Here is a 72,089-nt window from a genome sequence, read left to right on the forward strand (position 1 = left end):
TTAATTTAGCTAACAACCATAGCCGAGTTTCTCAAAGCTTTTTCTCTTCTAGTTACGGCAATGAGGAGCAAAGATGGAGAAACTTTGGTTTCTCCTCCCACTAATCAACATTTTATTACTATTCTTTATTCAATATTCATTTTAAATGTTAAAATGTTAGTAAATAATACTTATAATAGGCTTTAATTATGGTCATGGCCGGCCACTAACACAACTAAAGGATTAATTGACATGCAAGTACATTGTTTTTACCTCATACACAATTTGATCACATTAACATTTGTCTAACACATTTCTAAATTTTCTCATATAAATCCTAATTAATAAAATTCACATGCAATTAACAAAATTTAAGCATGAAATTTTTCACACATTCATATTTACATAAAACAAACATAGAATATGACGGTTAATTATTTTTATGACTCGGTTTTGTGGTCCCTAAACCACTTTCCGACTAGGGTCGAATTAGGGCTGTCACACAATAATTCTCTTTGAGTTTTTCTTCAACTCTTAAGTTTACTTTAAAAGTTGTTTTAAAAATATTTCAGGTTGTGGGAATTATCTTCAAGCCTTTTCTTGCCAAGATTTTTTTTCTTATAAGGGGAACTAAAGCTATTAAAAGGAGTTGTGGATTCTTAATATTTCCAAGGCTTCTTAGGACGTCATCTTCTCTTTTCTAGCCTTAATTTATCGTTTCTTGTTTACTTTAATTTAGTTCTTGTTGTTTTAGCTTACTGGTTTTATTGATTTTCGTTCTAGCTTAAAATTGCTTAAAGAGAGACGTTCTCCTATCTTGTTCCATCAAAAAACATATCAAAATTAGGAGTTTTAATCTTTTCTTGTTGTTTCAAATATTCTTGCACAAAACAGGTTGCTTTTGTCTCCAAAATCACTTCTAACAAATCTATTTTGTGTTTTGTTTTCCAGATCTAGTTGGGACATTTTCTTGAGGTTTAAGGACGATTTCTTTCCATCCAAGAAACCCGAATTCATTCTTTATTAGACTCTTACCAACTGGTTCATCTTTCTTTTGTTTTAATCTCATGTGACTCTCATTTGTGGCAACTAATCTATTTTCATTGTTTCTCGTTTCATCTTACATTCGATCTAGGTTAAATTTGTAACTTAGACAAGCTACGATTCTATTCCGCATGCATGCCTTATCTGGCTTTATCAAAATTAGTAAGCAGTAACGAAACATTGACTTTAATAAATTTCATTTCAATGTGTGATAGGACAAAAACCATAAACTAATGAAAAAATAAAAGCAATATATGGAAAAGAAAACACCAAAACCAAACTTTGTTAACTTAGTTTAGACATAAAGGTCATACGTTTGGTAGAGCCTCACTCAGAGTATAATCTTATTCAAATAACCAATTAGAATACGTCTCTATCAGTTAAAGCCCCAAAACTCCTCTACAAGTAGAATCCATGCGATCCTAATAGAGAACCAATAAACAACTGACATACACTCAGTATCATTCTTTGTTTAGAATGCAAGAATTCTTAATACAAATAAAACACAAAAATCTCATAACAAAAACAAATAAAAGCTATAAACAAGTACTTGAGCAAGAATGATCCAATCTTTTAGGATAACAAATCGCATTCCTCGCCAAGTGTATGATCCTTCTATATATAGATCCAATCAAAAAGACAAAATGAACTTGATTAGCCTCGCTAAACAGCTGATAAGTCTTCTAAACCCAAGCTTCAAATTTACCGGCAATCGATAATGATAAAGCAATGACTCTTAGCCATAAAGTTACTCATGATCAACAATCCATTCGGTTAAAGATATTTTTAATTTAAATTAAATTAAATTAAATTTAAGGATAAATGAAAAATATTATTTTAATTAAAATTTCAATGAGATTTTTAACTTTAAATTAAATATTTAAGTTAACATATTCAAATTCAAATTTTAAAATAAAAATATTAACTTTAAAATTGTGTTATGGATTGTTATTAAAATTAAAATATTATTTAAAATTAATATTAATATTGGTTTAAGGGTATAAAAAACCCTTAAACTTAAAAAAAATTAAATTCCTGCTTTTTTTTCTTTCTTTATTTTTTTTTTGCACTCATTGGCTACTTGAACCGTCAAAATGCTTTAAAAAAAGCTTTTTGACCGTCAAAGTTAACAACATCCCTTTTTTTTTCTTTTTTTCTTTTTTAGTTAATGCTTCCACGTGTATCATGCATTTATTTTGACACGTGGCAGAAAATGATAAAAATTATAAAAAATATTTAAATTTTATTAAAAATTATAAATTTATTTAAAATTATATAAAAAATTATTAAAATTATATAAAATTTATTATAAAATATAAATATAAAGAGAAACATAAAATTGTTTCCTTATAAATGTACTTTACTACATTTTATAAATAATTAAATATTTAAAATTTTAATATTAAAAATAAAAACCATCCCTTCTTTAGTGGCCTCTATGGTTGCTATGGTAAAAAGACGACTCAAAAATCTTATCTTGTCATCGTATTTATTCCCAACATAGCTGAATTATGTTGGGTGTGGGTCCCACTATGTGGGGAACCCTTACACTGGTCAACCCAACTTGAAAGGGGTTTTTATTTCTTTTGTTTGGTTACAAAAAGGAAAACTTCTACCACATATTTATTACCCTTTTTGGATTTGACAAAAAGCCATTCTTTTTGGCTTTTACGTGTGGATGTGGGCAGCCATTTATTGAGATCCAAAAATCAAATTTTGAAACAAAAAGATTGAAGCTTGTCAAAAAAATTACAAAAGAGGAGAAATCAGTTTTTTCAAGTTTGGTGCAACAGTGATCAACTCTTCGATCAAAGGTCCATCCATAGTTTGATTGAGCTGATTTTTGGACAACAGCTAGGCGATAAGGTGTTCTTGACCTTGGATGGTCGGATTTTTCATTCGAGCCTTGTAGCGTCGGAAATACCCATTTTTCAGCAGCTGTATTTTTGGTGATGTTCTCCCATTTTTCTCTCTTTTACTAAATATTACATATTGTTAGCCTTGTTGGAGTTGAATGTTTGTTGTAGGCTTGATATTGTGATCTTGCAGTTGAACATTTGATGATAGTGGAGCTTTTGATCGGACTCTAAAGTCCCGTAGTTTTTACCCTTGATTTAGAGGGTTTTTTACATAAAAATACCGGTGTCTCTATTTATTTATTTTTGTTGTGGTTGCATTGGTTGATTAAGGTTGGTAGAGAACATATTTTGTGCTATTGTGTTTGCCATAATCTTTTTTACAGGAGTTATAAGGAGAAAAAGAACACCGATTGTGCTTTGCTTTGTTTCGGTTGTTCGGTTTCTTCCCAACAAACTGGTATCAGAGCCAGGTTATTGTGTCAGATAATTATGGAAATCAATACGAGCAAGATGATTATGTTGAATGGCACAAATTATCAACTTTAGCATAATAAAATGAAGGACTTGTTGTTTGTGAAGGCTTTGCATCTTCTGGTCTTTGCTACTCAAAAACCCGATTCGAAAAATGATGAAGAATCGGAATTTGAGCATCAATAAGTGTGTGGCTTTATTCGGCAATTTTTTGAAAAAAATGTTTACAACCACATTATCAGGATACACATGCTCGAACATTGTGGGAGAAGCTTGAAAGCTTGTACGCTTCGAGGTCGAGCAATAACAAGTTGTTTTTACTGAAGAAAATGATGGCATTGAAATACAAAGAAGGAACGTCTATAGCTGACCATGTTAGTGGATTTCAGAGTGTGATGAATCAGTTGCTTGGTATGGGTGTCAAATGTGATGAATCAGTTACTTGGTATGGGTGTCAAATTTGATGACGAGATTTTATGGCTTTGGTTGCTTGCTACTCTACCAGACTTTTGGGAGACCTTTAAGGTCTCACTCATTAATTCTGCCCCACAGGGTATTATTATTTTGGATTTGGCTAAGAGTGGTGTGTTGAATGAAGAGGTTAGAAGAAGATCTCAGGGTCTTACATCACAGTCTGAGGTGTTGGTTATCGAGAACAGGGGGAAGAACAGAGACAAAGATGGAAAGGGTAGAGATAAAAGCCGATGCAAGTCAAGATCGAGATACAAAAATATTGAGTGCCATCATTGTGGTAAGAAAGGCCATATCAAGAAACATTGCTTCAAGTGGAAGAAAGAGAACAAAGATGGTGGTGATAAACACAATCAAAATGACGATAAAAAATCCGAGCATGTTACTATTGTTACTCGTGAAGATCTGTTGGTTATTTATGATGAGAATTTGGTCAACCTAGCATGCGACGAGACTAGTTGGGTGATTGATACTAGTTCATCACTTCATGTCACATCAAGGAAGGATTTCTTCACATCTTATACTCTTGGTGATTTTGGGGTATTGAAGATGGGTAATGATGGTTTGGTTTTAGTTATTGGTATGGGAGATGTTAGCTTGGTGAGTAACAATGGAACAAAGTTAACTCTCAAGTATGTCAGACATGCACCGGATATCCATTTGAATTTGATTTTTGCAGGAAAGCTTAATGATGAGGGATTCTGTAACACCTTCAGTGAAGGGCAGTGGAAGCTGACTAAAGGCTCATTGGTTGTGGCTCGAGGACAGAAGAGCTCAAATTTATATCTTGATGCAAGCTTCGACTTCTCGAGAGACGGTGAATGTGACAGTGAATGACAGCTCAACTGAGTTGTGGCATAAACGACTCAGTCACATGAGTGAGAAGGGCTTAACTGTTTAGAAAGAAAGAATTAACTTTCGGGTTTGAAGAATGCTACACTGAAGAATTGTGCTCATTGTCTAGCAGGAAAGCAGAGAAGAGTTTCATTTAGAAGCCGTCCTCCTCATAGAAGATAAGAGTTGCTAGAGTTGGTCCATTCAGATGATTGTGGTCCGATAAAAGTAAGGTCACATGGCGGTGCACTTTATTTTGTGACTTTCATTGATGACTGTTCAAGAAAGCTATGGGTTTACACTTTGAAGTCTAAAAATCAAGTCTTTGAGGTGTTTAAATAGTTTCAAGCATTAGTTGAAAGGGAAACAGGGAAGAAGTTGAAGTGCATTCGTACTGATAATGGTGGCGAGTACACAGGGTCGTTTCATGAGTATTGTCTGCGACAGGGAATCAGACAGTAGAGAACACCACCAAAGACTCCACAGTTAAATGGGTTAGTTGAAAGAATAAATCGAACATTGATTGAGAGAGTCAAAAGTTTGTTGTCAGATGCAAAGTTGCCAAGATCGTTTTGGGCTGAAGCTTTGAATACAATGACACATGTGATAAATCTATCTCCTAGTGTTCCTTTGCGAGGTGATGTGCCAAATAGAGTTTGATTTGGTAAAGATGTGTCATATGATCATTTACGTGTGTTTGGTTGTAAAACATTTGTTCATGTTCCAAAAGATAAAAGATCCAAGTTGGATGTCAAGACTCGACAATGCATTTTTATTGGTTATGGTCTAGATGGTGAGTTTGGTTATAGACTCTATGATCCAGTTCAGAAGAAACTCGTGAGAAGCAGAGATGTTGTCTTCATTGAGGATCAAACCATTGTTGGCATTGATAAGACGGAGAAAGTGGATTCACAAGATAGTGGTGACTTGATCGATGTGAATCCAGTTCCAGACTCTTCACCAGATCCTATCCAGGATGATGTGCATGGTGATATTAGTGATGACCATCAGGATATAGGTGACTTTGATACTCCCATAAATGATGTTGTGAATGATTAACAACAAACACCTATAGCTCCACTAGCAGTTCCACTTCGAAGGTCTTTCAGAGATCGACGATCTTCTGTCAGGTATTCTTCTGATGAATATGTTCTTTTGACTAACGATGGAGAACCTGAATATTATGAAGAGGCTATAGAGAGTGAATGCAAAGATCAGTGGGTTGAAGCGATGAAAGATGAACTTCAATCATTGCATGAGAACCATACCTTTGAGTTGGTGAAACTGCCTAAGGGCAAAAAAGCTTTGAAGAATCGATGGGTTTACAGGCTGAAGCAAGAAGAGAAGTCTTCATCTCCACGATACACGACTAGATTGGTCGTCAAGGGCTATACTCAGAAAAAATGGGTTGATTTTGAAGAAATATTTTCTCCAGTTGTGAGGATGTCCTCTATCAGAACTATACTGAGTTTGGTAGCTTGTTATGACTTAGAGGTTGAACAAATGGATGTGAAAACTGCTTTTCTTCATGGTGACTTGGAAGAAGAGCTTTATATGGAGCAGTCAGAGGGGTTTGTTGCACAAGAAAAAGAGGACTATGTGTACAGATTGAAGAAGAACTTGTATGGTTTGAAGCAAGCTCCAAGGCAATGGTACAAGAAGTTTGAGTCTGTTATGGGGAAACAAGGCTATAAGAAGACTACTTCTGATCATTGTGTGTTTGTTAAGAGATTCTCTGGTGATGATTTTATAATTCTTGTACTCTATGTTGATGAAATGCTTATTGTTGGTCAGAATGCTTCTAGAATTGAGAAGTTGAAGCAAGAGTTGAGTAAATCCTTTGCAATGAAAGATTTAGGGCCAGCAAAGCAAATTCTTGGCATAAGATTGACACGTGATAGAAAGGCCAAGAAATTATGGTTATCACAAGAAAGGTACATTGAGAAAGTACTTCAAAGGTTTAGTATGGACAAAGCTAAAGCGGTGAATACTCCCTTTACTACGCACTTCAGATTGAGTGTTAAGCATAGTCCTTCCACAGAAAATGAGAAGGAAAAGATGCAGAAAATTCCTTACTCTTCAGCCGTGGGTAGTTTGATGTATGCAATGGTTTGCACGAGACCAAACTTAGCTTATGCCGTTGGTACAGTTAGTCGGTTCTTTCTAATCTAGGCAAAGAGCATTGGAATGCAGTGAAGTGGATTATGAAATATCTTTGTGACACTTCCAAAATGAAAATTTGTTTCAGCAATGAGAAACCTGTTCTTGTTGGGTATACAGATTCAGACATGGCCGGAGACATTGACTCGAGGAGATCTACTTCAGGTTACTTGATCACTTATGTAAAAGGAGCTGTGGCATGGCAATCAAGATTGCAAAAGTGTGTTGCATTGTCCACCACTGAATCTGAGTTCATTGCAGCAATCGAAGCGTGCAAGGAGATGCTTTGGATGAAGAAGTTTGTGCATGAGCTTGGTTTTACTCAGGAGAAGTATGTCTTGTATTGTGATAGCCAGAGTGCTATTCATCTTGGTAAGAACTCAACTTTTCATGCTAGATCTAAGCATATTGATGTGAGGTACCATTCGATACGAGATGTTCTTGAAGCTAAGCTGTTAGAGCTTGAGAAGATACACACTAATGATAATGGTGCTGATATGTTGACGAAGGCCTTACCAAGAGGAAAGTTTGAAGCATGTTGTTTGACCTCCGGCATGGAGGCATTCCCCACATAGTTGGAGGGGGAGATTTATTAGGTGTGGGTCCCACTATGTGGGGAACCCTTATACCAGTCAACCCAACTTAGAAGAGGTTGTTTATTTATATTGTTTGGTTACAAAAAGGAAAGCTTCTGCCACATATTTATTACCTATTTTTGGATTTGACAAAAAGCCATTCCTTTTGGCTTTTACGTGTGGATATGGGCAGCTATTTATTGAGAGCCAAAAATCAAATTTTGAAACAGTAAGATTGAAGCTTATCAAAAAAAAACAAAAGAGGAGAAATCAGTTTTTTTTCAAGTTAGGTGCAGCAGTGATCAACTCTTCGATCGAAGGTCCTTCTGTGGTTCGATTGAGCTGATTTTTGGATAGTAGCTAGGCAATCAGGTGTTCTTAACTTTGGATGGTCGGATTTTTCATCCGAGCCTTGTAGCGTCGGAAATACCTATTTTTCTACAGCTGTATTTTTGGTGATGTTCTCCCATTTTTCTCTCTTTTGCTAAAGATTACATATTGTTAGCCTTGTTGGAGTAGAATGCTTTGTCGAAACCATCCCTTTGATTTAAAAATTTTTAAATTTAATAAAAAAGGGGGAAGTCGACTTTTGAAAAATAAATGCATGGAGTCGCCACCGATCTTTTGTTTTGGTGTGATCAGGTCACCTAAGAATGTGGTTATTTTAATAAAACATTTTCGGTTTACTAAAATACCGATTATGGTCTACGAAAATTTTAGAAAACGGGCTCGGGAGTCAGTTACGTATGAGGAAGGGTTAGCACCCTCACTACGCCCAAAATTGGTACCAAATCGATTAAATACTGTCCTTATGTCTAAAATTAAAAATGTTTTTGAAATGTGGTTCTTTTTTTAATAACATTTGAATAACCCGAGTTGATTGTCAAAAATCTTCTTGTTTCGACGTCCGAAAATTTATAATTTGAAAACCACAAAAGGATGCTTAATTATTTAGTCCAACGGAACACCGAAACCCAGCACAGTAGGGCACGATTCCTCGAATTTCCAAACATTGACCATTGCCTCACCTTAGAAAATACGAGTGAAATTCCAAAGAAATATCCGATTGTTTTGAACAAACGAGAGATTGCAACCAAGTACGACAGGGCACGATTCTCGAATTGCCAAACATCGAACATAGCCTTTGTTTTAAAGGGTTTTCTTAAGAAACATGAGTGAAAACCTAAAGGAATATTCGATCATTTTGAACAAACAAGAAATCACAACCCAGCACGATAGGGCATGATTTCTGAATTGTCAAACACCGAGTATTGCCTTCGTTTTAGAGGATTTTTAGAAGACCTGAATGGAATCTCGAAGGGATATTTGATTATTTTGAGCAAACGAGAAATTACAACCCAACACATTAGGGCACGATTTCGCGAATGGCCAAATATCAAACTTTGCCTTCGTTTTAAAGAATTTTTTAAAAGGCATGAGTGAAAGTTTGAAGGGATATTCGATTATTTCGAGCAAACACGAAATTGCAACCCAACACGTTAGGGCACTATTCCGCGAATTGCCAAATATCGAATCTCATCTTCTTTTTAAAGAATTTTTAAATGAATACTTGTAAAACTAGCTTAAAACGCATTAATTCGATTTGAAATAAGACGAAGTTAATCATAAAATTTAGATTTTGTAAAACCACATTTCATAACCCAAGTGGAAAACGATGATATGAGGTAATAGGCACATATGAGATACCACGCTCGATGAATGAGAATATTAATCAACTAGCGGAGTAAGCAATTAAATATAATTAACCTAGAAATTATAACCTAATTTCAATCATGTATGAAGAGTAATTAACATACTAATAAGACGAATGCCATGCAAGGAATATATATATATGCTATAATATAAAACAACCAACGAAGCATATGCAAAACAAAATGGAATTTAGAAGTCAAAGTGGTTTAAGGTTAATAAACTCATACTATATAAGTTGACAAGTTTGAATAAAAACTAGGAATATATATAACTATTGAAATAAATATTAGAAAGTGAAAGTTTGAATTAAATTGTATGTAAAATGTTCTAGACACAAATGCATTTAAAAATTGACAATGTACATAATAATTTAAATAATGTATATAATATGAAAGAATAATAAAGGTATATGACAAGATATAATGCACTAAACAGATTTACAAAACATATATACATAAATAACTTTTAAAAATAATTATTTGTAAAGACATAGAAATACCTACAAGCTTAAATTAATTTTATAACAAATTGTATAATGGACTTAAGAACATGTTTATATATATATAAAGAAGACTATATGTATGAAACACATGGATTTAATAATATATAGATCAAATGTAGGTATCAATAAATATACATATATAAATAATGATTACTTAGAAGATATATTACGTAGGACTATATAATGAAATACGAGAAAAAATTTGAGAAATCATATGTATAAAATAATATAAGGTTAATAATATATATACGAAATGAGTTAACTTTAATATATATAAAAGATATGCTCATATGTACAAAGTATATTTTCTTTTTTAAGGAGTATCTAGTTAAAAATGACCATATACATATAAAAAGAAAAAAAATAATTTAAATGACATATACACCATATATATATAAAAGGATAGAATATGAGGATAAAATATAAATATGTATATAAAAATATATGAAATTTTTTTAAATGAATGATAAAACGAATTTAAGGATACATCAAGTTTTAAAATGGGAAAATATGTAACAACACAAAACAAGTAGTGTGTATCTAAAATAAATAATATATGAAAACCTTAGATTAATAATAATTTAATTTAAAAGCGAAGGATACGACAAATTTAAAATTAATATGGAAAAACGGTTAGAACTTAAATATGGACATAAAAACATTTAAGTTTCATAAATCAAGAAGTATTTTAAATAATCTATGTATCAACGTATAGATAAATATTTTGGCAACAATTTTATAATAGGGTATTTAAACAATATAATGTAAAAAGAATTTTAAACATTCCAAAATAACTCATTATAAAAAAAAATATTAGTATACTATTATATATATAGTAATTAAAGAAATAGAATACATAAGGTGAAAATATAAAGACAATCTCTAAAAGAAATCATACAAATGTAGCCAAACAAAATTATTAACATGGATTAAAGCATACACATATTAAATGTATTAAAAATTAATCAATGGTACAACTGTAAGACCAAATTAATACTGCAATAAAATAGGGAGGATAATTTACAAATAAAGTAATCATAATATGGACCAATGCTCCAAGCGCATAAATGTATAAGGACTGAATTTGTAAATATCTCGTGCCTACAATGCTGCATGGAACCGCGGATCAAAGTGAAATAACGCACAAATTAGCAGGCCAAATTTTAAAACACAAGGTAGGCAAATTGAAGGCTGTGCGCAAGGGGAAGGACTTGTTGCACAAATAGACTATTTTAGGCGCAAAAGGCTCCCCCCACCCTTCTTACACGGTACCGTTTCAAAACTTTTATAAAAGCAAACAATTCCTCCCAAAAAAATGAAACAATCGGTCCTTTTGAAATTGAAACCCTAGCCTCTTTTTAATCCCTCATTTGGCCGACCAGAACTCACCCCCAATCGCCACACCATCATTGTAATAGATGACTAGCAATGAGTTGGGCTTGATTTTGAAGAGGAAGATGCAACTCTGACAACCCGATTGATTCAGGTGAGTGTTTCTTTATCCCAATCCTTTTTATTCTATATTAAAATGAGAAATGAAAGAAAGAAAATTACCAAAGAACGATGCAAATCCTGCTCCAACAAAAAAGAACAAAAGAAGGATAATCACCTTCTGCCCAAAAACTCTTTTTTTTTTTGATTCTTTTCTCTTAATTTCTATACATGTATGCGTAAAAAAGGGATCCCCTCTTTTTGTGTGTGTATCTTAGTAAAAAAGGATAAAAACTAGGCGAGAAAATAAAGAGAAAAAATAAGAATCAGAACAGCGAAAAAATGAACCACCTTCAAAAATATATTTTTTTCTCGATTGCTTGGTGTCCGTTCGTAGTTTTTACAAAAGGAAAGGTTCTTGGCTTTATAGCCGAACCAAATAAAACGACAAAGAAAAATACAATTCCTTTTCTTTTTTTATTGCTCAGCTTGTTTTTTGCTATTGCTATTGTGGTTGTCATTTGCTTGTCTTTATTTGCAGGTACGGAGGCAACATGGTGGGGGTAGCTGGCGCGTACGAAGGCTGCTGGTGGTGTCGACGTGGAGGCGCCATTCATGGTAGTGCTGGAGGCTACTGTGTTCCTTGCTGCTAGGGTTCTGGAACATTGATAATTTGGGCTTTTCGGGCCTATTCTAGTAGTTGGGCCATAATTTTTGTAATTGGACTGTAAACTGGGCCGCTATTGACATTTGGATTTTTATATTATTGTATTTTTCATTTTTTTGTGGTTTTTGTTTGATTTGTATTTGCGCGGGCCCGGGCCAAAATTGGGCATTACATGCTTGTTGTAAGCTTGATATTGTGATCTTGTAGTTGAACATTTGATGATAGTGGAGCTTTTGATCGAACTCTAAAGTCTTGTGGTTTTTACCCTTGATTTAGAGGGATTTTCTACGTAAAAATACCGGTGTCTCTATTTATTTATTTTTGTTGTGGTTGTATTGGTTGATTTGTAGTTGATTAAGGTTGCTAGAGAACATATTTTGTACTATTGTGCTTGCCATAATTTTTGACAGGAGTTATAGGGAGAGAAAGAACACCGATTGTGTTTTGCTTTGTTTCGGTTGTTCAATTTCTTCTCAACAAATTAGTCTCCCCTAAACCAGGTTTGGGAAGGAGAGGGAATAAAAAAAAACAGGGCCGGAAACTCAATGGAACAACCGATCTTCAAAAATCAGAGCTTAGAACCATCGGAAGTGACCAGTGGTCGTTGGAAAGTATAAGGCCAACTATTGATGAAGTATATTAGTTTTAAAATAGATGTAAAATATGGGGTTTTACTTGTCACTGATGGAATATAATTCAGGGGAGTGAATCAGTGAAGTAATGGATCCTTCCATATTTTACATATTTTAATGATTTTTTACATTTTTTTATAAATATTCTATACTTTTATATTTTATAACAATTTTATATATTTTTAATAAATTTATTATAATTTTTATATTAAAATATTTTAAATATTTTTCTCTAATTTTTATATTTGTTTATATTTTATAAATTTTATAATTTTTTTCTTTTTTATCATTTTTCCATTATGTGCCAAAATCATAATGTGATACAGGACAACGTTAACTAAAAAAATGAGGGTGTCCTAACTTTAATTGTCAACTATTAAAGTTACCACTCAAATGGCATTTGGGCAATTTAAATACTCAATTGAGTGAAAAGAAGAAGAGATAGGGACTTAATTCTGTTTCTTTTTTTTTGGAAAAAATTCAAGAGTTTTTTACATCCTTAAGCCATTAATCCATTGCACAATTTTAATTTAATAATATTAAATTTAATGTTTATTTATTTTTATGATAATAATATTTATTTTTATGATAAATATTAAATTCAAATTTAATATATAATTTAAATATTATTTAAATAATAAGGTAATTATTATTTAACTTTATTATGATTTGATTTTTTATTTTATGATAAATATTATATTATGTTTTAGTTTTGAACCTTCAACTATATTTTTGAAGGAGAAATAAAAAAAATATTATTAAATTAAGTTATCTAAAAAATCAACTTTAATCTAAATATTAAAATTAATAAATTAATTACTGGAAAATTAGAATAGTTAACATTAATAACTTAATATGCAAATATGATATTAATAAATTTCTACAGTAATTTGTACTCAACAAATTAAGAACTTATATTTACGTGTTTATTAATAATTTAATGAGGAAGGATTGTATGAAACAATAACAGTGACACTACATTATTTGTATCCTTTTTTTTAATATTTTAATGTCACATCAATATTTTTATCTTAAAAAAATTAAATTCAAATAAAAATCTTAAAATTCAGAATAAAGATATTGATACAATAACTTAATTATCTTCTTTTATAACGTAGGAGGAGATATGAAATTCCCTAATATTAAACCATATATCTGATTAAGTGAAAAAGGATTTTTCAATTATGGGTCTGTTTGATTGCCAGTAAAATATTTTCCGTAAAATGATTTCTGGAAAATGTTTTACTTTTCTGTAAAATGATTTACTGGAAAATATTTTCTGGTGTTTGATTGAATCTGTGTAAAATATTTTCTGCTGTTTGACAGATTTCCTGAAAATATTTTCCGGAAAAGTTGTTTTTACATATATTAATATATATTAATAAATTTTTATATTTTAAATTATTTTACATATATTGCAATGATTTATTTATAATAATACTCAATTATTAAGCTACAATATTAATGGTTATAAATTGAAAAAAACTAATATCAAATAAATTATTTGTAATTGTGTTAAAAAACAAGTATTGAATAATTATAAATTGCTTCGAAACCACAATGAGTACTAGAAATAATATTATCCAAATACATAATTAGTAGTACACCACATAGTAACAACATTGTCCAAGTGCATAATATTACACCACATAAAAGTATCAATATCTTGATACAACATGCGGTGTCTTGATTCTTTCTCTATTTATGAAGTTTATTTATGAAGTTTACTTGTACAAGAGATGTTTGAAAATGCGTAGAACTAGAAGAAAAAAACAAAAATCAGAAACAACGTTGTTACTTCCTGTCATAATGAATCTTTTATCGGTTGAACTGGCTCTTTGATGAAACATTTTCCTTTGTTTTCTGAATCTTCAAAACCACCATAGGCACGGTTCACAGTCCTCCTGTTCCTAGGTAACCTAGACCTCTTGTATTCCGCAGGTCTCAAGTGAGGAATCTGCACATTGAGTAATACCATGTACATCAGGAAGATAGAATATTATGATCAAATGAGAAAATAAACATGCTAAATATCAGTTAGCAAAGTGAAACATGATAGTAAGCAATGGAATTTAAGCTGATTTGTTTGACTTCTATGGCATAGTCCATGAACATCATAAGTAAGAATTGATGCTATGTCTGCATACGAAAGTTAAATTTTACATTTTATTCACTCCTTCGCATCTGGAAATCATTCGTATACAAATTTGTTCTGTTTCAGGAAATATCCAGAGTTGCAATGTAAATCATCATGCAAGTCTAAGCATACTCAGCAACCAAAGACGACTGTGCTCAATCTGATATGTGAACATTAGTTGCTCAAACAATCTCATAACAAGGGTACTAAAAAACCAGAACATTCATACCTTCAGGGTGAGCCATTTTCTGCATAGCAGTCGGAGCAATCATGATAGGCATTGAAATCTTAAATCCCAGGACAGTGGTGGTCATGTCAATCTTGTTAACATCAATAAGAATGCGGGGTCGAAACCTATCATAAAATAAATGAACCATAATAATTAAATGAAAAGATAAAACTAAAACTACTATATAATGCACAAAGAAAAAAGATTGCCAGAAAACTTGGAAGTATGGTCAAATATGAACAATAAACACCAGAAATTAAGCAACGGGTTAAAGCAATAAAACTCCATAAGTATCAGTATTTGGAAGGAGAAGAAGTAGAATTTATTGAAGTTGTGGAGAACCCCTCAAGCAAATAAAACACAATAGATGATATGTACAAAGTAACAGATTCAAAATCAGCAAAGAACAGCAGAAAAACCAAGTATGCAAATAATTTAAGGGAAGACATACTTCTCTTTCCACTCCCAAACTCGTTTTTCAAATTCATCTCTGCCCAATTCTATCCCTTTTATTCCTTCAGAAGCCAACATTCTTTCCACAACCAACTGGGAAAAGAAAAGTAAAATAGGTTCAATTATATATTCCCATTCAACAGGATACAACATATACACTCATTCTCTACACAGAACATTATGTATAAAGAGGGCAGAATATAAATCAACAACAAAGATGGAAACATTATATTTACAAAAGATTACTAGAGATAATACAACCATAAAGATCAATCCTTTTTCCAGAAAACATTATATCGAACATTATATCGAATACACAAACGGCCACAGAAATATTACTTTGATTACAAAGCCTATTAATCAAAGTTGAAAAAATTACAACATCAGGCTCAACACCTAACTTCAGCATTTTCCCCAAAACAGAAAACCCAAAATCAATTCGACCTAATTGACAAAAGCAATTAATCGAGATGCTCACAGAATAAACATCATGGGAAACGCCTAATAATTCCATCTGGCTACACATAGAAACAACAATGACATAATGTTTCATTCTAACAATGGTTGCAAATAATTTAGTGAATTCCACAATTGAAGGCTTTGGGTACTTTTCAATCATCTTATTGAACAAACTCAAAGCATGATCAACATTATCGAAGCAGTGGTCTGTTTTTCCCTTTCCTCTAACAGGCATGGACATGGGTTTCTTACTTAGGCAGTCGATGTGGGTAGCAATGGTGTTAGAAGAAGAAGAAAAAGAGTGGAAATTAGAAAGATGGCTTCCAGCATTAACAATCGAACGAAGAATAAAAGAAGAATGAAGCTTACCCATCATTTGAAAGCAGAAATGGCAGCGACAGTAACAGCCAAAAGAAATGAAAAATAAACGGAGCATAAAAGCAAAAAAGAAATGAAAAATAAACGAAGTAACCGTCGAAAAATAGAATTGCAACGTACCAGCAGCGGTTTCCAGTTCTGAACCAAAATGAAGCTTTCAAGAACGGAAATTTGAAGGAATGAAGGGAGAAGAATGGATGAAGGAAGCTTACTGGATGAAGGGAGAAGAATGCATGAGAGCTTTAGGAAAATGTCTTACGGAGATTGAATCGGTAAGACAATTTCCCAAAATTGTAAGGCATTTTCCCGTGTTTTGGAGTTGATTTTCCAAAAGGAAAATATTTTCCTCCAATCAAACACTGGAAAATGGGGAAAACCAATTCCGGAAAATATTTTCCCCTATCAAACAGACCCTATATTTTGAACCCAGGAAGAAAAATGAAAATGGATGGGCCTGAATTGATCAGTTGTGGCCCATATATTTTTGCCACATTTATGGGCAACCCAAAAACCGATAATTTTATCGTTTCGATACAGGTCGTATTGGCCATTACGTTCCTTTTCAGCCTTCAATTGGTATCAAATAGTTTCAATCAGTTACTATATATGTTCCACTTTTTTGCTAATATTAATTTGTATCAGTACGTATTGATCAACACAAAATTTACTATTTTAATTAAATTTTCAATATTTTTTAACTTAAATATTTTTATAATTATATTTAAAAATATATATAATCATTAAATTAAGTTATTGAACTTTATTATATTTTTGCATATAACTATATTTATATGCATGCAATTAAGGTATATTTGCATGTATATAATATTATTACTATGGTATACTAGGTGAAAGAAATAAAAATAATATAATAGAAATGTTTAAGCGATGATTTTTTAAAGATAATAATAATAATTATTCATACAATAAAAATAAAAATTGTTAATGAGATTTTGATTGCGTTGGCAAGATTGTCATACAATTTTTTTTATTTTATTTAAAAAATTAAATTATTTATATAACTTTATTAATATAATATTTTTATTATTTTTTTCAATTGAATTATATCTAATTCAATTAAATATTTTATATATAAGATATATAAAATATTTAAAATATTGATAAATTTAAAATAATACACGAAACACAATCAATATTAATATTTATCACTAACAAATCTAAAGAATACATTCACACCATACACACTATTTGACTACCTTCCTTCCTTTAAACTCCATCACATGTATATTTGCAGTAAAATTTCCGACAGTGAAGAATGCGAAATATGAACTGAAATATCCTAAAACACATAGTGGGAGTTGGTCGGTGGGGTTCCTATTTTCTGCCATATATAAAATAATGAATGTCACATGCGCTGCAATATATACTAGGTTTTTGGCTTCACATTATATTGGTAAATTTTAGACTAAGCACGAAATTCACATGCTTAATTGCTTATCCATTGTCATCATTTTATTTTATCTTTCCCTTTTACATATATGTATATATAATAACTAGTGGACGGTGTTAGGCACAAATTTGGTCTGGTCAACTTGGCAAACTTTGACAATGTGAAAGTTGATCTCTTTTATTATTGCATCTATTTAACGTGAGAATTTTAGATTTGTTTTTGTTGTTGTAATAATGAGGAAGACACGGGTTTAAATGATTAAGCGTGTATTATATTTTTTTTTATATTTAAGTAGGTTTAAGGGTGTAAAAAATTTTTAAATTTTTTAAAGAAAGCAATTAAGTACTTATATTTTTTTGTACTCAATTGGGTATTTAAATTTTTAAAATGTATCAAAAGGCTCTCAAACTTTTCAAAAAAAAGTATTAAAGCCCCTGCCTTTTGAATTTGCACTCAATTGGGTACTTAAATTGTCAAAAAAGGCCATTTGACCATTAACTTTAACAGTTGATTGTTAAAGTTAACTACCCCTAATTTTTTTTAGTTAAAGCCACCTTATGTCACAACCACGACGTGACATGTGGCCAAAAAAATTAAATTAAATTATAGTTTTAAAAATTATTAAATTTTAATAAAAATATTAAAAATTAGAAAAAAATTATAAAAATTTGTAAAATTTTATAAAAAATCATAATAAAAATATAAAATGCATCAAAAAGGCCCTTTAACCATTAACTTTAACTGTTGGTCATTGAAGTTAACGACCCTGCAACGCCCTTGCCCACCTCAATCGTCGAGTCAGGGTATGAAGTGTCACAATTGAATCGGTTTGCTCTAAAACCCTTAATCAAAAAATTCGCCAAATGACTTTATCAATTCATTTTGAATGTTTCTTACAACAGTAACCTTAAACCAAACTTAATTTTAACTAACTTGAAAATTCTATATTCTAAGAAAACTACTTAATTACAGCATATCTAACCCCAAGACGAAGCCCTTGAAGGTACCCAATCCTATGTGCATGACACCAAATTAATGATAACCCTTGATCTAATAAGATATGGCTTGGTCCCTCCTCAAGATCCTTAACTACCTAACAAGTCCTGCAAATATAGACTAAAATTTTATAATTTCCAAAGAACTTAGTGAGTTTCTTTACTGCATTACTCAAAAATAGACCCGGTCAATGCAAGGATAATAAATGAAAAAAATCTAAACACATTTAACTCCGTAATCTTTTGGGATGACTTCTCTTAATCTGAAATGGCGGACTCCGATTCATTTTTTGAGCTCGTCTATTTGTAGATAGATTGATAAGCGGTCTTCCCCTGGTCGATCCTATAACTATTCGATTGGTTTTGGTTATTTCTCCATTGTCTTGAAATAACTCCAGACTCTTTCCTTTCCTCACATACATTCTTTCTTTCGCTATATACTTATTATGTTGTCCTCCTAAACTTTCAACCTAAGTACCCTTTGGTTATTTCTTCTTTGGCGTACATTCCAAATCTAAATAGTCATTAGCGAACTCCCTTTCTTACTATAGTCATAAAAGACTTGATCATATCCCATCAGTCAAGTTAACTAATGAGAATCCATGCTACTCTGGCAGACTTAATCTCATTTCACTCTGCACTAGAGTTGAAAAGTTGTTTGGATTACTTTCCCATAATCCTCCCTATTTACAATGACTTGCTTTTAAGATGTAACATGTTCGTCTACATTAGACCGTTTTTTACTATAGTGTCCAACAGATTGTTATTTATGTGACCATTCGAGTTTATAGATCCTCTTATATGATGGTTTCCTACATAACTAACTCTATGGTAGGTTGTACCCATTATAGTTTCCCCTCAAAGAGGAATAGTCTTGACAGGCATAACTATCACTTGAATAATCCCTATTAGTACCTCTTTCCATCCTTAGGTTCCAACTAACTCCTTTTTATAAACTTGACTGTACGGGGTACATACGAACAATCCTCATCATAAAATACGATTCTATCAAAGCCTTACACTGGTAACAAATTTATTTTTAACCTTTCAAGGCCTTCTTTGTTTACCGTTTTGGCAGAATCTTCCATTTCTGTTACTTTTTCCCTTTTTTGACGGAGTCCTAAAATCCACTACCTAGCTATCGCTTGTCAATAATTGCATTTTCCTCATTTGCATGATATTCCATGATTACCGTCTTTGTGAACTATCCTATTTTTATTATCTTGATAGACTCCATATGTTGTTATAGTCGAGCTATAGTCTTACTTATGATGCCTTATATTTGATGTCCTGACGGAATCCATTAGTTGTCATAGCCGAGCTATGGTCTTACACTTATAATCCTTATGTTTAACGTCCTGACGAACTTTCCCATGTTTACTGTCTCGACAAGCTACTCGTGTTTACTATCTTGGCAGACTGTATTGGTTGCCATAGTCGAGCTCGAGTCTTACACCTTAAACCTCTTTGAGGTGTCGCATCGAAAGACCTTACTGTCTTCGTGATGTCGCTCCAAAGAGTCGATAGACTGTCGTAACGATATCGCTCTAGCATGCCAGTTGACATTATTCTGCCTCATATCTAACCCTGATGCTCGAACACCGCAGTGTCCCCTTCGCAAGACCCAGAGCTTCGTATATCATGGTTTGCACCTAACAACACCAAATTGCAGAATCTAACAGAAATTTTATTTCCCCATCCATCCACCTATTCCTCTATTTCACCACTTCTAACCTTGATGCTTGAATACTGCAATGTCCCATTCGCAAGGCCCAAATCTTCACACATCACAATTTGCATCCAACAACACCGAATTGCGAAATCTAACAAAAACTTCTATCCATCCATCCTGTCAATAACTTCTCACCATACTCCACAGTTCATAAACACGCAAACTCAGGCATATTATTACATAACATAATAACATAAAGTACGCTAAATTTATGTATGATACCATAACCATTTCATGCATACCGACACACTTTCGGTTACTCATATACCTACTCATCCTTATATATACATAACATTCTTAAACAGAAAAGATTATACCAGCCATATATGATTCAAAGCAAATCCATATATGGAGTATAGAAACTCACCTAATGCTTCTTTGTTTCATCAGCTTAGATTTTTTGAATATCAGAGCTTCCGTTCTCTTAGAAGCTAAGCATGACAACGAAAGTCATAAATTAAACTTAACATTCCAACTTAAAAAATTAGTTTCCAAAAACATGCAGAACCCCTCAAAGGTTTAGAAAATTCTTAACTTTATTTCTTAAATTTACGAACAACAAAAGACTTAAACCTTACCAGCTTACTGAATTCTCTACATTTTTTACTTAAAACCCATTATCACTACTCTATGTGGAGATTCCTATAATTATCCATTCTTCAGAACAACCAAGAAGAAGATAAAGAAGAGAATAAACTAAACAGAATTGAGAAAAATTCCCCACAGAGGTTCATTTCTCAGCTATTTTTAGCCCTTCATACACGAACTTCAAACTTATAAAAACCATCCACTTGCAATCATTTAAATTAATTGGTTCTCATCCAACTGAACAAGAATTGGAACTTAACTATGTTTAAATTAGCTATAAGCCACCAACTTACGATTTCTTTGAATTTAGTCCCCAATTATTCTTAAATCCTAAACTTAAATAAAAATCGAGTGTGATAAACCCTCAATTTTTTCAGTTAAAGCCATTGCATGTCACAACACAATGCGACATGTGGTGAAAATGATAAAAAATATGGAGTATGCCTCGCATTTCAGGCCAAAGTAGAGAGTGACATCACGATGAGCAACTGACGTCATGACAAGAATAAAATCTTTGCCCCAATGATACGACGAGATATGAAAATATACAATTGATTCCTTAGATGACAATTTTGAGATTATTTCCTAATTAAACCCTAAGTATTTAATAGTATATTGCATTAATTAGTATCTAAAGTATATCTAAGATAAGTGGGCACCAAGTTAAGAGAGAAGTATGTGTTTCAGTTTGAAGGGTTTTTCTTTCAAGGTTTTAGATTTTATTTATTTTGATTCTCTTCATATTGTATTTTTCTCTTATTAGCAAAATCTCTTTTTGCCCATTTTTATATCCTTTTTGAGGAGTTTTTTCATGTAAAATTTATCGATCTTTCAATTTCTTTGTTATTTTACTTGTCCATTACTTACACGGGTTTTTCCCCAACAAACTGGTACTAAAGTTTGGTTTGGATTCCATATTCAACCCATTCAGAGATGGAAATAATAAGGTTTGATATCGAGAGGTTCAATGACTTTACAAATTTCAGTTTATAGCAAGTTCGAATGATAATGATTCTAGTTCAGAATAGCCAAAAAAGGGTCATTACAGAGAAAAAGCCCGAAAACCTAGATCAATCAGAATTGGATGAGCTTGATGAGAATGCTCGATTTGCAATTCAGTATTGCCTCATGAATGATATGTTGCAAGAGGTACTTTTAGAGAAACAGCAACAATCTTATAGAGAAATTTAGAAACCCTATATATGATAAAGTCTCTAGCTAATCGGTTGGTATTGAAACAATGCTTATACATGTTTCGTATGGTCAAAGGTTCGTCTATTAGGTCTCACATCAGTCATTTTATTTCTCTCTTAAGTGATTAGAAGAACGTCAAGGTTCAGATAGATGACAAAGATTAGGTTATGCTATTATTGTTCTCTTTGACCACTTCATATAAGTTTTTCAAGGAAACCCTAATTTATGGTAAAGATAAACTCTTGTTCGGTGATGTGAAGGGAAACTTGTTGAGCAAAGATAGACTCGATAATAAGTTTGGTTCGAATAGCAGGTCATATGAGCAACTATCAACATTTGTTTTGAGAAGTAAGTTTGAATCAAAGTAGATGAATCGAGATAAGGTTTGCAATTATTGTAAGAAGTTAGGTCACAATAAGGCATACTGTTATAAACTGCAAATTAAGAATAGGAAGGTTGTTGAGAGCAGTAAGGATGAAGTAGTTAATGTTAATATGGCTGAAAACAAGGGTGATGATTGGTTGCTAATGTCTACGACCAAAATGTCTAAGTTTACATCCGAGTGGATCTTGGATTTAAGGTATTCTTTCCATATGTGTCCCAATAAGGACTAGTTCTCCACATATAGTTCAGTTGAAGGTAGAGTTGTGCGTATGGGGAATGATTCCCCCTATAAGATAATCGATATTGGTACCGTTCAGATTAGGATGCACGATGAGATTATTAAAACACTATTAGGAGTCCTATATGTGCCTAATTTAAGAAAAAACCTCATCTCCTTGAGTATGTTGGACTCAAAAGATTTCAAATTTATCATCGAGTTAAGCGACATTAAGATATCTCGTGGAGCTCTCGTTCTGATGAAATGTTGAAAAACCAGCAATCTCTATGTTCTTCAAGGTTCAATGGTGACTGGTAAAATAGAAAGTTCCTCGTCTGTTAAGGAGTTAGAGTCGACTTGTTTGAAGCAAAGATAATTTGGTCATAGGAGCGAAAAATGTATGACTATTTTGAATAAGAGAAGTTCTCTTTTAGGTGTAGAAGTTGGAAAGACAGAGCACTGCATTCATGGAAAGCATACATGAGTTATTTTTGATTTGGCAGTGCATAAGTCCAAGACTAGAGGTCTTCCGGTTTCAAAGTTCAACCACGACTTGGTCGTAGTGAACATCCTACAAAGTTTGAGATAGGGCCGTGACAGGGCTTGGCAAAGGAGTTAAGTCAAATACGAGTCAAGGTGGGGACTTGTGGTGTAACACTCTAAACTCGGCCCAGTCATTATTATTGAATTCAGAAAGCTACATTGGCCATCGGAATAACCCAGAAATACTTTCTTGGTTTTCAAACATACTTTTTAAACCATTTGTGTAAATCATTCAAAACTAGTAAAATCAAATATTTAACTTAATCTCACAAAAATATGAGAATCATAGAAATAAATGATTTTGGTATTTGTAAAAGTTTGATCGCTATTCAAAACTTTCATAATTTCAATAATATTTCAAATTCATTCGTTTATTTATTCAAAACTAGAGAACTTGGTTATTCGTCATTATTTAGGAAAAACATGTTAACTTCAGAAATCAAATGTCTTAAGAAATCTTATTTGTAAACATTAGTAACTTTGAAAACTACGTCTAATTTTATTAAAAACTTGTTTCTTATAATTGCAGCGAAAAAATGTATTATTGACATATTTTTATAAGAATCACAACAAAAAAATTTATTAAAACCATATTTTGTTAAAAATCAAAATTTCATGTAAATTCGATAAAACATCAATAGACAATTTAAAACCTCAAAAACCAAGTCGTATTTTTTTATCTAAAACTCATTTTCATTTTCAAAGAGAAAAATAGCAATTTTGTTAAGTTTTAATAGAAACCAAGTCTCATGCATATGCTAATCAAATACTAATTTATGTAGTTTTTAAAACTTAATGTCATCAATTAACTCATGCATATCAGAATGAAAATTCCTCAAAGTAAAATCTCATGCCACAGTCCATACTAAAACTTATTACAATCCCAAATAACAAAATATTAAAATAAACTTTAATTACTTTAACTTAAAAAGAATTCTGAGAAACTCCTCTAAATGTCGTCATCAAATCCTAACCTCGGGGTTATTTGTAAAATAAAAAAACTAAAAGCGGTGAGCTATAAAGCTCAGTGTAAGTCTTAACTCAAGTATTAAGTAAGAATTCAGTATACAAAACAAATAACAATAAGTACATACTCATTATTCAAAATATCCAATATTTATGCACATGATCATTACAATGCAATTTTTGTAAAACAATTATACAAATCTTTTTAAAACATCATACCCATAACCGCTGCACTCCAAAATCGAGTTCCCCAAAACTCATCTATTCAAACACTCCAAATTTGCAGACAAGTTGCCATGTAGGTTGTGGATAAGCCAACAATATTCACAGATAAGTTGTCATGTAGGTTGTGGACGAAGCCACCAATTCTTCCTCATTATAGTGTCCCACCCCATGCATGTGTTATGGCCACTATAAACATATATATACATATTTTCATTTCAAGATATCACTTGTCACATTGGGCATGTTGAAACATGCAAATCAAATTTCTCAAATATCATATAGGGCATGTTTAACATGTGTTTCAATTATTGTTTTAAGATATCACAATTTATTTGTCATCTAAAATCGATTATGCCATACTATCACATAACATGAGAATAAGAATAACATACCTTTTCAAATAATGGAAATCATAACCACACAACATACTTTTCATAAGCCAGTTGGTTTAGGTCACTTAATTGGAATAATGCACATCGATGGGTTTAATCTCCCTTTTTGGAATACTTTATGTATTCACATAAACACAATATGAATAATAATATTTATTTACATACTAGAATTAACGTATATCAATTTTTATTTTAGATTAGACCCACAGCTGATAGTAGATCCAAAGCGAATCACCCTTTTAAGGAACGTCCACACTTGGATCTAATCGATAGGTCACTCTTACAAAAATCAATCGAAATGTGATTTTATTTCCAACGTTAGTGACTTTCTAGGTTGTCATCGATCAACATCTTTATTGATTGAAATGAGAGGGTCAAAGGATCCCCATGAACTTGTATTAGAGAGGGATGTGAAACAAAACCGGTCGAGGTGCAACATCATGGAGACGGAGGCGATAGTCTAACGAGAACTTGAAAAAAGAGGAGGTAAAGAGAAGGAGAATTTTAATACTAGATAAAGGGAGGAGATACAAGTAAAGAAGAAAGAAAAAGAAGATTGGTGGTCACGGTGGTGGTCCGACGATGGTGCAATTAATTAATACTGGCAGTTTCAAAAACAATGAATGAAAAATGAAGTAAAAAATGGAGGAGAACAACCAAATAAGGGGTAGCACAAGGTGGTTCAAAGGAGAAGAAAGAGAGGATTTTTGTAAAAATGAAAAACAAAAATGTGTGCATAGCCTTCAAGGGTTAGACAACTACTTAGTCAACACTATTGTAACATCCCGTTTTCAAAGGTGTCAAAAATAGTGGTTTTGAGACCACAATTCAGATGATTAAATTATTATTTTACTAGTATTTTAATGTTTACAGAATTATATTAAAGTCGTATTAAAATTTCATTAAGAAATTTTGATGTTTAAATGGTTAATTAGGTAAAAATGACTAAATCATAAAAAGTGTAAAATATAAGTTCTATTAGTTAAAAGGGTCCAATGGTTATGAAATCTTAAACTAAAGGACTTGAATGGTAAATAAACCATTTAATAAGTTAGTGGATATGCATGGATAGGTTTTAATGAAATTTTGATAGTTTTTAAAGGTTAATTAAGTAATTTGATAATTAAATGAAAATGTTAAGAAATTAAAAGATGACAAACTATCATCTTTCTCATTTTTATCTTTTCTAACCTAAAACACCAGTAAATAAGGTTTGGAGCATTCGGTTAAGCTTGTTGCTTGCATGATTAAGATAAACCACGTTTGAACCTAGATCAAGGAAAAGTTAAAGCTTCGGATTAGCTCGATCTTACTTCTACATCCTCGTTATCGAGGGAAGTTTGTATGAGCTGTAATCACTTTCATGCTAATTAAATTGAATGTTCATCATGTTGATTTTATATAAACGAATGTATATATATGTATCAATATTATGATGAATTGACGAATATTAAGTCTTGGTTAAACCTTATGAATTGACGGATATTAAGTCCCGGTTGAACCTTAGGAATTCTTATGATACAAATGACATGTCAGTAGGGATTTCATGTTTCAGTTGTTGGTCTTAAATGTCCTACCGATGGCTGAGGTCCTGCATTTGTTGCGGATTCTACACAGCTCATGTGAGCAGCATCGTGTAGCTTACATTCTAACCACGGCTCGTATGAGCAGGCCCATTTCAGAGCTCGTGTGAGCATTGATGTAAAGGAAAGGTTACGGTTCCATATAAAGGCACACTTCGTGTGAGCTTTCCTGAGTATCCGATGAAATTCTAGATGGTTCAACGGGTAAGAAAAGGAAAAAAGAAATGGTAAGTATGCAAATACTATGAAACATGACATTATGGTAACATTGATGATATAAAATGTTATGTTTATACATGGTAGACCACATATCTTATGGTTGATTTCATATATATATGAATAAGTGTACTAACTTGTAAGTTTTGATGATGTTGTATAGGCTCATATTAAGCTTATGGCATTGGTTTTGGTTTATACTTATTTTATAAATTGTATTATAGAAATGGTAAGTTATGTTTAAGGTTTATACGAGCTTACTAAGCACTCGTTGCTTACGTAGTTTCTTTTCTTTATTTTATAGATTATCAGAAGCTCGATCAATTTAGAAATTTGTCAGAGATCTATCATACTATCCAGAAGTCAATTCGGTAGTTTTTTAGTATTATAAACCAATGGCATGTATATGATGTTGTGTAATGGTGCTTTGATATGTTTATGTTTTGAAGATTATGTTTGGTTGGTGCATTTAAGTGTTTACCAAAGGTTGTCATTTTTTGTCACTTGTTAAAGCTTGTAAATAAGGCTCTTATGGTATTTTTTGAATGGTTTGAAAATGGTTGTATGTAGTATGATTTAGTACTTATATGAACTAAGTTTGTATGCATGAAATGTAGCATATGGACATGTTTAGGTAAGAGATGTTTGGATGCAAATTGTGGTGCTTTTGAATGGCATATTGGTTAAGTGATTTAGGATGCTTGAAATGGTATGTTTATACAAGTTTGAATGGTGTTTGAACCCCTTGAATGTGTGCTTGAATGTGTGCTTAAGTGGTATGAGAAATTATGCATGAAATGGTTTTGAAATGGTTTAATTTTAGGTAAATTTTGGGTTCACACGACTTGGGACACCGGTGTGTGACACAACTGTGTGAGGTACATGGTTTGGCAACACAGCCATGTGTCATTTGACGATTTCTTAGGGTTCAAGTTAGTGAGTTACATGGCTTAGCACACGGGCGTGTCGGGCAACTCAGAGAGTTACACGGCTTGGAACAAGAGCATGTGACATGGCCGTGTGACCCTCCTTAGTGAATTACACAGGTGAGGACACGGGCAGGGACACGGTTGTGTGCCCCTTGTTCAAAAGTTACATGGCCGTGTGACTCCTGTTTCCAATTTTTGCAACTTTTTCCTAAACTTTTCAAATTGTTTCAAATTATTCCTGAATTTCTTCTAAGCTATTTTTAGGGCCTTGAAGGCTTGATTTAGGGAAAAAATGTAGGATAATAAATGATTTATAATATATTTAAATTATTGAATGTTATAATGTTTAAATGTTTTTGGTTGCTCGATAATGCTCCATAACCTTAATTCGATGAGAATATAGATTAGGGGTGTTACAACTCTACTTTTTGGAAAGAGAAAGAGACGAAGAGAGTAGAAAGGGGAATGGAAAAGATGAAAGAAAAAAAAAAGAAAAACATGAGTGTGGATGGTTTCATGTGCTAGGAGTGGCATACATTAGTGTATAGGCAAGTGAGAAAAATAAGGAGAAGAAAAGGAAAGAGAAGAACCCATGGAGTGAAAAAGGGGGGGGGGAAGATGGTAAGTTGACTAGTTAAGGAGGAAAGAATCCTTTGTTTGCATGGTAACTAGGAGTGGACGGTTATGGAAGCTTTGATCAAAGTTTTATAATCCGAAAATTAAATAAAAAAAACATGAGAATGTGAGGAATTAAACATAGAACCTTTGGCTTATTTAGGTTCAAGTTCTATCATATGTGGGTTATTTTCGAATTTTAAGTTTCAAATATGTATTTTCATTATTAATATGTTTGTGCTTGTAATGATTTGATTTTGTTTGTATTTATTTAGATTTGTATTATTTGGATGTTACCATGTTTATAAATTTGTCTAAATTTATTCTAATAACTAATGGTATTTGAACTTAAATATTATAATTTTTAAACCTTCAAATTTACCATTTTACCTAAAAGTTAATTTGGTATATAATTTTACTTACATGGTAAATGTGTGATAATTTAGTATAAATGGATAAATTCATCCAATAAAACTAACCTAAATAACCAATGTTTTAAAAACTGGATTGATAATAAAACTGATGATATCATCAATATTGATTCAATTATTATTCTAATAATAATTAATAAATTAATAAAATTTTAATTCTTTGGCCCAATTTTTAATTTTTTACCATTCTAATCCGATGTAAAAAACAATGAAAGTAACCTTAAAAGAAGCACATGTAAAAAAATTCAGGTAGCCTATCAATCATCGAAGTGGGGAAGATAATGTCAATGTGTCATATGCAATGTCGTACAGGGTTAAATTTTATAGTAGGCCCCCGTCTACTATATGTCTAGGCATTTAGGGCTCATTTGACTTAAGTTTATGTATTTTTTATATATTTGAAGTTTAGTATTTATATTTATATTTTTATAAAATTAATTTTTTTTTATTTTTAAATTTTAAAATGTAGTTTCAATTATTATTTTTATATAATATTCATAACTTCTCCTAACCTTTAAAGAGTATAAAAAACACATTTCAAGACGTTTGTACTCACATCCTCATTTATTAATAACAATATTGATACTAATCGAGCTAAAACTCAATTGGTATGTAAGTTTAATTGTTAATACTATTAAAAATCTTTTATTAAATTCATTGGTATGATATTTTGAAATAAAAGAATACTCATTTGATAATCATATAATAAAAAATAATATTGTAATCAACTTGAATTCAATAAAAGTTTTTAATGATTTAATAATTAGGATTGTATCCTTAAATATAGAAAAAAAACTATGTTTCTTAAAATAAAAAATAAATAAATTTCAAATATATAAAAAATATTTTTTTTAAACTTAAGTAAAATTATACATCACTTTAAGTTTAACATTAAAATATGATTGACATCATATTTAACATTGGATAATCCCTTCTTTTTTAAAAGAGAAAAAATAATTTATTAAAAGCACATGCCCTAATTTACATTTTAATCTAAAAGAATTTAATCAATTTAAATGGTCGGTTCTGACGTGGACTTATATGGCTTCTGTACATTGAGTGCGGCGAGGACCAAACACGAAACGCTACTTGTGTACAAACCAAATCCCAATTTCTTAGATTTAATTTAATTTACATAATCTCATTATACTTTTCAATATTAAACTCAAATTAGGGGTGAAACTATAAATATTGATAACGAGTTGGGATACATGTTCAAAATAATCGTAATTAAATGTTCAAGGCATAATAACTTATTTTATCCTCTAATTTTATAAAAAATACATTTTAGTTTTCTATTTAATTTTTTTTACCTCTCTTCGTCTTTAAACTTATACTTTTCGTCTTTAAATTTGTACTTTTAGTTAAATTGCCCTAAAATAAATAGAAAAATTAATTTTTTTAAAAAAACTTTGCAGATATTGCATACACGTGAATGACACCACGTCATCTTATGCTTGAGTTTGCCTTCAATATTCAATTTAGTACCTGAATTTATATGGTACATTAGTTTGGCTCTAATGTATAATTTGGTACCCAACCAAATGGCATAATATGCCCCAATAAATATTCGATACTTGGGCTCTAATAAAAAAATATAAGTACTTAATTGGAACACAAAACTTAAATAATAAATTGAATATTAAAGCGAAATTAGGAGAAAAGAAAATTGTAAGTGTGAAATAATATATTAACCCTAAAATTTAACCACAAGCCAAAACAAGAGCAAAGTTGGGCAACCTAGGAAAAGTGGGTCCGGTTACTATCAAAGCACTAAGTACAAAGGCATTCCCTATCTCAGTTTCTGCGGTTACAAAATCACCATTAGATTCCATCACTGTCACCTACTTTTTTTCACCATTTCACTCGTATATTTATTTTATTTATCTATATCTTTGGTTTTTCCATATAAATAAATGAACTTTGGCTGTTATTCGAAACAAAAACTATCATGGTTTAAAATTTTTTCAGTTTTTTTCTCATCATCATCATAACTCTGCAACTAGCCAAAAAAAACTTCCCAAAATGCAAAACCCTTCAAAGATTACCCAAGAATCTGGCTCTGCCATTGATCTCGTTACGCAAACGGGTCACTTAGCTTTCAACAAGAGCTTTTACAGCTCGAATTCTGATGGGTTTTCTTCATTCAAGCCAAATTACGTGTATTTCTCGGGGTTCAGAGGCTCGATTGCTCATAAAAGGCGTAGAGTTATAGCTGTTGCTTCGCTCAGTTTGGGTGCTCGAAACGGCGTTTCTTCGAGCGTTGGGAGGATCATGAACGAGTTCAATAGAGCGATTAAGTTTCATTGTGAAAGAATCCCGATCGGGTTTGCTTCGGTTCGGGTCGGTTCCGAGGATAGGAATGGAGTGAGGGATGACGGTGGTGGTGTTTTGGAGGTTGAAGGTTTGCCTTTAAATGGAGTCGAAGCTGAGGCCCCCAGAAAAGTTTTGATTTTGATGAGTGATACTGGTGGGGGTCATAGAGCTTCCGCTGAAGCTATTAAGGCTGCTTTTATGGAGGAATTTGGAGACGATTATCAGGTCAGTTTCCTTTTTGTTTGGTTGCAAAGAAAATGTGGGCATTGGGCAAAAGTAGAAATTGAGAAAATTCATTTCATTTCATTGTTTTTGGTATCAATATAGGCATATTTCAGTTTTATTTATCTTTATGTTTCTGCAGTTTCTTGGCAAATTGATTGAAGAATTAGTAGATAATGGGTGCATACGTTTTTAGTGTACTTTTGTTCTGTATGTCAAGATTGGTGTTCTATTGCAGGTGTTTGTTACTGATTTGTGGTCGGATCATACACCCTGGCCATTTAATCAATTGCCAAAGAGCTATAACTTCTTAGTCAAACATGGATCATTGTGGAGAATGACTTATTATGGAACCGCTCCTCGGGTAATTCATCAATCAAATTTTGCTGCAACTTCGACGTTCATAGCAAGGTGAGATGTTTTTAGATTGTTTTCCTATATTATTTATGTTGGAGTCGTCTTGGTGGTGGACTTTTGTTGCTAAAGCTTATAGCAAAGTACACGTGAGCTGGGGTGGTGTCAATGCTCCGGAGCGCTCTATGATGTTTAAGTCAGGAAAGGAGATTTTGTAACAGGTAAAGCAAGAGCTTAAGCTAGCAGAGAAGAAGTATGAGAGAGTCTAGATCGTGAGAGAGAGTTACTCGGGTATTTATACCTAGCCTTGGGGGCATCAATGCTCCAGAGTGCTATCTGATGCTTAAGTTAGCAAAGGAGATTGTGTAATGGATAAAAAAAGAGCTTAAGCTAGCAGAGAAGAAGTGTGAGAGAGAGTTGGTACTTGGATATTTATACCTAGCCTTGGGGCATCAGTGCTCCAGAATGCTCTTTGATGCTTAAGTTAGAAAAGGAGACAGTGTAATGGGTAAAGCAAGCTAGCAGAGAAGAAGTAAGAGAGAGAGAGTTGGTACTTGGGTATTTATACCTAGACTTGGGGCTGCCTGTTGCATGGTGGTTGGTTATTCTTTTGTCTTGGCTTGGCTTGGCTTGGCAGCTACGTCCAGTGGCCATTTTTGTTGGCCCTGCAGCCTGAGCTGTATCAGGGTCCTTCCTAGCAAGGCTGTCAGTCCTTGAAAGCTACATGTTGTGCTAGGTGGTATGCTCCTTAGCTGTTAGCTGGTGATGTAGGAGGTTTTGGTTTTGCATGCCTTCTGCCTTTTTTGGGCTATAGCCTCAGTTCTATTGGACTGTGGCATGTTTCCCAAGCTGGTATAACAATTAACTATGCTGTGATTTGTACGTCGTCACCATCCAACAAGTTTCTATTGATGACTGTTTCCTCCCTGTTGATCTAATGTAAGATGCTATGCAAATGAAACCAAATCAAGTATGTCATTCTTGCAACAAATCAGTATCATATGATTTGTTTTGTCATTCTTGTAAACTTTTATCCTTGCAACAAATTACAATACATGCATGCTTGTGTCTTATATTTATCCGATTCTGTTATTTTATGTTCCTATTACTAGAGAGGTTGCCAAAGGGTTGATGAAATACCAGCCAGACATTATTATCAGTGTACATCCGCTGATGCAACATGTTCCACTTCGTATTCTGAGGGCAAAGGGTCTGCTAGAGAAGATAGTTTTTACCACGGTGGTCACTGACCTAAGCACTTGCCATCCTACATGGTTAGTTCTTCATCTCGGTTTAATGCCTTTCAAACTCACTTATTCTTGGTGTAATTTTGGACATGTGCATTCTTTTTTAGGTTTCATAAGCTTGTAACTAGATGCTATTGCCCAACAGCAGAAGTAGCAAAAAGGGCAATGAAAGCTGGTCTTAAACAATCCCAAATTAAGGTTTATGGCCTTCCAGTGCGACCTTCTTTTGTGAAGCCTGTTCGGCCAAAGGTCAGTTACCTTTCAACCTAGTGAACTTTTATTTTCTCTATGCCAAATTTAATTTTTAGTGAAAACTATTGTTCTGAGCTTTTCACTTTGCAGGTCTAGACCACTTGCAATTACTTTTGAGTTTATTATCTCTTTTGAAATCTCTGTCTATTCATCTTTCGTTGGCTCCTAGGTTATGATACACTTTAGCTTTTGGTAATTGTAGATTGAGCTGAGGAGAGAACTAGGAATGGATCAATCTCTTCCTGCTGTTTTGCTAATGGGAGGAGGAGAAGGGATGGGGCCTATTGAGGCAACTGCTCATGCACTTGGAGATGCATTATATGATGATAACCTTGGGGAGCCGATTGGCCAAGTTCTCATAATTTGTGGCCGTAACAAAAAGCTTGCCGGCAAATTGCTTTCAATTGACTGGAAAATTCCTGTCCAGGTATGACTTTCTTTGTATGTTTTAATTTGAAATACTTTGAATAGCTATGTCGTCTACTTATAATTCCAATCAAGATGCCTTTTTCAAGAATTGTTTCTCCTAATATTCTTCTTTAACTAGCTTAAACATGCGATTAACTTGTTAATCATGTTTCCATTTTTTGTTATTATTATTATTATTAAAGAGAAATGTTTGCACAGACTATATGATAGTTTTCTGAAGTTGCACAATCTTATAGGTAAAGGGATTTATCTCCAAAATGGAGGAATGCATGGGTGCTTGTGACTGCATTATTACAAAGGTAACTTTCTCATGGCAGAGACATGTGGATGCATGCAATATATTTTCTTAATTTTAGATGACTTCTGCTTTGAAGGCTGGCCCGGGGACTATTGCGGAGGCAATGATTCGAGGTCTTCCTATAATTTTGAATGGTTACATTGCTGGCCAGGTAACTTTTCTTTTTGTTTTTCACCTTTTATTTGTTTTCTTTTCGAAGTGGGGATTATTGAAATGTTGTTTTTTGAAATTATTATCTCAACGAAATTTCTTTTATCTAAATATTGTACTTCTGGTCTCAGTCCTGTTTAAGTTGACTTCATTTATTTAAAGATTTTGTAAGCAAATTAAGGAAAGGGCCTCTACTTTCATGCCATGCCTTGCTAATATGTGAGATGGTATATAGATCATTATGGTACATAAGATTGTATTTTTTTTCCTTGGTCACCATAGACAGGTCACCATGTAGTTTGTTTTCCCTTGTTCAAATTATGGTCTTTCTCTTTTCTTTTCTTTAAGGGATTTATTTCACCCGTGGTTCAATTGATTGGTCAAACTATCGTTTTGGTCCCTCTACCATGCTAAAATTTGGAATTTAGTCCCTGTGCTATAATTTGACATAATTTGGTCATCTTACTTTTATAATGTTATTAATTAGTCTAAAATATTGACACCATTAATTACTCCCATCAAAGTGCTGACGCTATTGTACAAACATCCTTTAAGCATTTTGTTTACATGTAAACTTTTTTATTGCATTATGTTGCTTACTGAAATTTTCTTAAAAAATGTACATACTTTTAGGAAAAATTCGACGCCAATAACAGTGACAGATACTGTAGGAATATTTTGTAAATATTTTAGGAATATTTTGTAGATATTTTTTTATTAAAATCCCTTATTTTAAGGGATCATATCTCCTATTTAGTATCTTTCCTAACTTAGAGTTTCCTAAAGTAGTGTCATAGGTTGTATATAAAAACTCTGATTTATGTTCTATTTAATAAAATAATACTCTAATTTCTACATGGTATCAGTTTAGGTTACGATTTCTTTTTCAACCTAGACCATGTCCGAAACTCCTTCTCCTACTTCGGAGATTACTTCAAATCCAGAAAATTTTTCTGGTTCCGATGCTCCATCAGATTCGTCTAGTCTGACTATCACCTGCCATCGATTGAATGGCAACAATTTTCTTGAAGGGTCTTGTGAAGGTAATCTGGTCAAAAAAGATCTAGAAGGTAACCTTTCTTCTACTGCATTTTTCTCCTCCCAGTTGACTCCTAATTGGATTCTCGATTCTGGTGCTACGGATCATATGACTGGTAACAAGGCATTGTTTCACAATTTTTTCCATACCTTTGGTAAAGCTGTCAAAACGACTGATGGTACCTTGTGCAAAATAGAGGGACATGGCACTGTTATTCTCAATGAACAGATTGCACTTAAAAATGTTCTCTTTGTACCAAATCTGGCGTGCAATCTCATCTCTGTTAGTAAATTGTCCACAGACTTGCACTGCTCTGTACTTTTTAATGATCGTGATTGTACTTTGCAGGCACTGAACTCGAAGAAGATGATTGGTAAGGCCAGCTTGCATAATGGTCTCTACATCCTCCCTACCCCTCCTAAAATCGAGATCTCCAAGTCATTTATCGCTTTAGGAAAAGTTGATACTGTTATGTTATGGCACTTTCGTTTAGGCCATCCTAGTTTCCAATACCTTGCAAAATTGTTTCCTGCTCTATTCATTAATAAAAGGCCTAATTCTTTTTCTTGCAAAGTTTGCTCTCTTGCCAAACATACTAAATCATCTTATTTTCCTTCTACATACAAGCCTTCTTACCCTTTTGCTTTGATCCATAGTGATATTTGGGGCCCTTCTCGGGTGAAGAATGCTGATAATTGTAAGTGGTTTATCACTTTTATTGATGATCACAGTAGGATAACTTGGACTTATTTGCTGAAAGATAAATCTGAAACTGCTAGTGTTTTTGTGCAATTTTATAACATGGTTCTCACTCAATTTGGGTCTAAAATCCAGCTCTTTAAATCTGATAATGGCAGTGAATTTTTTGCTAGGTCTTTAGGTGATTTTTTTAAGGAAAAGGGCATAGTTCAGATTAGTTCTTGTGTTGGAACCCCACAGCAAAACGGCGTTGCCGAAAGAAAAAATAGGCACCTTCTTGAAGTTACTCGTTTTCTTCTATTTACCACTAATGTTCCTAAATATTTGTGGGGGGAAGCCTTATTAACTGCCACATATTTAATCAACCGGATGCCTAGTAAGGTTTTAAAATTTCAAACGCCTCAATCTATATTTTTGCAGCACTTTCCTCATTTTAAGCCTATCTCCTCCATTCTGCCACTTAAAATTTTTGGCTGCACTGTTTTTATCCAAAATATTGCTCCTAATAAGTCCAAGTTAGATCCTAAGTCTTTAAAATGTGTATTGGTTGGGTATTCTTCACTTAAGAAGGGTTATAAATGCTATCATCCTCCTTCTAAACGATTTTTCACCACTATGGATATAACATTTTATGAGCAGGATTCCTATTTCACTCAGGCTGAAATTCAGGGGGAAACATGGAGTGATTTTCAGCCACAACAGGTATCTCCTTCTAATCTTCATTCTCAACCTTCAGAATTGCCATCTTGTTCGCCATTACCTGTAGATCTGTCACCTGTGAATGCTCCCATTGATTCTCCTGTAGTACCTATGACTAATTCACCTACACCCACTTTAAACACTCTTCCTGAAAATACACCTACTCCAATTGACAGTCTTCAAAAAACACCATCACCCAAACAGCTTCGTGTCTACACAAGAAAAAGAAGACATATCCCTGAGACTGTTTTGCAATCTGATTCTTGCCGAGAATTGGATTTGGGTCCAGCTGCCGAAATGGAAGAAGAAATCAGTAAGTCCACTACTCTAGATGACTTTCCTATTGCTATTAGAAAAGGGGTTAGACAGTGCACCAAGCATCCTATTGAAAAATTTACTGGTTATAATTCATTGATGCCGTCTTTTCAAGCATTTACAACAACTTTGGATAAAGAACAGGTTCCCACAAGCATACCTGAAGCTCTAAAGGATCCAAAATGGAGAAGGGCTGTTGAAGAGGAAATTTGTGCACTAGAGAAAAATGCTACTTGGACCATTACAGACCTTCCTCAAGGAAAAAAGGCTGTCGGCTGTAAATGGATCTTTGTTGTAAAGTATAACTCCAATGGCAGTATCCAACGATACAAAGCTAGACTAGTGGCCAGAGGTTTCACGCAAACATATGGGATAGACTTCACAGAAACTTTTGCACCTGTGGCAAAGCTTAACACTATTCGAGTACTCCTAAGTTTGGCTGTAAATTGCGATTGGAAATTACACCAACTTGATGTAAAAAACGCATTTCTTAATGGCAAGCTTGAGGAAGAAGTCTATATGCAATTGCCACCTGGCTCAAAGTCTATTGAAGGTAGCAACAAGGTTTGCAAGCTCAACAAGTCTCTATACGGGTTAAAACAATCACCCAGAGCTTGGTTCGAGAGGTTCACTAAAGTCATTCTTCAAAATGGCTACAAGCAGTCCCTTGCCGATCATACACTTTTCATCAAGGTAACTTCTACAAATAAGAAAGCTATCCTAATTGTGTATGTGGATGACATCATTCTTACTGGAGATGATGAGGAAGAGATTAGCAATTTGAAGAAGTTAAACAGGGAATTCGAAACCAAGGACTTGGGAAAGCTAAGGTATTTCCTAGGAATGGAGGTGGCAAGATCAAAAGAAGGACTTGTGATCAACCAGAGAAAGTATGTACTTGATTTACTCAAAGAAACTGGTTTTCTTGGCTGTAAGCCGGCTGATACACCAATGGAGGCAAACTTGAGATTCAATAAAGAATATGAGTCCTTAGTAGAAAGAGACAAATTTCAAAGGTTAGTTGGGAAACTAATCTACTTATCCTTGACAAGGCCAGATATAGCTTTTCCCGTAAATGTGATAAGTCAACACATGACTAATCCTACTGAAGAGCATATGGCAGCAACAAATAGAATTCTCAAGTACTTGAAGAAAACTCCAGGACACGGCTTAATGTTTAAGAAGACACAAGACAGAACTGTTAAGATTTTTACAGACTCTAGTTGGGCTGGAGATCTCACTGAAAGAAGATCCACTAGTGGGTACTGCACTTTTGTTTGGGGTAACCTTACAACTTGGAGAAGTAAGAAACAATCTGTTGTTTCAAGAAGTAGTGCTGAAGCTGAATTTAGAGCACTAGCTTTGGGGATATGCGAAGGAATTTGGCTACTTAAATTACTAAAAGAACTTGGCACAAATCAGGAGGATCACTTTGAAGTTTTGTGTGATAATCAATCTGCCATTCAGATTGCCAAGAACCCAGTTCAACATGACCGAACAAAGCATGTTGAAATTGATAGGCATTTTATTGCTGATCAAGTCAACAAAAAGACAGCCACTCTTTCTTACATTCCTTCAGAAGGACAGATTGCAGACATTCTTACCAAGGCTTTACCAAAACCTGTGTTCAATAAATTCCTATTCAAGCTGGGATTATACAATGTATATTCTCCAGCTTGAGGGGGAGTGTAGGAATATTCTGTAAATATTTTAGGAATATTTTGTAGATATTTTTTTATTAAAATCCCTTATTTTAAGGGATCATATATCCTATTTAGTATCTTTCCTAACTTAGAGTTTCCTAAAGTAGTGTCATAGGTTGTATATAAAAACTCTGATTTATGTTCTATTTAATAAAATAATACTCTAATTTCTACAGATACTGGTGTTAACAGTTTTGACATGCTACTAACACTATAAAAGTAGAAGGATCGATTTTACCAGATTAAAGTAAAAAGACTTGCTGAGGGGAGTCAACTCATTCTGGAAAATCTTTGAAGTGTGTCGGGAGTGTACAAACGAGTCAGTATTAATCCCAATCAGGGTTTGTCTCCCGATTTTGTGGAGAACTTGATTGTCTAAGGTGGCGGGTTCAACAGAGTAGGAATGCCTCGTCAGGTTGTATCGTGCATGGTGCATGATCACTTATCAAGGGGATGTAAGCATCTATGCTTGGTAGGGTTCAAACCCTACTATTAGGCAAATGCTCATGTTCCCTTGGTAGGTGGTTGTGTGCCACGCTTGGTCTGTTTCAATGAGGCATTTCCTCTCTATGAACCCATCGCCTCTTCAAGCAGCCTCAAACACTTGAGCTTTCCATAGAGTCAGGAGGTAAAATCTCGACCAGAAACAATACTGACTTGTTGGGGGGTCTGTCGGTTCCCGATGAACGGACTTCAAATAGTTTTTCATGAGTCAACCTTCCTCCAACAAGACTAAATCCCAAGCTTTAATAGGGACGAAGTAGGAAAGTGATTATGAATATTAAATAAAGTATTTGATTATTAAATTTTCTATCCCTCCCATCAAATTTGTACGCCATAATGTGCGTTTAAATAGTACTATTAGTTAGTCAATGTTACTGTTTGAAAGCAATCTTGTCAATGGAGTTCTATTTTTCCAAACTTTGATATTGCTTTGATTTTGCAGGAAGTTGGGAACGTTCCATACGTGGTGGAGAATGGGTGTGGGAAATTTTTGAAGTCGCCAAAGCAGATAGCCAACATTGTTGCCCAATGGTTTGGCCCTAAAGCTGATGAACTGAAGACCATGTCGCAAAATGCTTTGAAATTGGCAAGGCCCGACGCTGTTTTCAAGATTGTCCATGATCTTCATGAGCTTGTTCGACAAAGAAATTTTGTACCCTTATATTCATGTACTACTTAATTCCTTAGATTAAAAAAGAAACCCTTTTTATTCCACTAAGCTTTCCCCTCTTATTTATTCAAGAGTTGAGTACGAATAGAAATGATTTAGAGGTTAGGAAGAGAATGGGGATCGAGAACAAGGAAGAAGAAGATTGAAATTCATTTTATAATTGAGAAAATGAAAATTACAATCGTTTCATATATGTCCTCTAACCAAATAAAAAGGGGATAATGACAGAAATTATTCCTATACTTTACCAAATCTTTTAATATGATACATGCACTTTCAATTTATTCAATGTGGTGCTTGTAATTTTTATCCTGTCCAATCTATCCATATGGTATTAAATTTTTGATTTGTTTTGACACGCGAACCTATAATAAATTGACATATGGTGGAATGGGTCACATCCAAAAATCCAACCGGCGAGAGGGACTTCTTATCAAATTCCCTCTTGAATGTAAAAAAATCAAGTAAAACATATATATATATATATAATTTTTTATTCCAGTTATTATAACGAAGAAATTGAACTGAAAAAAAAACTATAAATCTGAATATAAGAAAGGGAAATTTTGACGTGTTTTTTTTCTTTTAAATAGACAACATATCCAAAGTTTTTGAAGAGATCAGAGATGCAATCTCTTTGTTTGGCTTTTGTTATTTCATTTAATTTGATTTCAATGTTTAAATGAACTAAATTGAAATAAACAATCAAAAAGGAAAAGAAGAGAACAGAGTAATCTATTAAAAAAGAAAATGATAAACAAATAAAAGGATTTTGCAGAATACAAAATACCAGTATTCTTGATACAAAGGGTAAAACAAGAAGGAGATACAAAAGAGAGAGTGGTAGTGTTGATGGAGGCCGATTTACTCAATTGAGGAGGGGAACTAGAGATTAAAGAGAGTGAAAGAGGAGGAAGTTTAAAGTTGGCAGAGTGTCCCTTGTAGGTTTTTAAAAGTTTCATATCAAGAGTTATACAGCTTGGCACACTAGCGTGTGACTTGGCCATGTGACCCAAGTCAAAGAGTTACATAGGCACGGACATGGGCTGGGACACGATCGTGTGTCCCTACTTCGAATGCCCACAAGACCTGAGACACGGGAGTTTGAATTTTTCTATCATCTGCCATAAAATTCTAACTATTTTTGATTTAGTCCCGAATTGTTTCTAAAGTGTTTCTAAGGTCTCGAGGGCTCGAAAAAGGGACGTTATGCATGTGTTTGAATGGAATATAATGTGTTTTATAAATGGTTGTAATCGAATGTTTTAAGTTAAAAGTTTTCGGTAATGCTATGTAACACTATTCCAACGACGGATATAGGTTAAGGGTGTTACACTTATTTAGGGAAAAAATTTTATTTACCATTCGATAGTCTCCCCACGAAATAATGATTCAGGGAATAGATGGGTAACAAATTAGGTCAAGCTTTCAATTTTACACTCACCATTATCATTTATTTCTCACATCTGAAACCTTTTCCCTATTTTCCATGCTTCTTCCTTCCATTGTAATCATCAACAAATTCCCAACTTATCAATTTCAAATTTTTAATCCTATTTTCTCCCAACCTTATCTCCCTTTGATAAACTCTAACAAGGCCTTTAATCTCAAAATTGTTTTTCTAACTCTAAATGCCCTCAACAAGGCCTTCTCTTGCTTTCAATTGAGGTGGAAACTTGAGAAAAGAGACAACCGGATAGTAGTTCGATGTGAAGTCTTGTTTCCATTTTACCCTCCCATTTCTCATCTCAGAAAAAGCTTTCACTTAGCCTGATGTAAGTCCCGACCTTCCTTGCTTCCTTCGTCTTCGATCAGTAGCAGTCCTTCCTTAGGTTAACCTTTATCTCTTTCGTTATTCCTTTCGATTTCTACTCTGCCTCTTTTAGTAACCCTAACAAGATTGGTTCAAAGTCTTGAAAATGGAAATGACAAATCTATGTTTTGCTAAAAGGGTTATCTCTGTCTCCATTTGAATCTCTAATCTACCAAAAATTTCCCTATATTTGCAGTCAATTCATCTGCTTATAATTATCTCTTCTCCCATTTTAATTTTTTTTCTGATTTTTTTCGTTAAATTAGTAGAAATAATAGGTTTCTTTTCAGTTTTGAAGATTGATATTGGTTTTATATTGCTAAACTTTAATGGTGTAATATGAGGCCAAATATAATTAGAAGTGGGGAATGAGAAGTAAGGCTTTCGGATAATTTCTCGTAACTAATGTCCCTTTCTTTTCATGTTTGTAGTGGAAACTAGTCTGCCATTGAGATAAATACAACTGTAGAGATGAGAGTTTCTAATAATGTTATTAACTCTGTTTATAGGGAGAATAGTTGCAATCTAGCTCGCTTAAGAGAGGTAACATTTTTTTTCTTAACTCTTTCTGTATTGTTTTATTAGCATTTTTCCAAAAAGATGTTTGGTATAGTATTTAGTTGGTTAGAGTGATTCTGTTCCTAATTGTAATACCCTTAACTCTTATCCGTCGCCGGACTAGGGTTATGAGGCATTACCAGACATATCGAAACATTTTATAATCATTTCACAAATATCATTCTCACATCATAGCATCATAGTAAAACATCATCACAAAGTACCTTTCTTAGGTCAACGAGACCTTAAACATGCTTTAGTAAGGAATTGAGATTAATCAAGCAAATACAAAATCTCTCAAAACTATACAATTTTTTCTAAGTTATAAAGGTCACACGCCCGTGTGAACAGGCCATGGCGAAACAGGGCATACATTCTGACTTATCCACACGGCCATAAGACACGCTCGTGTGCCAGGCCATGTGAAAATTAAAGAGGCTATTGACTTGACTACATGGCCGACCACATGCCCATATGCCAGCCCATGTGCCACTCACACGACCAGTAGACAGGCTTGTGTGCCTAAGCCGTGCTTAAGACTGACTTTTAATTGTAGGACTACCCTAAGGGACACACGGCCGTATAACATAACCGTGTGTCACACACGGCTGAGACACACGCCTGTGTCTCTGCCCGTGTGGACAAAAATAGGCTAGTTGCACAGCCAATTTGCCACACTTAATGGTTATCCCTACAAGTCCAAAATCAAAGCACAATTGCATCATAATTTCAACCAATTTTAATCACAAAACATACATCCTTCATGTCATATAATCACCAACCAATATCATCATTATCATCCAAACCAAAACATACCAAAGTCACATACCAAATTCGTTCATTCATACATGTCATTATCCCAATTTTTCACATCCATTTTTCATATCAAAATCATACCATTTCCATAACTAATTCAAATAACTAACTTACCCAATTTGACCATTTCTCACTAGGCCAATTATGCACTTTAAAACATACCATTTCTTAACACAACTTACATACCAAAAACCAAACTAAATAGCAACTTTAATCTAGCCATATCACATGGCATGGTATACACTTCACAAATCATATTCAAATACTTCTACCCTATACATGCCATATTTCAATATTCATATTTTCAAAAGGTACTAAAATAGAGTTCGATAGTGTGGTGATGATCCTTGATGATCCTCGAGCTTTCGGTAGCTTCGATAATCTATAAAACAATTGAAAAACACGCAAAATAAGCTTTTAAAAGCTTAGTAAGCCATATACAAATAAACTTATCACATAACACAATTCTAAACCAATTCATTCATATAGCTCATGACAAAATATAATCACATATCTATATGTCTCATATAGCTCATTTGATCATAATTCATTCACATATAACATATGTCCACAAATGTACATATATTGTAACACCCCGAACCCGAGACCGACACCGGAGTCGAACACGAGGTGTTAACAGAGTTTAAACCCCTTATAAAAATATTTCCCAGACGCTGCCCAATCTGCATACTAGTCGCTTTAAAAATCATATCTTGAGTTTCACAACTCGAAAATCAGTTTCGTGATTTTTCCCTGAAACTAGACTCATATGCCCATCTACATATTTTTTTCTAGAATTTTTGGTCAGGCCAATTAGTACAGTTTATTAGTCAAAGTCCCCCATGTTACAGGGATCGACTACACTGACCTTTGCGCATTACGACTTGGATATCTCCCTTCACAGAGCTTCAATACTGATGCCGTTTGTTTCTATGGAAACTAGACTCAGAGAGGAATCTATACATATATGGTATGACTCCTAATTATCTCTGGTTAATTTATAATGAATTTCCAAAGTCGGAACAGGGAATCCAGAAACTGTTCTGGCCCTGTCTCACGAGAACCTGAATATCGCTTAACATACTGTCCATATGATCATTTCGTTACTTTCCTATGAAAATAGATTCATCAGGGTTCGTTTACATAATTTATTCACTATTTAATTCCATTCCTACTATTTTTAGTGATTTCCCAAATCTACATCACTGCTGCTGTCAGCATCTGCCTTTAAGGTAGACTTTACCTATTTCATAGTTTCCATAATTCAACTAGCCCTTTTAACATGAGTAGCACAAATGATGATGGTGATTAACCATTCCCATGGCCAATCCTTGTCAAGCATATTCACACTAAATGATTATAACATTATACTCAAACATATATAAGCCATTTTCGCATGGCTAACCAAAATTATACAAGTCCAAAGGGTCCATGACCCACAACAAACGGGTAGTCCTATACATGCCATATCCAGAGTTCAACTAAAAGAGTACCAAAAGAGCTTTGATAGTGTGGATGACTTCGACTTCGATGATCCCGAATCTGATAGCTAACGAACAATATCTATAAAACAGAGAGCCAAAGCAACGGGGTAAGCATTTTAAAGCTTAGTAAGTTTCAAGTAATGAAATCGGCTTTGACTAAAGTATTGCATTCACATAGCTAAATAAATCACTTTATTAATTCACATTCTCATAAGCATACTTACTTCACACTTCATCAACATATACACACACAAGGTATCAACCTATCTAAAAGCCGAAAATTCGTTAGTCGATTGAACGAATATTATTTAAAGCGAATCGACTTTTTTTTTTCGAAGCACATGCAAACATACCTTATCGTTTGGGTTTATCGAGCGTATTAATTGAATTTATTGCAGCACAAAACGCTCACATTCAAACCCAAGTTTCTTCGGAATTTAGCCGGATATAACCACAAGCTCAATTGCCTTCGGGTCTTAACCCGGGTATAGCAACTCGCACGAATGCCTTCGGGTCTTAGCCCGGATATATCAACTTGCACAATTGCCTTCGGGTCTTAGCCCGGATATATCAATTCGCACAAACGCCGTCGGGTCTTAGCCCGGATATATCAGTTCGCACAAATGCCTTCGGGTCTTATCCCGGATATATCAATTCTCACAAATGCCTTCGGGTCTTATCCCGGATATATCAAATCGCACAAATGCCTTCGGGTCTTAGCCCGGATATATCAATTCGCACAAATGCCTTCAGGTCTTAGCCCGGATATATCAATTCGCACAAATGCCTTCCGGTCTTAGCCCGGATATATCAATTCGCACAAATGCCTTCGGGTCTTAGCCCGGATATATCAATTCGCACAAATGACTTCGGGTCTTAGCCCGGATATATCAATTCGCACAAATACCTTCGGGTCTTATCCCGGATATATCAATTCGCACAAATGCCTTCAGGTCTTAGCCCGGATATATCAATTCGCACAATGCTTTCCGGTCTTAGCCCGGATATATCAATTCGCACAAATGCCTTCGGGTCTTATCCTGGATATATCAATTCGCACAAATGCCTTCGGGTCTTAGCCCGGATATCATTCAAATGCTCATGCACACATATATCAACAATCATGACACATCCATATTTCACTTTCGTTACTAAGGCTCAAACACAAAGCATTTATTAAACCTTTCCAATTTCGGCTCAATAGCCACACACAAAGAGCATGATTTCAATTGGCTTTATAACATAGTCTCTATGCACATTCGACTATCCATCATAGTATGACTAATCATTTCAATATAATTCAAGTAGGGTCATTACTCGAAGACTTACCTCAGTTGTTGTCGAACGACTTCAATGGCTATTCAATTACTTTTTCCTTCCCTTTATCGGATCTAGTTCCCCTTTGCTCTTGAGCTTAAGTTCAACAAGATTTAAAATAGTCATTAATCGACTATTCAAGTATTACTTTCAGAATAATATATATATTGATCCGACTTTCACACACATAGATTATAGTAAGCTTTATAATAATCAATAAATAATTCATTGGCAAATTTTCATTAATGTTTACAACAAAATCACATATTCACTACGAGCTGTTTTCCTGAGTAGCAGTTACTAAATTATTTATAACTGGAGCTACTAAACTCCAAATCACTTTCCGTTAATTTTCCCTGAATATAGACTCGTATATCTTCCATCCATAAAATTTTCAGAATTTTAGGCTTGGCCAATCAATACCAGATTTTTCTTAAAGTTTCCCCTGTTTCACTGTTTGACTATTCTGACCACTCTTCACTACGAATCAAATTTCTCATTTTACAGAATTCAAAATGTGTTGTATTTGATCTAATTTGAAACTAGACTCATTAAGGAGTCTAAGCATATAAATTTTATCTTATAATCATTTTTGTACAATTTATAATGATTTTCTAAAAACAGAACAGGGAATCTAGTAGTCATTTTGACTCAGCCCCACAATACTTCAAATATCTCAAGATCGGTAACTCTTTTGTTTTTATAGTTTCTTTTGTAAGAAAATAGACTCTTCAAGCTTTAATGAAATAATTCACTCAGCTTCTAATTCAACTCCTACAAATTATGGCGATTTTCCAAAATCACCTTACTGTTGCTGTCCCCAAACAGATTATTACCAAATCAAATACTAACATTAGCATTTCACCTTAATAGCTAGCTTACCAAGCCTTAATTTAACATATAATTCACACATATCACATTCAGCTATATATACATTTATCATATTTCCATTTCAGCATATATAACTAACATTTATTCCGAAATTTTAATATCTAATTGCTTATAAACTTTCTTCGGATGTCGTCGACTAATTGATCGGCTACTCAACTACTTTCGATTTTCCCCGATCTAAATCCAATTTCTTGGTTTCTTGATCTTAACATATTCAAATAAATCTCATTTTAAAATATTTTCATTCAATTTAGTCTAATAACGCATAAATGGGTAAATTACATTTTTACCCCTAATATTTCGCACTTTCACAATTTAGTCTTTATTCCACAAAACACAAAATACACAAAATTTGGTCACACTCCTTAAGGGCCGAATCTTCCTAGTACCCATATAAGTCCATACATTTCATTTATTTCACCTTTGAGTCCTTCAAAAATTTATTTTTGTAATTTAGCCCTAACTACTCAAAATCACCAAAAACTTCAACACAAAACATATTAATCTTTAACATATCTTTCATTTTTCATCAACAACTATCAAAAAGCTCAAGCACTCATCAATGGCAAAACACAAAATCATCATCAATTCACAAAATTGAACCATGGGTTTTAAAGAACACAAAGCAATGATATCAAAAATGTGAAAATTATCAAAAACCAAACAAAAGACTAACCTTAATCTAACTCCCAATGGCCGAACCTTAGCCAAGCTTTTCTCTTTTTCTTCTTTCTCCAGTTTCGACAATGGAGAAGATGATATGATAGTGGCTTCCTTTCTCTTTTTTTTTTATTCTTTCTTTAATTCATTATGTCCCCAATAACCCAATTTCCTATTATAATATCTAATTCAACAAATAAATTGCCCATCATCAATCCATCTTGCCCGGCCACTATAAGGGAATTGGGCAAATTTGACATGCAAGTCCACCTTTGTGTTGACATGCACTAATAAGCCCTTTAAAATTAGCCTATCATATTTCACTATGTCTCATGTTGATCCCTATTTAATAATTCCTCATACAATTGGCAAAATTAGGGAAAGAAATTTCCACATATGCATGTACACACATAATAAGCATAGAATATAACAATTAATTATTTTCATAACTCGGTTTTGTGGTCCCGAAACCACTTCCCGACTAGGGTCAATTTAGGGCTGTCACATATATTTACCTTTCATTCTCAAACATGATATACATTTCAAATGTACCTGAATTGGATACACATTCACTTAGTCATTCATTTCTCGGAATGCCCGTTTAACAGTACATAATCAAATAGGATATGTGGATAACTCAAAAAACTCGTATAATACCAACGTACCAGACGTGGTCTTACATGTAATCAAATATTGATGCCACTATCCCAGACAGAGTCTTATACGAAATCAAATACGATGTTGATGTCCCAGACATGGTCTTACACGTAAATCTCAAATCGATGCCAACGTCCTAGACATGGTCTTATACGAAATCACATATAGGAATCCTATGTCATGACATATGTATCCTAACTATTCCTATGGTTCATACGAGACTTTTTGGACGTCATCACATTTTCGAAACTTTTTCAGATTTTTCATATTCAACTCAAATAGCCATTTATCATTATTCATTAACATATAAGCAATAATAATTCAATTCAAATACATTTATTTGTATATCGACTTACCTCGTATGGGAATAAACAGAAACAAACGACAATTTAACTACTTTCGACTTTCCTCGATCTAATTCTGTTTTCCTTAGTTCTTGATCTATACACATTCAAATTTAACTCCTTTATTCATAAAATCATTCAATTCAGTCCAAAAACATATAATTAAGGCATTTTACAAATTCGCCCTATGTAACAGTCCGGTTTCGACTCTAGTAAAAAACGTAGTTTCAAGACCACGTAACTAATTCTGAAAAATATTTTAATATTATTTTCTGTGTCTATGATATGTGAATTTACATCTGCGAAGTTTCTGTGAGTTAATTTGTCCGTTTTTGTGCTTAATTATGAAAAAAGATTAAATCGCGAAAAGTGTAAAAGCTGAGTGCTAGATGTTAAAGCACCTATTTGATTTGGCTTACTTAAGTGAGGGTCCTTGCATGTCAAAATTTCCATTTGTTTTAATGATGAACAAATATGGTCATGTAGTTGGTAAATTTAATGTTATTTCATTAAGGGCAAAATGGTAAAAGGTTAATAAAATGCTTAATATAATAAAACAAAGCATGCAAATGGCCATTTTCACTTTGTTCATACTGAAATTGAAGAAAGAAAAGCTAGGTTTTCATGTTTAAACATTGGACTATTGAAGAACTTGATTAAGGTATGAGTTTTTCTCGGTTTTTGATAATTTCTACATTTCTGTGATCATTGCTTCTTGTTCTTCAAAACCCGTGTCTGAATTTCAGTTTTTGTTGAAGATTATGAAATGTTTCATTAATGATTATATGAGATTTGTAATGTCTTTATATGGATTATGAAATATATATGTGAGATTATTATACTTTGTTCTTGAATTTTGATGGAATAGAGTTATTTCGACTAATTTGTGAAAATGAGGTTTTGAAGGACTAAATTATGAATTAAATATATTAATTGGGCTTGTATGGAAGCTATGTATATTCAGTCAAGCTATGATTTTGGTGAATTTTGCATATTTGTGATTTTGTGAAAAATAGACTAAATTGTCATAGTGTGAAAGTGTAAGGGCTAAATTGCAAAGTGTCCTAAATATGTGTATATGGATTAAATTGAATGAAATGAATGATTGGATGGTTGAATTTGTATTGTGTTAGATCAAGAACAAAGAAAATTGGACTTAGATTGGGGGAAGTTTAAAATAGTTGAATAGTCGACTCATTCCATCTGAAATCTGTACGAGGTAAGTCAAATTACAATTACAGACTAAATTGATTGGATTTTGTATATGCTAGTTATAATCTGTATTAGATGGCCTTGAGAGCCTGATGTATGAATTCCGAGTAAGTTCCTATGATATGCTAGTATCCGAAAATATCTATATTATTCTAAAGGAATGTTGACATTGATACAAGATATCATGTAACACTGTGTCTGGGACACATGCCTCGATTTGAGAATTACATGTAAAACCATGTCTGGGACATTAGCATCGTATCTGATTTTGTGTAAGACCCTGTCTGGGACAGAGGCATATAAGACCACGTCCGGGACGTCGGCATTGTACCCGGTTATGAGTATCTGAATCATTTCTGAACCATCTGATGATAGAGTACAAGTTATGGAAATGAATATATGAAATATATAATCTATACAGGTACTTTTATATTGTACTAAATTTCTAAATATGAAAGACTCTGTTTCTGTGAAGTATGTATGGAATTTCGAATTGAAGCATGACATGTATGCAAACAAATGAGCATGGTTAGGCTTATAAACTATTCTGTGAAATGATTATGAATTTTTACTGTTGAATTGTACTTTATATGCTTTAGTAGTTAGAGAAATTGTATTTGGCTTACTAAGCTCTTTGTAGCTTCCTTTGTGTGATTTTTGTCTGTTTTACAGTTATCATAGCTATTGAAGGCTCGGGGATAGTCGAGGATCGTCACCATACTATCAACTCAATTTGGTACTTTTGAAAGTGTAAATATGTCTAAGTATGGCATGTATAGGTTAGAATGTCTAGGTATTTAAAGCTTTGATATGTATATATGTTATGCCATGAGAGTTGGCTAGCAAATGATATGTTTGTGCATAGTTTTGATATTTGGTTGGTAATGCCTAATGGTTTATATTGGTAATATTTTATGATCTAATATGATTTGGTCATTTTAAGCATGGAATTGGCTAAAAATTGTGGAAAGAATATTGTTTAATGTTGCTTGTAGGAATGGCCCAAATAGGGGTGGCAAGTTGGCTTAAATCAAGCCTGCATTTTGCCACACGGTCAGGTACCACGGGCGTGCCTTGTGGCCGTGTATGTAAATTAGTAACCTCTTAAGATCCACACGGCTATAGCACATGGGCGTGTCATATGGCCGTGGGCTCAAGTCAGTCGCTAGCTAAGTTCCACACGGCCATAGCACACGGGCGTGTTTGTTGGCCGTGGGTGAAAGTCAATATGTATGCCTTGTTAGCACGGCTGGTTCACATGGGTGTGTCTGGTACCCGTGTGAGGCACACGGCCTAGTTACACGGGCGTGTGACTTCAATAGAATCAGAAAATTTTCTGAGTTCTGAAATTTATGAATGTGTTCGGTTTAATCCTGACTGTCTTTAAAAGTATGTTTTAGGTCTCGTAGACCATCATAAGGGATAAATGGTTGATGATTGCATATGTATTATGTTACGTGATTCTAAATTGGTCTAAAATGTTCTGTCTCTCTAGTAATGCCTTGTAACCCTAATCCGATGACGGTTACGGGTTAGAGGTGTTACGTTTTATTAGTGTCAGAGCTATGGTTTAGTCAGTTCTAGGACTACCATAGCGTATGTGAGTCTAGCTATACATGCCATATATCTAAAACTGTGATAGTGTGATGAATCCTGACATTTAAGTGTGCTTTTATATAGCAAATAGATCCCGATAGAGCTGTAGCTAATGATGTAGAAAGCAACGGCCCTGCTCCCACGTAAGAGACTGTGCAAGCTGATTCTCGATCGGCTACGAGTAGCCGTGATGGTGAGGCTAAACAAGCCTTCTATCAGATGATGAATGATTAGTTCACTCAGTATATTAGACCCAATCCGGCTATACAACAACCTCCACCCCCGGTTAATCCTTCTCAAAATTCTGGTTATGCCCTCAGTGAATCTGGTTCAGCCAAGTAAACCACCGGTTGATAAGATTAGAAAATATGGGGCTGAAGAGTTCCGAGATACAACGAATGATGATGCTGAAAGAGCCAAATTCTGGTTAGAGAATACAATACGAGTGTTTGATGAAATGTCTCTAAATCTTGAAGAATGTATAAAATTTGCCATTTCATGTAAAAAGAAATTTCTCTAAATCCTGATGAAATTTCTCGAAATCCTGTGGTTCCGAGTGAACGAGTTACGTGAGATTTCTTCCAAGCTGAATTCTGGAAGAAATATATCAGTTAAAGATTCATCGATCAGAAACGCAAAGAGTTTCTCGAGCTCAAACAAGGTTGTATGTCTGTTACTGAATACGAACTTGAATTTGTGAGATTGAGTCAGTATGCTCGGGAGTGTGTATCGAATGAAGCAATAATGTGCAAAAGGTTTAAAGATGGACTAAACGAAGATATTTTTCTGTTAGTTGGGATTTTTAAGATTAAAGAAATGGTAGTGCTCGTTGAACGAGCTTGTAAAGCTGAAGAATTAAGTAAAGAGAAAAGAAAAGCTGATTCTGAAGCTAGAGATGTTAGAAAGAGATCTTCAAGTAGATCATTTCAATCTGTGTCAAAGAAATTCCGAGATGATCATAGCCGTTCAAAGGCTAATGTGAGACATTAAAATCGAGATCGAGCTAGATCGTATTTGAATTTCAGAGCTCCTGCTACATCTGTTACAAGTGTCGAAAATGTTCAATTTGAGAAACCTGAATGTAAGCACTATGGTAAAAGACATCCAAAAAATTGTAGATTGAATGACCGAGCCTATTTTCGATGTAGATCTCTGGACCATTTTGTAAGAGATTATTCTGAACCTGCTGAGAAAGAGAATGTACAAAATTCGAGACCGAGCAACACCTCAGCTAGAGGTAGACCTTCCAAAAACACAGGAAATGCAAGTGGTGGTCAAAGAGCTGCTAGGGATACTGCTGTTAGATCTGAGGAGAGAGCACCTGCCAGAGCCTATGCTATCTGAGTTCGTGAGGAAGCCTCGTTTCCAAATGTGATTACTGGTACTTTTACTCTTTATGATACTTCTGTGATTGCATTGATAGACCCTGGATCAACGGATTCTTATATCTATATGAATTTAGTGCACAGTAAGACTCTGGCTGTAGAGTCTACTGAATTTGTAATTAGAGTATCGAACCCCTTAGGCAAAAATGTCCTGGTTGATAAAGTCTGCAAGAATTGCCTGTTAATGATTCGAAATATCAGTTTTCCTACTAAACTGATGCTTTTACCTTTCGATGAATTTGATATAATTCTGGGAATGGACTGGTTAACTTTGCACAATGCTATTGTGAATTGCAAATGAAAAGTCATTGATTTAAGGTATAAGAATGATGAAATAATTCGAATTGAGTCTAGCAATCTAAATGGACTACCAACTGTGATATCTACAATGAAAGGACAAAAATTTGTGAAGAAAGGCTGTGAAGCCTACTTGGATTTTGTGTTAGACTCGAAAGTGGATGATAGGAAAGTTGAATCAGTGCCCGTTGTCTGCAAATTTTCTGATGTGTTTTCTAAAGAACTATCAGGTTTGCCTCTGATTCGAGAAGTCGATTTTGACATTGAATTAGTACCTGGTACTACTCTTATTTCAATAGCTCCATATAGAATGGCCTCGACCGAGTTAAAAGAATTAAAATCTCAGTTGCAAGAATTGATCAATCGAGAATTTGTTAGACCGAGTTTTTCACCATGGGGTGCTCTTGTCCTGATTGTGAAAAAGAAAAATGGCACAATGAGAATGTGTATTGATTACCGTCAGCTTAACAAAGTGACTATAAAGAACAAATATCCTCTGCCCAAAATTGATGACTTATTCGATCAGGTGAAAGGTGCTACTGTGTTTTCAAAGATAGATCTGAGATCGGGTTACTATCAGTTGCGGGTAAAAGACCCTGACATTCCGAAAACTGCTTTCAGAACAAGGTACAGACATTATGAATTTTTAGTTATGCCTTTTGGTATAATGAATGCACCTGTTGTCTTTATGGATTTCATGAATAGAATTTTCAGACCGTATTTAGATTAATTTGTTATGGTATTCATTGATGACATATTGATTATTCACGTGATGAATTTGAACATGTTGAACATCTGAGAATAGTTCTACAGACTCTGCGAGATAAATAGTTGTATGGAAAGTTCAGTAAATGTGAATTATGGTTGTAAGAAGTTGGTTTCCTGGGTCATATTGTATCAGCCTCTAGTATCCAAGTTGATCCGAGCAAGATTTCAGCTATTTTGGATTGGAAATTTTCGAGGAATGTATCTGAAGTCCGTAGTTTTCTAGGACTTCCCGATTACTACAGATGATTTGTAAAAGATTTCTCTGTGATAGCAACTCCGTTGACAAAATTGCTCCAGAAAGATGTGAAATTTGAATGGTCTGAGAAATCAAAAAAGTTTTGATCGGTTAAAAGCTCTGTTAACTGAAGCTCCAGTTTTGGTACAACTTGAATCAGGTAAAGAATTTGTTGTTTACAGTGATGCTTCATTGAATGGGCTCGGTTGTGTTCTAATGCAAGAAGGAAAAGTTGTTTCTTATGCTTCGAGACAGTTAAAGCCTCATGAGAAGAACTATCCGACACACGATTTTGAGCTAGCTGCCATTGTGTTTGCTTTGAAGATCTGGCGTCACTATCTGTTTGGTGAGAAATGTCACGTGTTTTCTTATCATAAAAGTCTGAAGTATTTAATGACTCAAAAAGATTTGAATCTGTGACAGAGAAGATGGTTAGAACTGCTAAAAGACTACGAACTTGTGATTGATTATCACCCGGGAAAAGCAAATGTTGTTGCTAACGCCTTAAGTCAGAAATTGTTGTTTGCTCTGTGTGCAATGAATGCTCATTTGGTTCTGTCTGATGATGGTTCCATTTTAGCTGAATTAAAAGCAAGACATTTGTTCTTACATCAGATTATCGAAGCTTGGAAGGTTGATAATGAATTAATAACAAAACAAGCTCAGTGTGATTCTGAATGTCGAGTTGATGTTGATGATTGTTTGAGATTCAGAAATATATTTTGTGCTCCGAGAAATCCAAAATTAATTCAGACAATTTTAAGTGAAGCTCATAGTAGTAGATTTTCTGTACATCCAGGAAGTATGAAAATGTACAATGACTTGAAACAACATTATTGGTGGTTTGGAATGAAAAGAGATATCTCTAATTTTGTTTCTAAATGTTTAATGTTTCAGCAAGTTAAAGATGAACATTAGGTGCCATCTGGGTTATTACAATTGATTATGATTCCGAAGTGGAAATGAGATTGAGTGACCATGGATTTTGTTTCGGGTTTGCCCTTGTCTCCGAAAAAGAAAGACGCAATTTGGGTTGTAGTTGACAGATTGATGAAGTCAGCTCATTTTATTCCAGTACAATCTGATTTCTCACTTTATAAGTTAGCTGAGCTTTATATTTCTGATATTGTGAGATTGAATGGTGTACCATTGTCGATAGTGTCAGATAGAGACCCAAGATTTACATCGCGATTTTGAAAGAAGCTGCAAGATGCTCTGGGTACTAAATTGCATTTTAGCACTGCTTTTCATCCGCAAACAGATGGTCAATCTGAACGGAGTATTCAGATACTCGAGGATATGTTGAGATGTTGCTTTCTTGAGTTTGAAGGTGCGTGGGAACAATATCTACCTTTGATTGAATTTGCTTATAATAATAGCTTTCAATCAAGCATTAAAATGGCACCGTACGAAGCCTTATATGGTAGAAAGTGTAGAACTCCATAATATTGGACTAACTCAGTGAGAATAAGATTTACGGTATTGATCTGATAAAAGAAATAGAACAGAAGGTGAAAGTAATCCGAGATAGTCTGAAAGCTGCCTCTGATCGTCAAAAATCTTATGCAGATTTAAAACAAAAAGATATCGAATTTGAAATCGGTGATAAAGTGTTTTTGAAAGTATCTCTGTAGAAGAAACTATTCCAATTTGGCAAAAAGGGCAAGTTGAGTCCTAGGTTCATTGGACCATGTGAAATCATCGAGCTAGTTGGGTCGGTTGCTTATAGATTAAAGCTACCATCTGAGCTGGAAAAGATTCATAACGTGTTTCACGTATTGATGCTTCGATGATACAGATCTGATCCTTCGCATGTAATTTCACCGTCTGAGATTGAAATTTAGCCTGATATGACTTACGAAGAAAAACCGATCTGTATTTTAGCTCGTGAGGTTAAAGAGTTGCAAAACAAGAAAATTCCATTAGTTAAAGTGTTGTGGCATCGACACGGTGTTAAAGAGGCCACGTGGGAATCTGAAGATGCTATGAAACAACAATATTCAAATCTGTTTAATGGTAAGATTTTCGAGGACGAAAATCCCTTAGGGGGGAGAATTGTAACAGTCCTATTTCGACTCTAGTCAGAAAAGTGGTTTCAAGACCACGTAACTGATTCTGAAAAGTATTTTAATATTATTTTCTGTGTCTGTGATATGTGAATTTACATCTGTGAAGTTTCTGTGAGTTAATTTGTCTGTTTCTGTGCTTAATTATGAAAAAGGATTAAATCGCGCAAAGTGTAAAAGCTGAGTGCTAGATATTAAAGCACTTATTTGATTTGGCTTACTTAAGTGAGGGTCCTTGCATGTCAAAATTTCCATTTGTTTTAATGATGGACAAATATGGTCATGTAGTTGGTAAATTTAATGTTATTTCATTAAGGGCAAAATGGTAAAAGGTGAATATAATGCTTAATATAATAAAACAAAGCATGCAAATGGCCATTTTCACTTTGTTCATACCGAAATTGAAGAAAGAAAAGCTAGATTTTCATGTTTTAACATTCGACTATTGAAGAACTTGATTAAGGTATGAGTTTTTCTTAGTTTTTGATAATTTCTACGTTTCTATAATCGTTCTTCGTGTTTCAAAACCCATGTCTGAATTTCAGTTTTTGTTGAAGATTATGAAATGTGTCATTGATGATTATATGAGCTTTGTAATGTTTTTATATGGATTATGAAAGATATATGTGAGATTATTATACTTTGTTCTTGAATTTTGATGGAATAGACTTATTTGGACTAATTTGTGAAAATGAGGTTTTGAAGGACTAAATTGTGAATTAAATATGTTAATTGAGCTTGTATGGAAGCTATGTATATTCGGCCAAGCTATGATTTTGGTGAATTTTGCATATTTGTGATTTTGTGAAAAATGAACTAAACTGTCAAGTGTGGAAGTGTAAGGGCTAAATTGCAAAGTGCCCTAAATATGTGTATATGGATTAAATTGCATGAAATGAATGATTGGATGGTTGAATTTGTATCGTGTTAGATCAAGAACAAAAAAAATCGGACTTAGATCAGGGGAAGTTTAAAATAGTTGAATAGTACTGTCTAAAATCTGTACGAGGTAAGTCAAATTACAATTACAGACTAAATTGATTGAATTTTGTATATACTAGTTATAATCTGTATTGGATGGCCTTGAGAGCCTGATGTATGAATTCCGAGTAAATTCCTATGATATGCTAGTATCCGAAAAGATCTGTATTATTCTAAAGGAATGTTGACATTGATACAAGATATCGTGTAAGACCGTGTCTGGGACACATGCCTCGATTTGATAATTACGTGTAAGACCATGTCTGGGACATTGGCATCGTATCTGATTTTGTGTAAGACCCTATCTGGGACAGAGGCATCGATACTGAATTACATGTAAGACCACGTCTGGGACGTCGGCATTTTACCCGGTTATGAGTATCTGAATCGTTTCTGAACCATCTGATGATAGAGTACAAGTTATGGAAATGAATATATGAAATGTATAATCTATACATGTACGTTTGTATCGTACTAAATTTCTAAATATGAAAGACTCTATTTCTGTGAAGTATGTATGGAATTTGGAATTGAAGCATGACATGTATACAAACAAATGAGCATGGTTAGGCTTATGAACTATTTTGTGAAATGATTATGAATTTTTGCTATTGAATTGTACTTTATATGATTTAGTAGTTAGAGAAATTGTATTTGGCTTACTAAGCTCTTTGTAGCTTACTCTGTGTGATTTTTGTCTGTTTTACAGTTATAATAGCTACTGAAGGCTCGGGGATAGTCGAGGATCATCACCACACTATCAAACTCAATTTGGTACTTTTGAAAGTGTAAATATGTCTAAGTATGGCATTTATAGGTTAGAATGTCTAGGTATTTATAGCTTTGATATGTATATATGTTATGCCATGAGAGTTGGCTAGCAAATGATATGTTTGTACATAGTTTTGATATTTGGTTGGTTATGCCTAATGGTTTATATTGGTAATGTTTTATGATCTAATATGATTTGGTCATTTTAAGCATGGAATTGGCTAAAAATTGTGGCAAGAATGTTGTTTAACTTTGCTTGTAGGAATGGCCCAAATAGGTGTGGCAAATTGGTTAAATCAAGCCTGCATTTTGCCACACGGTCAGGTACCACTGGCGTGCCTTGTGGCTGTGTATGTAAATCAGTAACCTCTTAAGATCCACATGACTATAGCAGATGGGCATGTCATATGGCCGTGGACTCAAGTCAGTAGCTAGCTAAGTTTCACACGGCCATAGCACACGGGCGTGTCTGTTGGCCTTGGGGGAAAGTTAGTATGTATGCCTTGTTGGCACGGCTGGTTCACATGGGTGTGTTTGGTACCCTTGTGAGGCACACGGGCTGGTTACACGGGCATGTGACTTCAACAGAATTGGAAAATTTTCTGAGTTCTGAAATTTATGAATGTGTTCGGTTTAATCTTGACTGTCCTTAAAAGTATGTTTTAGGTCTTGTAGATGATTGCATATGTATTATGTTACGTGATTTTAAATTCGTCTGAAATGTTCTGTCTGTCTGATAATTCCTTGTAACCCTAATCCGATGACGGTTACTGGTTAGGGGTGTTACACCCTAGCCCTCATTCTAACTTGGTCGAATATTCATGTAGTCCATATAAGCCCATATATTTTATTTATTTCACATTTTAGTCTCTCAAAATCTCATTTTCACAATTTAGCCCAAATTACTCAAATTCGTCAAAAATTCAAATACAAAACATATTAATCTAACACATATCTTTCATTTTTCATTAATTAACATCACAAAGCTCACAATTTCATCAATGGCTCAACTAAAAATCTTCATAAATTTCTTAAATTGAGACATGGGCTTGACAGAATACTTGACAACGATTACAAAAACATAGAAATTATTAAAACCGAGCAAAAACAGACTTACTAATGAATCATGCAAAGGCCGAATGCTTTAAGGTATTTAATGGTTTCTCTTTCTTCAATTTTTGGTCAACAAAGATGAACAAATGAATATCATTTGTTTTGTTTTAATTTTATTAACTTAAATACCAAATTACCTATATAACCTTAATTATAAAACATGAAATCCATTCAATTCATGCCCGTAATAGTCCACTCAAGCTAATAATGGTATAATAACAACATAAGGACCTTTACTTTAATATCACATAGCATTTAAAAACTTTAAACATGTAGAATGCAACTTTTACATTTTCTGCTGTCATTTTTCATAATTCAACACACAACGATAAAATTAAATCACAGAATTTTCACAGATAACAATTCACATATTATAAGCACGAAAAATAATATTAAAATATTTTTTGACTCGGAATTGTGGTCCCGAAACCACTATTCCGTCTAGCGTCTAAATCGGGCTATTACAACTCTCTCCCTTAGGGATTTTTGTCACCGAAAATCTTACCATCAAATAGGTTCGGATATTGTTGTCTCATAGCATCCTCTGGATCCCACGTAGCCTCTTCAATACCGTGTCGATGCCATATTACTTTTACGAACGAAATTTTCTTATTTCTCAATTCTTTAACCTCGTGAGTTAAGATATGAATCGGTTCCTTTTCCTAAGTCATATCAGACTGAATTTCTATTTCGGTTTGAGTAATTACATGCGAGGGATCAGATTTGTATCGTCGAAGCATCGATACGTGAAATACATTATGAATCTTTTCTAACTTAGGTGGCAATAACAATATATAGGCGACTAGCCTAATACGCTCGATAATCTCATACGGTTCAATGAACCTCGGACTCAATTTGCCTTTTCTATTGAACCGAAGTACTTTTTTCCACGGAGATACTTTCAGAAACACTTTGTCGCCGATCGCAAATTCAATATCTTTTCGTTTCAAATCTGCATATGATTTCTGACGATCGGAAGTTGCTGTCAGACTATCTCGGATTGTTTTTACTTTCTGTTTAGTCTCTTTTATCAAATCAACCCTGAATCTTATTCTCGCTGAGCTCAGTCCAATACAAAGGTATTCGACATTTTCGACTATACAATGCTTCGAAAGGTGCCATTTTAATGCTCGATTGAAAATTATTATTATACGTAAATTCAATCAATGGAAAGTACCATTCCCACGTACCTTCAAACTCAATGATGCAACATCTCAACATATCTTCTAGTATCTGAATGATCTGCTCAGATTGTCCATCCATCTACAGATGAAAAGCAGTACTGAAGTACAATTTCGTACCTAAAGCCTCTTGCAGTTTCTTACAAAACTGCAAAGTGAATCTCGGATCTCTATCTGACAAAATAGATAATGGCACTATGTGTAATCTCACAATATCGGAAATGTATAACTCAGCTAATTTATCAAGCGAGTAGTCAGATCGTACCAGAATAAAATGAGCTGATTTCGTTAATCGGTCAACCACAACCCAAATCGCATCTTTTTTTCTCGAAGATAGGGGCAAACCCAAAACAAAATCCATCGTTATTCTATCCCATTTTCACTCAGGAATCAGAATCGGTTGTAACAAACCCGATGACACCTGATGTTCAGCAATAACTTGCTGACAGATCAAACATTTCGAAGCAAAGTCATAGATATCTCTTTTCGTTCCAGACCACCAGTATTGTTGTTTCAAACCATTATACATTTTCGTATTACCCAGATGTACTGATAGATAATTGTGATGTGCTTCTTTCAGAATCATCTGTATTAACTCTGGATTTCTTGGAACACAAATCTGATCTTGAAATCTCAAGCAATCATCTTTATCAATTCGATATTCAAAATTAGAATCCAAATCACATTGTGCTCGTTTTGCTATAATCTCATTATCAACCTTCTGAGCTTCGCAAATCTGCTGAATAAATAACGGTCTTGCTTTCAATTCGGCTAATACCGAACCATCATCGAACAGAACTAAATGAGTATTCATTGCACACAATACAAACAATGATTTCTGAGTTAAAGCATCAACAACATTTGCTTTTCCCGGATGATAATCAATAACAAGCTCATAGTCTTTTAACAATTCAAGCCATCTTATCTGTCGCAGGTTCAAATCTTTCTGAGTCATCAGATGTTTCAAACTTTTATGATCTGAATATACGTGACATTTCTCACCAGACAGATAGTGTCGCCAGATTTTTAAAGCCAATACAATAGCAGCTAATTCAAGGTCATGCGTTGGATAACTCTTTTCATGTGGCTTTAACTGTCTCGAAGCATAGGCTATAACTTTGCCTTCTTGCATCAGAAGACATCCTAAACTATTCATCGAAACGTCACTGTAAATGATAAATTCTTTACCCGATTCTAGTTGTACTAACACTAGAGCTTCAGTCAATAAGGTTTTCAACTGATCAAAACTTTTCTGACACTTTTCTGACCATTCAAATGTCACATCTTTCTGAAGCAATTTCTTCAACGGAGTCGTGATCATAGAAAAACCTTTTACAAATTGTCTGTAATAACCTGCGAGTCCCAAAAAACTTCAAATTTCGAAAATATTTCTCAGAGGCTTCCAATCTAAAATTGCAGAAATTTTGCTCAGATCAACTCTAATACTCGATGCTAATACAACATGTCCTAGAAAACTAATTTCTCGTAGCCAGAATTCACATTTACAGAATTTCGCGAATAGTTGCTTATCACGCAGAGTCTGTAGCACAACTCTCAAATGTTCGGTATGCTCAGTTTCATCACGCGAATAAATCAAAATGTCATCAACGAATACGACAACAAATCGATTTAAATACGGTCTAAAAATTCTGTTCATCAAATCCATAAAAATAGCAGGGCATTCGTTAATCCGAAAGGTATAACTAAAAACTCATAGTGTCCATACCGTGTTCTGAATGCAGTTTCTGAAATATCTGAATCTTTTACTCGCAACTGATAGTAACCTGATCTCAAATCTATCTTTGAAAACATAGTAGCTCCTTTCAACTGATCAAACAAATCGTCAATTCGGGGTAGAGGATATTTGTTCTTAATAGTCACTTTGTTCAACTGACGGTAGTCAATACACATTCTCATCGTTCCATCTTTCTTTTTCACAAACAAAATCGGTGCACCCCAAGGTGAGAAACTCGGTCTTGCGAATCCTCTATTGGTCAACTTTTGCAATAGAGACTTTAATTTTTTAACTCGGTCGGAGCCATTCTATACAGAGCTATCAAAATCGAAATAGTCCCTGGTACTAATTCAATGCCAAACTCAACCTCTCAGATTGGTGGTAAACCTAGTAACTCATCAGGAACACATCCGGATATTCACACACAATAGGCACTGATTTAATCTTCTTTTCAGCCACTTTTGAGTCAAGCACATGAGCGAAGTAAGCTTCACAACCCTTTCTCACATATTTCTGAGCTAACATCGAAAAAATAACTGACGGCAAACCGCTCAAATCATTAGATTTAATCCGAATTATCTCATCATTCTGACATCTCAGATCAATCGTCTTTCCTTTGCAGTTTACAACAGCATCATGCAATGTTAGTTAATCCATACCCAGAATTATATCAAACTCATTAAAAGGTAATAAAATCATATCAGCCGGAAAGCAGAAAACTCGAATCATCAACGGACAATTCTAGCATACTTTATCAACCAAAACACATCTGCCTAAGGGGTTCAATACTATAATCATAAATTCAGTAAACTCTACAGGCAAAGTCTTACTGGATACTAAAGTCTCACATACATAAGAATGAGTTGATCTAGGATTAATCAATGCAATCACAGAAGTATCATAAAGAGTGAAAGTACCTGTAATAACATCTAGAGACAAAGCTTCCTCACAAGAGCGAATAGCATAAGCTCTGGCAGGTGCTCGAGCCTCAGATGTAACAGCAGTGTCTTTAGTCATTCCCTGACTGCCACTCACATTACTCGTGTTTCTGGGTGGTCACCCTTAGCTCTATTGCCACTTGGCCTCGAATTTTACATAATCTCTTGCTTAACAGACTTGGGACAATCACGGATAAAATGATTTAAAGATCCACATTTGAAACAAGCCCGATCATACATTCTACAATTGCTAGGATGTCGTTTACCATAATGTTTGCACTCAGATTGATTAGGCCTGATATTACCAACACTAGCTACTAGTGTAGCTTTCGAACTCACAGGGGGTCTATCTCGATCATGTCTAAAATAACCCGTAGTAACCTTTGAAAGACTAAAATCATCTCGAAATTTTTTTGATAATGACTGAAATGACTTACTCGATGATCTTTTTCGCACCTCTTTAGCTTCTGAGTCGGCTTTTATTTTCTCTTTCCCGAGTTCTTTAACTTTACATGCTCTTTCAACAAGCACAACAAATTCTTTTATCTCTAGAATTCTGACTAATAAACGGATGTCTTCATTTAAGTCGTCTTTAAACCTTTTACACATTATTACTTCAGTCGAGACATATTCTCGTGCATACTGGCTCAATCCTACAAATTCTCGCTCGAATTCTGTAACAGACATACGGTTCTGTTTCAACTCAAGAAACTCTTTGCGTTTCTGATCTATGAATCTCTGATTGATGTACTTCTTTCTAAACTCAGTTTGAAAGAACTCCCAAGTGACTCGTTCTTTCTGGGCTACTGATATCAACGTTTTCCACCAATAATACGTCGTATCTCTCAGAAGCGAAACAGACATTTAAGGCATTCATTAGCAGTACATGACATTTCATCAAACATCCGTATTGTATTCTAGAGCCAAAACTTCATTCTCTCAGCATCATCATCTATAGTAGCTCGAAACTCTTCAGATTCATATTTTCTAATTTAATCAACTGGAGGCTTATTCAACTGAATCAGATTAACTTGTGGCATGACAGGGACTTGTGGAGGATTAGACGGGAGTGAAGGTTGTGGAGCAGCTGGATTAGTTCTCATATACTGAGTAAACCAATCATTCATCATTTAGTAAAAGGATTGCTTAGCCTCTCCCTCGTGGCTACTCAAAACAAGTCTAGAATCAAATTGCACTACCCCTTGAACGGGAGCGAGTGCATTACTCTCAACATCGTCAGCTTCTGCTCGTTTGGGATCCATTTATTATATAAAAAACACATTTTTAACTATTAAGATTCATCATACTATCACAGTTTATAAATATGGCATGTATAGCTAGACTCACATACGCTACGTTAGTTCTAGAATTGACTAAATTGTAGCTCTGATACCAACTAAATGTAACACCCCTAACCCGTATCCATCGTCAGACTAAGGTTATGAGGCATTATCAGACATATTGAAACATTTTATAATCATTTCACAAATACCATTCTCACATCATAGCATCATAGTCAAACATCATCACAAAGTACCTTTCTTAGGTCAACGAGACCTTAAACATGCTTTAGTAAGGAATTGGGATTAATCCAAGCACATACAAAATCTTTCAAAACTATACAATTTTTTTCTAAGTTATAAAGGTCACACACCCGTGTGAACAGGCCGTGGCGAAATAGGGCATACATTCTGACTTATCCACGTGGCCATAAGACATCCTCGTGTGCCAGGCCGTGTGAAAATTAAGGAGGCTACTGACTTGGCCACACGGCCGACCACACGCCCATGTGCCAGCCCGTGTACCACTCACACGGCTAGTAGACATGCCCGTGTGTGTAGGCCGTGCTTAAGATTGACTTTTAATTGTAGGACTACCTCAAGGGACACACAGCCGTGTAACATGACCGTTTGTCACACACGGTTGAGATACACGCCCGTGTCTCTACCCGTGTGGACAAAAGTAGGCTATTTGCATAGCCAATTTGCCACCCTTAATGGTTATCCCTACAAGTCCAAAATCAAAGCACAATTGCACCATAATTTCAACCAATTTCAATCACAAAACATACACCATTCATGTCATATAATCACCAACCAATATTATCCTTATCATCCAAACCAAAACATACCATAATCACATACCAAACTCATTCATTCATACATACCATTATCCCAATTTTTCAAATCCATTTTTCATATCAAAATCATACTGTTTCCATAACTAATTCAAATAACTAACTTACCCAATTTAACCATTTCTCACTAGGCCAATTATGCACTTTAAAACATACCATTTCTTAACACAACTTATATACCAAAAACCAAACCAAATAGTAAGTTTAATCTAGCCATATCACATGGCATGGTATACACTTCACAAATTATATTCAAATACTTCTAGCCTATACATGCCATACTTCAATATTCATATTTTTAAAAGGTACCAAAATAAAGTTTGATAGTGTGGTGATGATCCTCGACAATCCCCGAGCTTTCGGTAGCTTCGATAATCTATAAAACAATTGAAAAACACCCAAAGTAAGTTTTTAAAAGCTTAGTAAGCCATATACAAATAAACTTATCACATAACACAATTCTAAACCAATTCATTTATGTAGCTCATGACAAAATATAATCACATACCCATATGTCTCATATAGCTCATTTGATCATAATTCATTCATATATAACATATGTCCACAAATGTACATATATTTAAAAAAATCATAACTGGTACATTAAGACTAAAGTTAACTTACAAACAAGATTAAAAGACATTCACATGTTACATTTCTTTTTCAATTCTTTTTTTTTTAATTTTAAACATATCTTAAATTATGTATGTCACTGGCAAATCATGTTTGTAAAGCTTAAAAATATCAATGATAATAATCAAGATAATTTCTATTAGAAAGAAAAATGAAAGATGAGCCAAATACATAACAATAATGAGTGAAGGACACAAGATTGTAGCATGAAAGATCAAATTTTCTAAACAAAAATATTGGTGACAAAATAATCATGAAATCAAACATGGTAGGGAGAAAAAAAAACCTGTTGTCAATGGCTAGCTTTCTTATTGAGACCAAGAGCTTGATATGGGGCTTTACTTGGATCCCCAACTTTAGTTTTTACCAGTTTGGTCTTTTATCCAATAAATCCCCTGATTATCTATAATCTACAATCAAAATGGCAAAATTCTTGATCTGTTGTTAGATTAAAGAATGCATGATCCAAATTGTTATCCAGAAAACGGGAAGTATTTCATAACATGTTACATGGTTAGAAAACATGAGGGTAAGTGTCAGATATCGATATTTATTCAACATGAGTATGCTCAATTTTTTTTATGTCTTTGAATGATGATATAACTAAGTAATTTAATCCATATACAGAAATGTTGGTGCAAACAAGTAAATTTGATAAACTACATTCACAAAGAACAGTTTAAATGGTGACCTGAACTTCTAAGACAATATAAACTTGAAGATAGAACTGATGCAGTAACATAAATTTCTTCTATTAAAGGACATGTTTTTTTAGATTTCAAAAGTCTGTGTTAGCATTTAGATGGTTTGTCGAACATAGCATTGAATAAGAGTAGTCGAAGGAAAATGAACAGATAGTAAGGGATGCTGCTGTTTAATACCATTGTTGTTCTTTTTTGACCATGTAATCTTACAAAACTTGAATTTCTAGTGTGACATACCTTAAACCATTTCCTAAATTGTCTTTTTTTCCCTGTTTTACCGTTGTTGCGTGTTTGCACTACTTGTTTAAGTTATTTTAGTTTAGTCATATGCTAGATGAGTATGCTTTAATTATTCAACCTTATGTAATATTATGTTTTCATTTTTAGCTTTATTGGTTTCATGTTTTGCATTAATTTTTATGATAAACGGGGAAGGGTTGAAGGAGCAATAAGAGTAGTAGCAATTTAGACTTTTTTCAACAACTAATGCATTTTTCCTTTGGTTTATTGTTAAGTTTTTTTTATTTGGATTTTTTAGTTGGAATCATTATGTGTTAAATGTGTATCCTGTTGAAATAATGGAATGGTTTGTGTGTTTTAACTAAACGAGTGGTTGCAGGTAGCAACAATAAGGGGAAAGATATCGCTCAAGGGTGTGCTAAGGTAACAATACCCTCCCAATGTCTTTGTTATAAGTTGGTTATGTGTTCAAATTTGGAAAGATGAAATTTGTTAATGGAAAAGGAGGCTAATAAGGTAAAGAGCGGCACACCTTTGTAGGCCGCCAAATGCCAAGAGTTAACAACAAGAGAAAAAAATGAACAAGGAAAAGGGACATAAACAAATATCTTCATCGGAATGAATATACCATTACTCTTTTCTAGTAATACAGGAAAGGCAATATATACATGTTAAACTACATTTACAATTTGGATTTAATCTTTTTACTTTAAACAAGAACATTTTGGTTATATTTAATTTTCGATATGTTTGATTTGAAACTATTTTAATCTTTTAATATATTTTAAAACTATTTTTAGTTTTTGATATGTTTAATTTATGTTATATTTAATCTTGTTCTTTAAACAATGTTTTATATTACTTATATTGTTTGATTAAAAATTATAATTAACACTACGAACATATTTTATTTCAAAAAAAAACTTTATCTACAATTGTTAATCTGGTGTATTTAATTTAGTATATTTTTAAATTAAAATTTTAAAATTAATAATAAAAATACCAAAACTGCATTTAAACTCATTACTTTTAATAGGAGAGTTGAACTTCTTTCATTCAAATATTAAAATTATCTCAACAAACGAAACAAAAAAAAATGTAAAATGCTACAAACAAATCATGTTATGGTAAGAATGTAATGTATATGGAGTTTTAGATTTTATTTAAATAAAAATGATAATCGAAGATTTTAAAATACATAGTTTTTAAGATATTTAACACATTGTATACCTATAATTGAATTGAGTTAATACAAAATAAAAGAAAATAAGACCTTATTTAAATACCTTTTTTAGTTTAACTGAAATGTTATGTTAAGTTGAGCCCTTTTTATTTAACTATTCAATATGTAACTTATAAAAAGATTAATATATTCAATTATTTTTTTCTTTTCCAAAAAAAATTATTAAATTTATATTTTTTTCCTTTTACTAATTTTAACTATTCATGTAATGACCCAAAATTCACGGGCATCAGAAAAGTGCATTATCGGGCCTCCGTATTAATAAACCAAATTAGTAAATAATTATTAGAAATATTTATGAGTCTAGTAGTGTGTTTAATTAGCTGAATTTAGCTTAATTAGGAGAAATTAAGAAAAATGACTAAATTGAATAAAGGGTAAAAGTTTAACTATAGATTAAAATAAAGTAAAGGGGATTAAATAGGCAATTTGCCTATTTCATTAGGTGAGGCGGCAAATGGGAAGAAAAAGATTTTTCTTAGATTATATATTATATATAAATATTATTAGGGTTTTATATTTAAATTTATTATTTGTCTGTTTTTATGTTCTAATATATTAGTTATTAGCCAAGAATTACTTTGGCACCAAATGTAATATTCCTATATCAGGTTCCTTGAGTCGAACATGGTATAGGGGTGTTACATTTAGTGGTATCAGAATTTAGGTTTTCTGATTTCTAGGAAAAGAACGAATCTAGAAGTACATGCCATATAGGATATATCTATGTGATGAGATGTAATATCAATATTTCAAGCATTGATAAGCTTGAAAATATGAATTATTATTGATAAGGAAATGGATTTGAATAGTTAGTAATGACTCAAGAAGGAAATAGATAAATATTGAAATATGATAAAAACTTATTTTCTGTCGTAGATATTGAAAGAAATGGAAATAAATCTAATATTGCCTGATGAGATAACAACTTCAGCACAGAGGGAGAGAGTTGATAAGATGATGAGAGAAGTACAAGATTATAGAATGAAACTAGAAGAAGATATAGTTCAGCACTTTATTACTGTAAATTGAAAGATGCAAGAAGTGATATGGAAGGGTCACGAATTGATTAGAAAGAATAAAGTGCAATATTTGACCCTTAGAGGAACATTAATAGAATGGGAGCATCAAATCATTTTGGACCAACTTTGGAAGACATCAGTACCACGAACCTATTGGAATCTAGTTATAAACTACGTGAAGTTTATAATCTCTGAAGGAGCAAGAAAGATAGCGAGACAAAGAGTAGGATCACGAAAGTTGACTAGAAAGCAAAATGTCTTTAACATGCCATGGATGGAAAAATTAGTTGTTAGAAAATTACCAAGTGAATTTATAGGTTCAATACCCGTTATAAAGATGGTAGAAGAAGAAGGTCTTGAGGAATTTCCAAATTGGATCGTAGAACATGAATTTGAAGAGAATTTCGAACTTAATATAGAGTATTTTTCGGGGGAAGATACAGAATCAAAAATGGAAGAAGACGCAAAAATGGATTTTAGTGGTTAAAAGTAAAAGTTAGAGATTAGTGAATATATATGTATATATATAGTTGTACATGTATAGAATGAGAATTTAATGATAATAATAATAATAATAATAATAATAAAGAGCTAGAGTTTTTGGATGAAAAGTTTGGTATATTAATATAAGGATAGTCTTTTGGAAATGAAAGAGACAATAGAAATATGAGAAGCGGAATAGAATTGTAATAATTTTCTAATTATGAAGATCAAAAAATGAATAATAATAAATAATAGTAAATAAATAAAATTAAAATAGTGTAAGCACTTTAGATAACATAAAAAGGTAGCAAAATGATTTTAAGAATTAGTACATAAGGAGTGATTTAAAGTGTGAAAAGAAGACGAAGGAATATGCAAAGTTGTAAATTGTGTAATAAAAGAGGCAAACTTTGGAAAGAGCAGTTACTTCGAGGAGACTATTTACAGCAGCCAGGCCAATAGATTTCTAAGAGGTTTGGATTAAGAGTAATAACTCTAATCCATAACTGGAATAATCATTATTTGCCTCGAAAAGAGAAAGAAAAGAAAGGAAATGAAAATGAGAATGAGAATATAAAAGTATAACAAAGTAGAGCCTAGAAAAAAAATAAAAAAATAAAAATAAAAAATATATATATAGAATTATAAGAATAACTCCAAAGATAATCTACTAAAGGTTTTCGATTCTTATGGAAAGGATTTTGCCGTTGATAGTGATGATCCTTGAGCGATTTTCTTCGTGTTTTGATGTAAGACTAGAAATGATTTCTTATGCATTTCGTCAGCTAAAAATGTATGAACGCAATTATCTGACACAGGATTTAGAAACTAGCTGTTATGGTTTTTGCTCTAAAGATTTAGGTACACTATTTGTATGATGAAAAGTGTTATATTTATACCAATCATAAAAGTGTCAAAAATCTTTTATCTCAAAAGGAGTTTAATTTAAGACAGTGTCGTTAGATAGAGCTTTTGAAAAATTTTGATTGTGTTATTGATTATTACCCTGATAAAGCTAATGTTATAACTGATGCATTAAGTAGGAAAACGACAATTGAATTGCGAACAATGTTTACTCAGCTTAGTATCAATGATAATGAAAGTTTATTGGCTAAATTAAAAATCAAATCAGTGATGTTGATCAGATTAAGTCAGCGCAGTTAGAAGATGACAAATTGGTGAAGTAAAAGAGTTAAGAAACAAATGGGTTCCTTTAGTGAAAGTATTATGGAAAAGCCATAATGTGGAGGAAGCAACTTGGGAACCGGAGGAAACAATAAAAGTACAATATCCTCATCTTTTCTCAGGTAAATTTCGAGGACGAAATTTATTAAAGGGGGAGAAATGTAATGACCCAAAATTCATAGGTATCAAAAAAGTGCATTATCAGGCCTCCGTCTTAATAAACTGAATTCGTAAATAATTATTAGAAATATTTATGAGTCTAGTAGTGTGTTTAATTAGGATTTAATTAGCTGAATTCAGCTTAATTAGGAGAAATTAGGAAAAAGAACTAAATTGAATAAAGGGTAAAAGTTTAATGATAAATTAAAATAAAATAAAGGGGATTAAATAGGAATTATGCCTATTTCATTAGGTAAGCGGCAAATGGGACTTAGATTATATATTATATATAAATATTATTATGGTTTTATATTAAAATTATTATTATTAAATAAATTAAAATAGTGACAAATGTATGGTAATGATAATAAACATGTGTAAAATACATGAAAATACACTTGTAATATATTTGTATATTTTCTTAAATAATAAGTAAAAGATATTTATTAATTATTATTATATTATGAAATAAAATAAATGAAGACAAGTGCAAGGTGATGATAAAATACAAGTGCGTTAATTAAAATATGTACATTTGTAATATATGTATTTAGTTTACTTAGTATTTAAGTAATAGATATTTTTTATAATGTGTTAATTATATATTATATTATTGTTAAATTAATAAACAAATATAATACAAAGAAAGTAAAAAGGACTAAAAGGGCAATTAAACCAAAAGCATAAGTTGAGGCGGTTAACCCTTAAAAATCTGAGATTTTTAAGTTTAATATATATATATATATTTTATTATTAAATAATAAAATATTTATTATGTTTTATTATATATTATATATTATATTCTTATTATATTATATATAAAGTAAAGTAAAGAAAGAAAATAAAGAAATTAAAACAACATAATAGCAGGGACGAAATAGAGAGGAAGAAGAAAGAAAAAGAAAGAATTTAGGGTTTTTAAGGTTCAAATTCAAATTGGTAAGTCAATTTAAGTCTTTTTCTTGTAATTTTTTAATTTTTATGAACCTAGAACAAAATATTATTAAGTATATGCTGAAAATTTTAGAAGTTATTAGATTTTTAGACATTAATTTTGCTCGGTAAAAGTGTGAATTAGAGATTGAATTAATAAAATTTCTAATTAGAATTTGGAGATGTATTAAATTGTAAAATAAGTTATAAATTTTATATAATAAGGACTAAATTGCAAGAATTTCGAAATTAGAAATTTATGATAAAAATTAGATAGTTAAGTTTAAGTTTAGTTGAAATTTGAGTAGAAATGAGGTATGAATTGAGATGGAAAAATAAATGAATCTAGTTAGGGATTAAATTGAAATTGAGATGAAAGTAGAATAGAAATTCAAATATTAGATGAAAATTTAATATTGTATTAATGATTATGAAATTTGTCATAATTTTTCGTAGCCAATATCTCACTTGAGGCATCCGTGAAGAAAAGAAAAGAAAAAGTGGACAAGGAATAAAAACGAGAAATCAAGGTTTGTATTACTATAATTCAAATCTATTTATTATTAATTGTTATATTTTAATTAAAATGCATTATAAGTAAAATTAGGTAAGCAATTGAAATGATAATATTGATTTGAATGAAATTGATTCAAAAATGTTTATGGCTATTGAAATTAAATGTGAACAAATTGGAAATTAAAAGTGATTTGAATTAAGTAATTGAATTATGAATTATGTGAATATTTGAAAGTATATTGACTGAAAACTAAAAGTGATTTGAATTGAAACAAATTGAATTGAATGAAGAAAATAGGTGAGTATTTGAAATGTATATTGATTGAAAAATAATTAGTGATTTGAATTTGATTGTAAAATGAATTAAAATTATAAATTGAATAAAAGTGAATTAAATTATGAATATGTGTGAATATGTAAATTGTGTATTGATTGAAAATTGGTTTGAATTGAATCGAAGTATGATTATATGTGAATATCTCAAATATGAATTGGTATTGAATTGTATATTGATTAGAAAGTGGAAAGTGAATTTGAATTGAATTGTGATTGAATTGAAAGTGAATTTGAAATAGAAAAATGATTTGAACACCCTATTAACTAGTTGGGCTGAGTCAGATATAGTTGGCATGCCATAGGATTGGAAGAATACGGGAATTTATCGGCTTTGCCGATCAGGCACTATATCTTTCGTATTAGGCACC

At 33.2% G+C, this 72,089-nt stretch overlaps 2 protein-coding genes and 1 long non-coding RNA gene across 14 annotated transcripts; 2 read left to right on the forward strand and 1 right to left on the reverse strand.

The window, feature by feature from the left end:
• The first annotated feature begins 10,430 nt into the window (after positions 1-10,430).
• On the forward strand, positions 10,431-12,002 carry LOC107961716 (uncharacterized). Its single transcript, XR_001701395.2, has 2 exons — positions 10,431-11,094; positions 11,581-12,002. It is a non-coding gene; the product is annotated as an uncharacterized lncRNA (long non-coding RNA).
• Positions 12,003-13,903: 1,901 nt separating this feature from the next.
• LOC107961717 (pentatricopeptide repeat-containing protein At5g16640, mitochondrial) lies at positions 13,904-15,989 on the reverse strand. The gene is made up of 4 exons (XM_041115400.1): positions 15,636-15,989; positions 15,156-15,250; positions 14,705-14,829; positions 13,904-14,295 (listed from the first exon to the last, which is right to left on the reverse strand). The coding sequence occupies exons 1-4, from the start codon at positions 15,987-15,989 to the stop codon at positions 14,258-14,260; spliced, it is 612 nt and encodes a 203-aa protein (XP_040971334.1). The 3' UTR covers positions 13,904-14,257.
• A 14,337-nt stretch (positions 15,990-30,326) lies between these two features.
• Positions 30,327-39,596, forward strand: LOC107961718 (monogalactosyldiacylglycerol synthase, chloroplastic). Of its 12 annotated transcripts, none has more exons than XR_005928409.1 (9): positions 30,329-30,956; positions 31,192-31,364; positions 32,420-32,581; positions 32,662-32,803; positions 33,009-33,233; positions 33,472-33,534; positions 33,592-33,684; positions 34,550-34,726; positions 35,071-35,198. XR_005928409.1 is itself a non-coding variant. In XM_041115143.1 (9 exons), the coding sequence occupies exons 1-9, from the start codon at positions 30,441-30,443 to the stop codon at positions 39,319-39,321; spliced, it is 2,664 nt and encodes an 887-aa protein (XP_040971077.1). In that variant the 5' UTR covers positions 30,329-30,440; the 3' UTR covers positions 39,322-39,596. The 12 variants fall into 12 exon arrangements, 8 of the variants coding, with proteins under 8 accessions (XP_016753286.1, XP_040971077.1, XP_040971078.1 ...); XM_041115143.1 differs by lacking the exon at positions 34,550-34,726 and adding an exon at positions 39,085-39,596 and having other exon boundaries at positions 35,071-36,123; XM_041115144.1 differs by lacking the exon at positions 34,550-34,726 and adding an exon at positions 39,085-39,596 and having other exon boundaries at positions 33,610-33,684; positions 35,071-36,123.
• The last annotated feature ends 32,493 nt before the right edge of the window (positions 39,597-72,089 follow it).

Source organism: Gossypium hirsutum, chromosome A06 (genome assembly GCF_007990345.1).
Source record: "Gossypium hirsutum isolate 1008001.06 chromosome A06, Gossypium_hirsutum_v2.1, whole genome shotgun sequence".
Taxonomy (NCBI): domain Eukaryota; kingdom Viridiplantae; phylum Streptophyta; class Magnoliopsida; order Malvales; family Malvaceae; genus Gossypium; species Gossypium hirsutum.

What these genes read in the sequence shown, in the direction of transcription:
- LOC107961717 (XM_041115400.1), bottom strand. Translation starts at nt 15,989, where the DNA reads ATGGGTAAGCTTCATTCTTCTTTTATTCTTCGTTCGATTGTTAATGCT. An exon ending in TTTCCCATGATGTTTATTCT is followed by an intron (nt 15,251 to 15,635) that starts GTGAGCATCTCG and finishes TTCTTTTCCCAG; the next exon opens with TTGGTTGTGGAAAGAATGTT. An exon ending in GAAAATGGCTCACCCTGAAG is followed by an intron (nt 14,296 to 14,704) that starts GTATGAATGTTC and finishes CTCAATGTGCAG; the next exon opens with ATTCCTCACTTGAGACCTGC.
- LOC107961718 (XM_041115143.1), top strand. Translation starts at nt 30,441, where the DNA reads ATGCAAAACCCTTCAAAGATTACCCAAGAATCTGGCTCTGCCATTGAT. An exon ending in AGCACTTGCCATCCTACATG is followed by an intron (nt 32,582 to 32,661) that starts GTTAGTTCTTCA and finishes ATTCTTTTTTAG; the next exon opens with GTTTCATAAGCTTGTAACTA. An exon ending in GTGATTTTCAGCCACAACAG is followed by an intron (nt 36,124 to 39,084) that starts GTATCTCCTTCT and finishes TTGATTTTGCAG; the next exon opens with GAAGTTGGGAACGTTCCATA.